The sequence below is a fragment of the Ambystoma mexicanum genome, chromosome 3p (genome assembly GCF_040938575.1).
Source record: "Ambystoma mexicanum isolate Mex_15411 chromosome 3p, UKY_AmexF1_1, whole genome shotgun sequence".
Lineage (NCBI taxonomy): Eukaryota > Metazoa > Chordata > Amphibia > Caudata > Ambystomatidae > Ambystoma > Ambystoma mexicanum.
In genome coordinates, this window is record NC_090925.1 from 440247328 (window position 1) to 440319416 (window position 72089).

A 72089-nucleotide genomic window follows, 5' to 3' on the forward strand; every position below is an offset into this window, starting at 1 on the left:
CCACCTCATCTGGGTGAATCTCAGCATTCTTGGCTCTTGCTCCTTCTCTGTCATTTCTCATCTGCATCTCTCTGGGGAACCCTCCCCTCTCACCTCCCTGTTGTTTCCTTGCGCCTTGGCTAAAGTTCACTATATCATACCCAAAACGTTGCAAAGCCACTCCTTCCGTAAGGGCAAGATCATATGTAGCCCTGGAGTAGAATACAATCCTGACACAGTCGTATCTTGTTGGGTGCATGTAATCGATGAGCTTAATGTCCTTAGAAGTGATTAAAGAGAGCCGGGGGATCTCGTTAAACAGTGACAGAATCCGTCCTCTATTTAAGGAAGGAGGCCCTCCTGTTGTGAGCATAAAGTTTAGTATGACACTGGGGTCATCAGCAAATTTCGGCTCCCTCCAATCACTTTGGTCTTCTGGCCAGGCACCAGATAGCATTGGATCGTGTCCCTCGGCCCTCTGATGTCCACCGGTCTCCCACTCCCTATTTTCTCCTCTCTCATTATCCCTCTTCCATTCCTTGTTTCGGTTGTGGTCTCTATTTTGTTCAAGATCCTGCTTTATATTCCACATTTCGGCTATCTCCCGTATCCTCTCTTCAAAGCCCATACCCTCAGTTCGGGGTTTATTTATTAGTATCCCCCCATCCTTACGTTCCTCTCTCAAAGCGCTCCCACTTTCCTGTGTGGTTGGAGGGGCGGGCCCTTGGCTGTGTACACTCTGCCATGTATCTTGGTCAGCATTGTTAATTTGAGTATTAGATCTCTGATCAGTCTGTTTTTTTTCTATTTCTTTCACTTCTTCTTTCTCGACCACTATAAACCTATGCTGGTCTCCCTCGAGCCCTTTTTCGTCCGATAATATTGCTCTTGGGAGTAGAGGGTGGCCGTGCTTAGAGGGGAAGTGAAGTAATTTGATTAGTGCCTCTTGGACCAGTTTTTTGATATCTTCACTAGGTGTCATAGATGGAACACTACTGTTAATCACCATAATCAAAGGCCCTCCCTCAGATTCTACTTCCTCACGCAGCCTTAAATTGCTGCATTTAATGAGGCTTTCATCAACCTGGGGCACTGTTGTGTCCTCTTGTACCTTCTCTGCAATTTCCTGCACCTTATCAACAGTTGGCTTTGGCTTGTTTTTTATACCCAAAAATTGCTGGATGCCCCTTTCCTCCTTCTCTCCCTCTGATTTACTTCCATTCAGCTTCTTCGAGATCTTTTTCTTATTTGTTTCAGTTATTCTACATTTGAGATTGCCCTTCCCCATTTTTCCCAGTGGTTAATAGCTTCTGAAAGAGTGTTCTTGGCTTCTCCATATTCCTTGCCATTTGTCTCCAGTGAGGTACCTCCTATAGTGTCTGAGACATCCTTCTTAGTTGATTCCTGTCTATCTGCCACTTCCTTCACTTCCAAAGCTATTTTGCTTTCTTCGTTTAACTGGGTAAAGTCTAAGTGTCCTCCCTCTACTGATAGACTACATATGTCTTTAAAATTTATATTGGTGTTTTTCATCTTAGGTGATGGTTGATTTTTCAGATTTTTAGCTTCCATTGTGTTCGCTCCCTTCTCACTCTTGGCTCTTCTTTTGAGAGCCCTTGCCCGCATTTTCTTTTCTCTTCGTGTGATAAAATACACAAATGGAGTCTCCTCTTCCTGGGTTAAATCTTTCCCAGCTATCTGCTTCTGATCCTGCATTTTGACTTCCTCATTTTCCATCACTTCCAAAAGTACCGATGGACTATCCAGCTTGTTCCCTACTAACTGCTCTGAGGTACTTAAAGTGGTATTTTCCAGTTTTTCAAATTTATTTTCATTTTGATTTTCCACTTTTTTAATTTTTTCCTGATTAATTAGTATCAGTCTTTTTAGTTCATTCACATTTTCCAAGGTTACGTCTCCTTCTTGGGCACATAGTTCATTCCCTGTTTGGGAGCCTTGATTGAGAGTCCTTATATTTTCCTTTGGGGGAGATTGGTGAATTTCTTTCATGCTTAAGGCATGTACGAACCCTTCCAATCTACTCAGTTTATCTATGCATTCAACCATCATGCATCTTAATTCCTGAAGTTCCCCATGAGTCCTTTCATGACCTTTGTCTAAAAGGTTCAAGATCCTAGTTAATACCGGGAATGACTCAGGTTCTAGCATGTTATCCTCTACCTCGGTTTGCTTGCTATGCTGGATGTGCATGTTTTCCTCAAAATCTCCTCGCCCTGGCTGGACGGGTTAGTCGGACTCGAACATTTGTTTGCAATTACCCTGTGTTCTCCCGTTCTGCTACCACCAAACAGGTCCATCGTGGGGCCCTTAATGTGTTCACAAAGCTTCTCCCTACTTTCCAGAATGGATTTATGGAGGTGAACATTATCCAGACCACCACCCCTAGCCCTTGCTGGATTTGAAGGGCCCCTAGAGAGTCTCACCCTCCTATCCAGTTCGGCAGACACCACAGGTGCTAGAAGTGACGTATCCAACTGGGGTGTGGTGGGGATGGAATCATCCATATTTAAGACTGAGGGTCTAACAGGCAATTCTTGGACGCTTAAAAAGCTTTTCTGCGCAATCTCTTCAACGAGGTCCATCTTCTGAAAGGACACAATTTGGGCCTTTATACGATCACTTGTAACATTGGGCAGGGGTGGGAAATCAATTCCACTTAATTCCCACTTTTCTGCCTCTCCTACCCCCAATGTGTCCCTGCCATCTCCCTCATTCATTTTAGTGGAACAGGGGTTTGTCTTTTCGGTCTTACTTGTTTGTGTGAACACAAAAGACCCACTTGCGATAATTGTATTCTGCCTTTCAGATTTGATACTTTTGTTTTGCCGCTTAAGATGTTTATGGGTCTCACACAGTGTTGGTATCGTACCACTCCTTAGGGTTCCCACCATACTCCGGATGCGGAAAATCCCTCACACTTAAAACCCAGTTCACAATTGCCTTTTCCCCCCATCAGATACCAGCACAATATTCTCAACACTCCCCTTATCAAGGTGGGTAGCTATGCAATTTAGTGCAGGATTAGAGTGTCTAACTTGCACCCGCAGTGTTTTGGCTTAGACTTCTGAAGTCTTTTCAAAGAAGCGATAAGAACTAATAGGTCACCACAAATCTTTACCACACTAACTCTAGCCCCCCAACCACACACAAAAATGCAAGCATATGCACTAATATTCCAAGTATCCAAGTATGGCCTTGCTCAGTTGCAGAATAACCATCCCCTCCTAATCCTTAAGTATCACTGTATGAGGTCCACGACACCCACAACCCCATCCACAGTGTCGTGATTTACAAAAGGCAAGATCCCAAATACAGACACTCAGTAAATCATCCTAATAATGATTATTGGAAGAAACAACACCTTGTATGGTAAACAGCTTCAACATAGCACAGAGGAAAAATCGCCCCCTCAGTGGATCCTGGTCGGTGTGGCCCTCATGGAGGAGGAAATCCACTTACCACTATCATCGTTTGTTGAGTGGATTTCCAGTAGAAGTTAAATTTTAAGCTGCCCACCTAGGCCTTCACCCCCCGGAGGAAGAAAACTGCACAAAGTGGCCCCACTGAGAGATCGTGGACCGAGCCCAGCGTCCCCGCGCACCGTGAACAGTAAACAGTACTTCTATGTACTTCACGAGTGCGCGCGCGGGTGCGCTGGGTCCACGTATCTTATAAGAAGCAAGGAGGGGTTACCACACCAAGGGGCGGGGCCACGTGCCGAGTGCACACCCTAAAGCAAAACGAAGAGAGAAAAAAAAAACGTGTAAGAGCACGTTTGTTTTGGGAGGTTTCAATACAGCCGCTAGGGCGTGTGTAATTAAACAACAACGTAGAGCGTGTAACACGTAGAATCAAACACGTAGGATCACGTAGGATCAAATCAGTCTCTGAAGATAAAGCACAGCGTGCGTATATCCCGCACGATCAATCCACCCTGTGGCAAAGTTCCACTCATAAGAATAACAGACAGTCACTTTTTCCCTTTATCCGAGGTCAGGCAGAGATGTGTAACAAACAAAGACGTCCTCCTGTCTTCAGCATAAGCAGAGATATAACACAGTAGTCCCAAACCGCTGCAGAGGCACACTTGACGAAATGAAGACACGACGCCAGCAGCACCCGCCCGCAGTAAACAGTACTTCTATGTACTTCACAAGTGCACTGTGTTATTGTGGAATGGCTACATGCATCAGTTTGTTTTTTTTGTTTTTGATGAAAGCTTACGTGTGCTGATATGTTGTTGTGGGGAGGCCACATCATTGCTGTGTGTGTTTTTGAGGAATGGCTACATAAATTGCAATTTGTTGGGGAAAGTGCGGATACGTTGTACACAATGCAATTTGTTGTGAAATGCTGCATATATTTCAATTTCATTTTTGTTGTATATTATGCACTTTGCGTTGGGGAAAGGCTGCATGCATTTGTTGTTTGGGTTTAATTTAATGCTTGGCTTTGTCATAGGGCGTTATACCATATGAAATGTTCAAATGTGACTATTATTTCTGGATCTTGTTGTCTATCCGGGCTCTGTGCTCAGCATGTGATAATGATGCAGAGGGGTACAAAAGTGGATTAAACTTCTGCTCGGACTTTTTGTGTGAAGTGGTGTTTATCCTGTTCTGGAAAATATATTTCCGGCTCACTATTCGCCTCTCGTGGAATACTTAGGCCAACTATTCGGTATTCGGCTGAATAGTACATTTATATTTGGTGCACCCCTAGTCATGAGGGATGCTTGCCAACTGCCACACATTTTTCTTCCCTCTTTTCTAACATCAAGGACATGTGGGTGCCCTGTTTTGCATCCCACTTTATTTGCTAGAGAGTGGAAAAAGTTCCCCAAGGATGCACCCAGTAGCAAATATGTTTGTCGCTTTCCTTTCACCCTCAAGACAGGAGGGCCTAAACCATCTCAATGTTACAAATGTTAACAGTCTCAGAAGGATGAAATGCTTTGAGGCTCATCAAAGTTCCAAAATCGATACTTGTTGCTTGAATACAGATCTCTACACCAGTTGCATCAAGCAACCTTAACAAATGCATTACATTATTTATTCTGCAGGTTTACCATCTGAAGTATAGGTGATACAATGGACATGAGAAATGTAATTCTGCACGAAAAACCCAAGGAAAACAAATTAAGTGTAAAGAACTTTGAATTAATCATTACCACTTTCATGCTATGGACAGTCTTCCATGCCATCATTTTTTGGGACATCTGCGCCATTAGAGAAGGGGACAAGCTACAAGCAAATGAGCCTTCATCCTGCCACCAAAAGGTGGATTCCATTCTTAACTGCTCAGCAACATCCTTTCTACACAGGAACATCAGCCTCCCCAGCGATATTTAGCCCTTGTGGGACAGCGGGAAATGCAGGATTTCCCACATTAGTGTCAGAACTGTTAGGCAGAAACATGTGCAGTTCCCTCTGGGACCACTGCAAAAAGTTTAAGTCTACATGAGTTAGCAGTAAACCCAATTGGTAGCAGTCTGTACCACCCAGATTTACCTGGTAGCTGTGGCTGAGCAGTCAGACTTCTCTCAAGACGAGTTAGGCAGTATTTGGAGTATACAAGATAGGGCAATTTACACAGTAGAACAAGCAGACAATGATCAGAGCTTGGGTGTAAAGATATATAATTATTTATTTAAAAACACATCTACGAAAAACACACTGGCACTAATATGGCAAACAATTTCAATCACAGTTATTATAAGTATATATCAATCCCATACAATATTTCGACAAGTTTAGGTTCAACGGCACCACTTATTTGCAGACAAAGGTGAGTGCTTTCACCTAGATGGCACTCTAATATTCATTAGAACGGGAGAGAAAAAGGCAGGGTATGAAACCAACTCAGTACCAACTTTTTTACGAAACAAATGCAAGGCAAGTAAGGCAGGGTCTGCTGTAGGTCAAAGTTCAGAGGCCAGGCCCACTCGGAGAGAGGCAAGGCGATATGTTCCAAAAGATACCACAGTGGAAATGCACTTCAAGTCTTTGTAGCAAAATGTCACAGAAAGGTTGGACCAGTTTTAGAACAAAAGTTAAGAAGGTCTGGAGGCGACCCAGTGGATGGGTAAGGATTTAAGACACCTCACGCTAACCGTTTCAAGGGAAGCCAGGCGGACACAGTACCTTGTAAGTGAAGAGACAGCTCCGGCGGGGGCAGTTGTTCCTGGTGGTGGATGCAAGTCGGGGCTTTGCCAGAAGATGAGAGGATCTCGTCGTCGAGGAAAAGTTGAAGATCGTTGCACCACCGGGGAAGAGACCAGCCGCGGAGTGCTCCGTCACAAGGCACCACCTTTTGGTCGCGGTACAGTGGTTAGTGGCTATCCGGTTGCCAGGGTGCTCAGCATGGGCAATTTGACCACTAGACGTCCTGGAAGCAAAGAAAAAGCAAGGGACTGGTTGTTCCCACCACTCAGGGGAAGAAGACTCTCCAGCAGGGAGATCTCCTCTGTCGTTGGGAAGTGGTGAGTCGGTTCAGCAGGGCTCCACCTGAGGTGTCGTCGTTGCAGGTTGGCTCAGCTTTACCCTCGTCGGATTCTTAGGTCCTGTGGCGACTTCTCAAGTTCCAGTCCCAAAAGCCCTGCTTTTATGCAGAAAACCCCCATTCATTCAGCCTAGCTGTCAATCAAACATGCTAAGTGGTGAGCGGGGCGGCTCACCACTTGAGCCAATCACATCAGAGTGCGACTTGAGTTGGCAAGGCAACTCAGTCCAGGGTGCCTAAACACCCTCCCACACCCCCTGTGGTACCCAGACAGAATGGCACCACTCTGGAGGGCTTCTGTGCAGAAGCCCGCCAAAAGTGGAACAAAGGGCTCAACCTTTGGTTCGGAGTTACAGAGGCGAACACATACGCCATTTCAAAAACCGAGTTCTGGCAGAAAATACCAACCGGTGGATTTATTTAAGACAAATAAACCGGCGGTATGTTAGAGACTAACGTGAAAAAGTATTAGTCTCCAACAATGGGAAGAATCCCATAGGAATATATTCGTGGTCGAATATAAAAAGTAGTATCCACTGCCACCAGCCAAAACTCGACGAGGGGGGACGGGACAGTGCCCCCTCGAATAACAGACCCAGGGGTAATCGAATTACCCCTACCAGTACGTCCACAATAGGATGGTTTGTACTAGTTCTGTTAGTAAATTTAGGTCTAGTAAAGCCAATGGTGACTTTACATGCCCTGGGAGACAGTAGTCAGTCCCAGGGTATGGAGTCTAAGGTGGGGATCACCTAGGACACCCCAGTGTTACGGCACGGAGGGTGCGGTGTAACACACATAGCAAAACACATGAGGCCCTATGGAGTAAAAGACCCCATAGCCCATAGAACACATTGACATTCAAAGAAATCAACCACATTCATGTCCAAGAGTGGGAGGAAAAGAGTCTCACTCTTGGCAGGATGAAAAAAACAAACTCCAGAAATCCAGCAAAGCTGCTGGGGACTCATTAGGTTAGGAAATTCAGCCTAAACAGAGAATTCTCCCTAACAAGAACCAAGACTAATTTGAATGGAATTCTGCCCAGAGCCAAATCCGCTGGTTATGGTTGATTCAAAGACTTCCATCCACCCCACTGTATTTGGCCTTCCTAAGTCCCAGTGCTGGTGTACAGATGTGGGTACCTTGCTTGTTTCACCTAAGGAAACAAGCTCCACCACACTGATTAAATCCAACCAGGCTGTGCTTGAAAATGTCAGTGCTACGATGGTAAGTATGCACAGTTTCCAGCTCTTTCTGTAATGTAAACGTGAGGGTTTCCCAACTAACTAGAGTGTTTCTTAGTCTCCGTGGAAGCCTTTCCTGCCAAAAGTCATTGTTGAGAAGGGTAAGTACTGGCATACATAAACGCATGTTGGTTGGGTAACTGTCAATAGTGTATGTATGCAAATAAACCGTATCAGGTGTACTTCGGTAAATGCTTGGAAGCCTAGGAACTTGTACTGGTTTGGGATACATCCAAGCCTGACAGATATTGCCCACATAATTGCATCCCGGAACCACCCATATTAAGCATCCTGTGGCAGGGCTGATTGCTGCCGCTTTTTTACAACAATACCCAATTATTAACGAGGCCCGATGGATTGTGTGTGAAGGATTTACAATAACGAGCACTGGCATTTTTTGCAGATCGTGGAAACACAAGTTTGCCTGTGGGGCACTGACTTACCGACAGGCCTGATTTGCCAATAAATCAGGCCGCTAACGGCGAATGAATGCCGGAATCACAGACATCAGTACTACCGGTTCTAGTGATTCCAGCAATCCCATCCATGAGTCCTAGGAACTTACTGCCCTTTCCCCGCTTGTAGTATCCTAGTAAATATTACCAGGATATCGGGCAGTGGAGTTGCTAGCAGCAGTTTGCCGTTACCCTGCTGGAATTACCGGCGGGATTCCAGCAAACTTGTAATGAGTCCCTATATCATTGTGACCTCTGTGGGGACCATTTCAGGTTGTGGTGAGCTAACACACTGGGCTGCAAGGTCGTATAAGCTGAAAGCAAAGAGTCGAAGGCGAGAGATAGCTCTAGCCAATCAAAAGCCTAGTTTCGTTTAATCTCTCATCAGGCTCTGTCAACGGCAGACGCCAAATTAATGAAAGGCAGTCCCCAGCAGAGATCCTGTCTGCAGTTTGAAACAGTTTTGTAACATTTAATGTTCCCTGCATAGATCAAATGACGGCCCGCAAGCAATACAAAACAACACAATTTTGAATAGCACCCAATGACGTAAATGTATTTAGTAAGTGAATACAATTATTGTTTTGTGTTAGAAAAAAGCGTGAGCAGAAATATTGGGGGACTTGTGCATTGAGAAACTCCTCTTTGGAAACTGTATATTGCATGCAAAATACATTATCCTCTAAATTGTATTAGCCCAGCACCTTCTACCTAAACATCATCAGAGTCTTAATCAGAGCATTAAGGTGAAGTGTGCATCCAGGCTCTGGCTGCTAGACTTTAAAAGCAACTGTAGAGGTTCACTGGCATAGCAGGAGCCCCCGAAATCTCCCACTGTACTGGGGCCCCGTCATCCAATGGCCAAGAGGGGCCCCATCACTCTGACAGGTGTAAGGCTGCCCTGGCGCGGAATGCCACTGGCTGGCCGCGTGGAAAGGGAACACACTGGCTCCCCTACACATGTCAGATAGCAACCAGGAAGCTCTCCTGACTTCCTGGTTCCTGTCTGAATGCAACACGGGAGCCATATCCCTGGAGTAACAGCTAAATCTAGTCCAGTGGGTGAAGGATGCTGCAGAAAACAGGTAAGAGATCATTTCTTCTATATGTAGTAATGTGTGTATTATGTGTGCATGGATGTATATATGATCGTGTGCATGTGAACGATGTGTATGTTGTTCGTGAGTTTGGGTTCCCATGTCTTTTGAATGATAATGCTGTGTGTGTGTGAATGTTCTGGGGGGTGAAATTGAAATGTATCAAACACTTCTGGCTCTATGTGCCGTTCATGAATATAAAACTTAAAAATATATATGTATAAGAAGATAAGGTCAAATGCACAGTACACATTCAATATCATCATAAACAAAACACATATAATAAAACCAAATATTCTCATACACATCAATGAAAACTCTAAACATTTCATTAGTGAAAGTCTGAAAATCTAAAAATTGCATAACTAAAGCAACCAAGGGAAAAGCCTGCACAAAAGGGTTTAAGACCAAAGCTTGTTTTCCATAGTAATTCAACTACAAAATGTACATGAAAAAAACCTGAAATGCCAGACAGTCTATCTACACTCTATGGGCCTCATTACGACCCTGGCGGTAATCGCCCGTCATTACCGCCATGGCGTAATGAGCGTTTACGCCGTGGGACGATGGCGTAAAGAGCGCCACATCACGACCCATCGCGCACGAGCATTACGCCATGGCGGTAATGCAATTAACGCCATGGCGGAAAAGGCCCCTACCGTCATCGCTAAGCGAGCAAGGTGCCCTTCCGCCAGCGTAAGTAGCGGCCACCGTAATTTACAGCCACCGTAATTTACGGCCACCGTAATTAGCGGCGGCCGTAAAAGGCCAAACCGGAAATAGCGTCATCGCGCCGGAACGGGAAGCAGCCCGTCGGCCATCATTAAAAACACAATCCATCGCCATCCTACCAAACAACACCAGACCCAACCCTGACACCTGTCCCAACCAAACACCCACCCATCCAAGTTCCCGAAAATGCCAAAATCCGTGAAAAAGGCATGTGACCGCCAGCGCCAGGAGCGATTCAGCCGGGAGGAACTCTGCATGCTAGCGGAGACCCTGCAGGACAACGCAGGTGTTGTATTCTCCCCTGAAATGACCAGGACAGCAATCGGGAAGAAGAAGGCCATCTGGGCCCTGGTGGCTGAGCGCGTCAGCGCGGTGGGGACCGTACCCCGCGCCCCACAGCAGTGCCGGAAGCGCTGGGATGACCTGCGCATACGGGTCAGAGCCGTCATCTCGGCAAACCGCAACCTTGCCCAGGGAACCGGTGGAGGGTCGGAATCCCCCCTGAAACTCCAACCGTGGGAGGAGATCTGTGCTACCACCATCGGCATGGAATCCATCGAAGGCGTTGGAGGGATGGAAAGGGGAGCCCCGACATCAGGCGATGAAGGTAGGTGCCTCATACAAGACATGCCATAGTCACAGCAGTCCAATCATGTGTAGCACAAGGTTGCCCTAGAGTGTAAATGCAACACAAATCAATACTGCCCATAGCCACATGCGAGCACCACCCTGCATACACTGCTGGCACCCGCATACCTGCATCCACATACCACACCAAAAGGAGACAACCTGCATGGCACTGCCTGAAATCTGCCTCATCCACTGGCCAAAATAATGTCAACCATTGTCATTCAGAAGTCCGTAGACCCATCAATAACGCCCTCCCACCTTTGCTCCACCACAGGCACAGAATCACACCCAGAGGACCAGGACACCCCTGCGCCGAAGAGAGCGAAGTCCAACGACAACCTCCCTGCACCCTCAACCTCAGCTGCAGTGAGGCAGACCCCACGACAAGCAGGTCCCACTGCAGGCATACCGGAGGTCCCACCGGCAAGCACCCCTGTTGGCAGCAGGCCAGCAGCAGCTGCTCCACCTCCACCGACATTGCCTGCCACAGAAGGCAGGGGGTCAGCGGCCAGCAGCAACATCGGGGAGACAGCTGCAACAGCTGCATGTTCTGACTCGGACATGGAGCAGGAGGTCAGAAGCCCCACTGACCAACTACATTCCCCCTGTTTCTCAGACGCCAGCCCCCATGAGGGCGACACACAGGGGCACACTGAGGCAGAGGAGTGGCCTTCCACCCCATGCCCTGTCCACACTCCACAGGAGGGGACCAGCCCCTCCATCACTCCACCTGCACTGGCCATGGGCCAGCACGGCCAGCCGTCCCTCGAGGACATCACTCAGCGGCAGCATCAACTGTCCGCAATGCTGGATGAGCATGCCGCGGAATGTGTGGGGGCTAGGTTCAGCATTGAACAGGCCACGGAGACACTAAGGGCGGAAGTGGCGCAGAGCACTGCCACCCTGAGGGATGCCATGCAGGCCATGTCCAGGGACATCTGTGCCGAACTTGCGGGCTTGCGTCGTGCGGTCACTGACCTCACCCACACACGACAGGAGCTGCATGCACAGGGGCAGCCAGGGACATCCTCCACTGCCAGTTCTGCGCAGAGCAGCCCCGTGCGCCGTTCTGGACGCAACCTGCGCTCCACAGCCAGGGGTGCCCCGGGTGCCGGGAGAGGGGGCTTGTGACGGCCTGTGGACACGGTCACAGGCATCTGTTGACAGCTACATGGGGTGTGTTGGGGTGTGCAGGGGGGAGGTGGGAGGTGGGAGGGGGTGTGTTGGGGTGTGCAGGGGGGAGGTGGGAGGTGGGAGGGGGTGTGTTGGGGTGTGCAGGGGGGAGGTGGGAGGTGGGAGGGGGTGTGTTGGGGTGTGCAGGGGGGAGGTGGGAGGTGGGAGGGGGTGTGTTGGGGTGTGCAGGGGGGAGGTGGGAGGTGGGAGGGGGTGTGTTGGGGTGTGCAGGGGGGAGGTGGGAGGTGGGAGGGGGTGTGTTGGGGTGTGCAGGGGGGAGGTGGGAGGTGGGAGGGGGTGTGTTGGGGTGTGCAGGGGGGAGGTGGGAGGGGGTGTGACACGACAGTTCATAGTTCCAATACACTTTTTTCTTTCAAAAAAAGAAATGTGTGGACATTTTCATTGCGTATGTGTGCTTTATTGGTGTACAGTCCACAGTGTGCATGTCCCAGAGACACACAGTGCCCCAAGTGCAGTCTCCATGCGATAAACACCAGCCGTGTGTGCTAGAAGCAGTGGTCGATGATACTTTGGCGCATGGCACGCCCCTCCTGTGCATCGCCTCCTCCATGTGGTGGCGCCCCATCTGCACCCTCCTCATCCTCATCGTCAGGTGGTTGCAGTTCTGCGTCAGGGGGCAGGGGCACATTCCGTCTGACGCACATATTGTGCAGCATGACACATGCCATGACGATCTTTGCCACCTTCTCATGGCCATACAGGAGTGCCCCACCAGACCTGCTGAGGCTTCGGAACCGTGCCTTCAGGAGGCCGAATGTCTGCTCTATGACCACACGAGTACGTGTATGTGCACGGTTGAAGTCCTCCTCGTGCTGGTTCTGCGGGTTCCGGACTGGCGTGAGGAGCCACCTCTTCAGGGGATAGGCTGCATCACCTGTATGTAGGCGAGAATGTATGTGTCAGTCATGTTGTCTGATCAGGAACATGATGTTCCACCATGGCTGGCATGGAACTGTTACCTTGGCTCACTTCTACATGCACTAATTGATTCACACTATGCAACCAGTATATGCTCATTGCTGCCATGGCCTGTTTTGCATGCCATCACCCTATGTATGCAGAGGGGTTTTGTGCATTGTGAGTGCCCTTCCTCTGTATCCGTTCTCTGTGTTACTCACAGCCAGGTGGAGTATGCATCTTCCCCCCCCCCTTTCTGCCAGGTGGAGTATGCATCTTCCCCCCCCCCTTTCTGCCAGGTGGAGTATGCATCTTCCCCCCCCCTTTCTGCCAGGTGGAGTATGCATCTTCCCCCCCCCCTTTCTGCCAGGTGGAGTATGCACTGGTACGTCATTCCCATGCCCACTTCCATGACATTGCACTCACCGAGTAGCCAGGATCTTAGGCCTGCATGTCGCTCCATGTAGCGTGGTATTGTGGAGTTCCTCAGGACCATTGAATCATGGGTTGATCCGGGGAATCGGGCACAACAATGTGTGATGATCTTGTTGGAGTCACAGACCATTTGCACGTTGATAGAGTGGAACTGTTTCCGGTTGCGGTACGGTACCTCCATGGCACGTGGAACCACCAATTCCACATGGGTGCAGTCGATGGCACCAATGCAACCGGGTATGCTGGCTAGTGCATGGAAACCCACTTTGGTGTTTGCAATCTCCTGGGCAGTCCGTGGTAATGAGATGTGGTCGTCTGTGTGCTTGAGGAGGGCATCGAGCACTTGGATGAGTGTTCGTGAGAATAATGGTTGTGAAATGCCATGCAGGTGCCCCACTGTGTGCTGGTAGGTGCCTGTGGCAAGGAAGTGGAGTACAGCCACTACCTTCAGTAGGGGGGGGATGGCGGTTGGACTTTCTATCATGCTGACGATGTCGTCGTGTGTCATGTCTACGATGGCGGTGATGGTGTCCCGGTCCAAACGGTACAGGGTGTGGATCTGCTCAGCAGTGAGGTTGTTTGGATTGGCTCTGATGCGTGGGATTGGGGGCTGCCTGCGTGGTGGCACTGGCTGTGCTGGTGGGGCTTGCTGGGCCTGCCTTGCCCTCCTTCTCCTCCTGCGTCTCCTCTGTGCTGCCTGTTGTTGTTGTTGTTGCTGTTGTAGTAGCACATGCATTGCTATCAGGTCCTCCAGCCCCAACATTGCTAGTCGTATTGCCATCATTGTGGAGTGTGACTGGGTGTGGGTAGGGGTGGGGTGTGCTCTTTTTGTACTCCCCTGAGTCTGTATTGCCTTCACCTGTGCTGTTTCTGTGCACCTGTGGCAGCTGCATTCACTTGAATTGGCCCTTTACGGTTGGTTCGCGATGGCGTTATTTGCACCATGGCGGTAAGGTACTTAGCGGCCTCGGTGATGGCGTTAGGTGCATGTCCGCTTGGGTCGGCATTTGCGTACCTTTCCGCCATGGCGCTAAGTACGGTGTGGGCGGTCGCGTGCGCGCACCCTTAGCGCAGTTAGCGGCAGCGTTAACTACGATGCCGCTATTGGCATCGTAGTTTACGGTCAGGAGTCATGATCGGACCTGGCGGAAAACGATGGCGGTAACCATTTACCGCCATCGTTTTTCACTTACCGCCAGGGTCGTAATGAGGCCCTATGTCATTTATTCTGTTCTTCCAAGAAGAGAGCAGAACGTTGTGCACAGACCTTGTCACGTTCGCTCCCCAGTCGCCAAGCAGAAAGGAGAGGGCTACTGGTGGGTCTGCGTCTAGCAGCTGTCCTTCAATGGAGGGATGCCTTGCCAGTCGTAATGCCTTCTGTTTCTTATGTTGTGGGGAAAACAAAAAGAAATGGGAAAGATCTTCCAGTTCTTCCTGGCAGATGGCAGTTTGCGTATGATTGATTGATTGATTGATCAATTTGTTATTAATTATGCGCCTACACACAAGTGTTTCAAGGCGCAATCAGGCAAGGGGGGATAAGAGAGAGAAGACAAACAATATTACTGGGCATAGTATCATTTAGATCGTGCAAGTGCACAGGCAGGAAGTGCAGGGGAAGGGCACGCAACAGGGCCCTGAGTTAATTGCAAGGAAGGACTAGGCCTCTCAAGGGAATTACACCCATGTAGTGCAAGGTAGGCCAGGCAGCAGTGCAGGAAAGCCAACAGGCGAGTGCAGTGGGACTGGACAGGGGGGTGGGGGGAGCTGGTTTTCCTCTATGACTCAGAGGAACACCAAGCAGCCAGTCAGCATAACAGTGCAGGAGGAAGTGACAAGTTAGCAGAGGAGAGGCAAAGAGAAGGAAGAGGAGAAGAGGAAGGTATTGAGGAGCTTCTGGAACTTAAGGAGATCCTGCCCAAGGCGGAGAGAGGCAGGGAGGCTTTTCCAGAGGGTGGCACCTGCAGAGGAAAGAGATCTACCACCGAGTCTCTGCTTGGAGAAGTGACTCACCTGCAGAGAATTGGAAGAATATGAGCGGAGGGCTCTAGTGGGAAGGTAGTTAGGAAGAGAGCATTGGAGATAGTGAGAACACCAGAAAACCTTGTGGACGATGAAGAGGGTCTTGAACTTGATCCATGCAGCCACCCGGGAGCGAGTGGAGAGATTTCAAAGCTGGAGAGATGCAGTCTCGGGGCTTGAGACCAACAATAAGTCTTGTGGTCCAGTTCTGGATGAGTTGTGGCGGGTGAAGGGTAGAGTTAGGTAGAATGAGAAAGAGGATGCTGCAGTAGTCCAGCCTAGAGAGAACCAGGGCTCTGGAGACCCTGAGCTCTGGGGAAGGTGAGAAAAGGAAGAATACCTCTGAGAAAGTGCAGCTGGAAGTGGGACTTTCTGGCAAGGTCCATGATGTGTGGCAAGAAAGAGGGAGTGGAGTCGAGTATGACCCCAAGGGTTTTTGCCTCACAGGCAGAGGGACCGGGGAGGCTGGGCAGAGTGAGAGGTGAAAAGCGGGAGCAGGTGACCCAATGAGAAGGATCTCTGTCTTACTGGCATTCAGGCAGAGATCATTAGAGGTGGACCGTGCCTGAATAGCGGATATACAGTCAGGGATGAGCAAGGAGGAGGAGGAGGCAGAGGGTTGCCTGAAAGAGAGCTGTGTGTCTGCTGAAAATATCAATTTCTTTTTAGATTACTAGCTAGTGGCAGTTTGCCACTTCTAGCCAGCGCAAACAGACATCTTTGTTGAGGCTTAGTTAAAATTCTTAGATGTGCTTATTGGAAGGAGTCCACAACATAAACATCAGCCCATGCAAGGTGTGACATCTTTCCAAACCTGTCACCATATCATTTCAGTGTTGCTGTTTCTGTACCTACTTGAGGTAAGACAGACTTATTGACTCTGATGCTTCAGAAAAACTACATGGTGTTAACAGGTGCATAGCAAGATGTTTCTTCAAGCAAGATCTATCAAGTTATTATTTTTCGAAGTTGCTCTTTTCCATGCATAAACAACCAGTCTGTCGTCTACCCTTTGTGAAGCTGTGAATGCATCTAAGTCAGCCTCAATTGCAATGTTTGGAAAGCTTTGTGGCAATAATAATATTTTTTCCAAAAAGTTACTTTCACTCAAAGCAACCATTTTGCAAGCTGCGTCCAGTCCCCCAATCTGTGCACCTTACACCAGAATTCCGCTTGACCTGAGGTGAGATTAGGGGTGAGGGTGACTGAAAGACCTCAATGAGCTCACAAAGCAAGGACACTTACAAATTACTCCAGACAGGTGTTATATTAAAATATAGACACATTTATTACAAGGCCTTTGTAACATCAACCATAGCAAAGAATCACAATAATACTAAAGTAAACCAACACATCACAATCAATACAATATATATACAAGACCGAGGGGTCTAAGGAATTAGGCACACGTAATATGTAGACCACCTAGATGGGGGGGGAAACAGGAAGTGCAAGTAATCATTAGTCCCAGTTCGACATCGGAAATACACCTAACTAGGAGGAACTCCGAGCCCTATGAAGAGAGGAGCCTTATGTTCAAAAGTACCTGCACGCGCTTGTGCCAATGGACAAAGTAGGGTCTCCTCAAGGGTCTCAGGCTGTTCAGGAAGGTGACTGGAGCGATGAAGAACAAGTCCCCACTATGCAAGCAAGGCCTCCACTTGTGGGCAGAGGCAGGGTGAGAGTGCGGGATAGAGTTGCTATTTCGCAACAGTGGTAGAAAAGAAACGGGCTCCTGCGCGAGGGGCCACCGGTTGGGGTATGGACTACTCACCGGTCCCCGACGCAGGTAGACCCAGACTTCTCCAGTTCAGTTCACGTTGCTGGCAGGTTCAGATGCGATAATCAGGACGTCCCGACACCGTGTTGCACGATGCAGGGTCGAGGGTGTCCCAAATGCAGCGAACATGCACAGGTTGTTACCACAGTAGGGCAACACGGCAACCGTGTTTACTCTGGTCCGGGCGCACTCGTCTCCCTTCAGACCTGGGAATGCCAAGTGTACGAAATTCGGTGTGAGGGTGCCGTGGACGCAGAGCAAGCAGTAGATCAAGTTTCGAGGGCTTCCCCAAAACGGCGGGGGTGACAGAGGAAAACGTCCTGCGTAAGCTGGTCAGCCCACTGGTTGGCCCAGGGACACTTCTGAAGAGGCTTACTTGCAGGGTTTGATGAAGGTGCCGGGAATAGTTGATCCCACTATTCCAATGGGTCGAAGCGCCTTTGCAGACCTTCTAGGATGATCAGATGCAGAGGGGTCTCGCAGGACGACAGCGGCTCAGGGTGCCAACCCTTCAGCGGGTCACCAGCTGTTCCTCGACTCAGGTTCTTGTTGCAGGATACTTGGCTCCTTATCCCTTGTTCAGTGTGAACTCAGGAGATCGACATGGTAGTGGTGTTTTCAGCCTCCTCTTACAAAAATTCTCTTTGCGCCAAAACGGAGAGGACCCAATGGGAGATCTTGTCATGATGTCTACCCCCGGGCATCCGGATCGAGTCCATCAGCCCCGGGAGCAGGCATCCAGATACTCATTAAAACCCCAACAGCCCCTGGCTGGGGGCTGTTTGGATTCAGTCCTGGTGCCTTAGGCGCCAGGCTCATCATAGAAATCAGTCCTGGCGCCATAGGCGCCAATCTCATAGACTTTACTTACCTTATGCAGACCATGATGAAAATGAGTCCAAGCCAACGGGAGACCTGGATGGGACTATTTTATTACAGGGACTATTTTTCACTCGGGTGTGGTTCTGGGGAACTTCTTACCTGGGACTACTTTGCAGGCTATTTGAACCATGCCGGAACAGCAGCCCATGCTTTGCGTTATTCTGCATCCAGCAGCGTGACGCTCACCGTGTCTGCAAGTCAGCATCCAGTCTTCTGCCACGCCCACCTCGAATCCGGAGCTCCTAGACAAAAGGCAAAGAAAGGAGAAGAGGTTAGATCACAGACATTATTTGATTCCTTACCTGATTCCGGACCCAGCACATCTCCGAGTCTGGAAAGGACATTATTTCAGCACGCGTTGCTTCGCCAGCAGCAGCGCCGCGTTATACACACCAGTCCACCGCATCTTTCGACTCGGCGTTGCCTCCATCATTTTCTTCGTCGAAACCCAGCACCTGGGGGGAAAACAAAAGGAATAACAAGGTGAGCCGAGAAAACCAACAAGGACAATCTCTTTGCCACCATAGGCTTACCTGCTTTACCACCGGAGGTATTATTCTTTAATTCGCTGCATCTTCCTATGAAGCACCTATAAAGGGAGAGAAAACAGCAAGTTAAACTCATGCAACTTTTACCAGACAGTGTTTAGTAATACAGACTCTTACCTGAACGCCATCAGCTGCCTCCAGGCAAAATTCTTTTGGACCCAGCTGCAACCTAACGAGGGAATGGAACAAGAGTGAACATCGGGCATATTGAACTCTTTGAACTTTATAGACACTGGAGTAAATATTCCTCCGGAACTCCTCCAGTACCTTCAACCCAGTGAAGTAACTGGTATCTACACGCCCCTGCATGCCATGCAGGATGGAGAGCTCATCATTTAAAAACATAAGGTGATGTTACCAAAAGGGAATATCGGAGGTGATTAGTGGGGAGAACGAGAACTGTTGGAGGGCCATCACTAAAGTCCACGGGTGGCTAAATCCCTTTCTCCACTTGCAGGAGAATACTTCTACGAGTCCAGCAGACAAGATTAGGCGGGCCAGTCCAGACTGTCATCTCTTCACTACGCATCACGTTGGTGGAGACCGCAGCTGTCCGGGTCCGATCGACGCCCCTGTGGGAGCCAGGTGAGCGTAACAGAATGCAAAGCCTATCTACAAATCCCCACCCGGGCGTAATGGAGACCTCAGAAACCGACCAACTAGCCCAATTGTTAGGAGAACTTAGGGCAGAAGTGCACTCCGCACGCCAAGAAACTAATGCCCTCAGGAGAGAACTGATTGTGTCAAAGGAGCGCACTGAAGATCTTGCCAGACAACTGCTGCAAAACCAAGCCGGGCAAACACCACTACCTGGACTTGGTGGGAATTCAACCCCTGTTTCATCGAGCAGCCCTGTGCAAGTGGTTCTACCAGGGAGCATTCCTTTAGCTCCACCCAAACGCTTTGCTGGGGACCCAAAAAGGTTTGCCGTGTTCATGAACCAATGCCGCTTGCACTTTTTATGCAGACCAGTAGCTTTTCCAAATGACCAAGCCAAAGTAGCCTTTGTACTGTCATACCTTAGCGGCAGCGCAGCGGATTGGTCAATTCCATTAGTCAACCAGGATGACCCTCTTCTTCGGGATTTTCAGGGTTTTCAATTGAGCATGGAAAGATTATTTGCCAGACATTCACAGGGACAGGCCCTGGATAACGAACTTCTATCCCTACGACAAGGAAACCAGGACCTGCTAACTTATATCGCAACCTTCAATAGGTTGGTGGTGGAAACCGGATGGCCAGAGGTAAAGCGAATTATATTATTTCATCGTGGACTTCGGGGTGAACTCAAAGATGTTTTGGCCCAAGTTGTGAACCCACCTCAGGGTTGCGCAGAATATATAGGGCCTCATTACGACCCAGGCGGTAAGTTACCGCCTGGGTCGTACCCTTACCACCATGGTGTAAACTACGTTTACACCATGGTGGATGGCGGATTTACCGCCCCATTCCAAGGTGAGTGGGGCGGTAAATCCCCATTTCCCATTTTACCCTTCCCCATTCCCATTTTTGCCTCATAGGGCATAATGGGAATGGGGAAAGGCGCTAATTACGGCACCGTAAATTACGGTGGCGTAATTAGCACCAAGGTCCCTTTGCGGCATGGGTTTTAACGCCTGCAAAAAGCAGGCGTTAAAATCACCATCCCGCAAAGGGACCTTGGAATCAGGCGTTAAGGGTCGGCGCCGTTTACGGCGCCGTAAACCCCTTAACGCCTGGGTCCTAATGAGGGCCATAGACTTAGTGGTCCAGCTAGACCACCGACTTCAGAATAGAATTGCTGATCGAGCTAAATTCGAGAATCGGGCATTGGTTAAACCCAATGTTACTCCCAAAGGAACAGATGCATCAGAACCAATGCAGATCGGGGGGGTTAAGGGACCCTTAATTCAAAAAGAAAGAGAAAGGAGACTACAGAAGCAGTTGTGTCTGTACTGTGGGGCCTCAGGACATTTTCTACGGGATTGCCCTATAAAACCATCCAAGAAAGTAGTCGGAGTTGCTGATAGAAATCAAACAGAGCCTGATTCGGGAAACGACCACGCCCGACAAGCGTAGAGGTTCGCTTGCCAAGCTTAAAGAAGGACACTCAGATCTTGCACCTAATCATACCAATGGTCGTTATTGATCCAAGGCAGCCATCACGTATACACGCAGTTAGGGCATACATTGATAGCGGGGCCTTAGGAAACTATATGGACCACGAATTGGCTTCTAGGATGAATCTACCTCTCTGCAAAAAGACCACTTTGGATGTTATCACCACAGTCGATGGAACTGAAATTGCCTCTGGGCCTGTAACTCATTCCACCACAGAGATGACACTGTTGGGTCAAGATGGACATCGAGAGACTATTGTGTTTGACTTAATCAAAGCCCTGCAGTTCCAAATAATACTGGGGATACCTTGGTTGGAAACACATAATCCTTGTATTGATTGGCGAGAGAAGAGAGTAACCTTCCCGGAGTGTGCACACACCTGTTACCCAGAAAAAACCTTGAACAAAAGCCTGGCCACAGTCGCTAATCCAGTCCTGGCCACAGAACCGATATCCATTGCCTCTCATTACCTCAGGAATATCAAGAATTCCAGGATGTTTTCCAAAAAGAACAGGCAAACACCTTACCACCTCATAGATCATATGATTGTCAATTCGACCTCATACCCGGTGCACAATCTCCATGCAGTAGAATCTACGCCCTTACGGAACCCGAAAACCGTCACCTACAACAATACTTGGACCAATACCTTGCTAATGGCTTCATTCTACCATCTAAGTCCCCTGTATCTTCAGCTTTATTCTTTGTGCCCAAAAAGGAAGGTGACCTCAGAACGTGCATAGACTACCGCGCATTAAACCAGATCACGGTGAAGAACCGATATCCATTGCCTCTCATCCTGAACTACTAGACCAAGTAAAGGATGCTTGCATCTACACTGAATTAGATCTCCGAGGGGCATATCATCTGGTACGTGTAAAGAAGGGCGACGAATGGAAGACCGCTTTTCGCACCAAGTACGGATTATTCGAATATCAGGTGATACCCTTCGGGTTGTGCAATGCACCAGCAGCCTTCGAGTATTTTATGAACGATGTCCTTCGTGAACTCATTGACGTCTGTGTTGTCATATACATAGACGATATTCTAGTGTACTCCTCCTCAGAATCAGACCATGTTAAGCATGTTTGTTCAGTCCTTGAGAAACTACGCCAGTACAAGTTATATGCAAAATTGGAAAAAATTGTTTTCATGCTACAGAAGTTGAATTCCTTGGATTTATCCTGACTCCAAAAGGAGTCCGAATGGACTCTCGAAAGATGAACGCAATTCTCAAGTGGCCATCACCCAGTTCAGTTAAAGGGGTGCAAAGCATGCTTGGATTTGCTAATTTCTACCGCAGATTTATTCCTGACTTCTCATATGTTGTACACCCCATCACAGCACTTTTGCGAAAAAACAAACGCTTCTTGTGGACCGAAGAGGCTGAAAAAGCCTTCCAAGAACTGAAATTGAAATTCACGTCGGCACCTGTCTTAAAGCATCCACGCCCCGATCTCCCATACATAGTTGAAACCGATGCATCCAGTTTAGCCATGGGGGCTGTCCTGTCCCAGAAGGATCCAGAAACCGGTCAACTTCATCCAGTAGCATTTTGGTCCAGAAAATTCTCGGCCCCCGAATTAAACTATGCAGTTACTGATAAAGAGTTGTTAGCCATCAAATCCGCCTTCAAGGCTTGGCGGCATTATCTTCTCGGTGCCAGGCATACCATTACTGTAATCACCGATCACAGGAAATTGCAGTATTTAAAAACAGCCAGGGCCCAATTATCGCATCAACATCGATGGGCCTTATTCCTTGCCGAATTCAATTTCGTGATCACTTACCTACCAGGTTGTAAGAATGGTAAGGCAGACGCTTTATCCCGAATCAGGATGGGAGAAGCATATTCGAACCCGGAACCGGTGCCTATATTCCTGAACAAAGAATTCTTGGGATAACTACTCTACAGACCTTAGAAGATATTGATTTAAAGATCCAACAACTTTTCGATTCAGCAGCCCTGCAGGACTGGGTTAAAAAGGGCCTAGATTATTCAGTTGTCAATGACCTACCTTACTATCAAGTGCGTCTATTTCTACCACACAAGGAACTACAAGAACAAGTCATCTCCAATTACCATGAAGCTCTGATGAAAGGGCACCCACGTATTGCAAAAACTGAAGCTAAAATTAAAAGACAATTCTGGTGTCCCACCTGGCGAAAAGATGCAGAGTCATTTGTACTGTCTTGTGGCATCTGCGCCCAGAACAAAAGCCAAAAGAAGAAACCAGCTGGTCTTTTACAATCTTTAGATATTCCACCCACACCATTTATCTTTAGACTTTATTACAGATCTACCGCCATGTAATGGATTCAACACCATTCTAGTTATTGTGGATCTTTTTTCCTAGATGGCCCACTTTATTCCTTTAAAAGGATTACCTTCTGCTTCAATCTTGGCCAAGGAATTTCTAGAAAATATTGTTCGAATACATAGATTTCCTTCTGTATTGATCTCTGACCGAGGTAGTCAGTTCATTTCACAATTTTGGCAGAAGTGTTGTCAATTGGCACAAATCGACGTAAGGTTATCAACCAGTCACCATCCCCGAACCGATGGTCAGACGGAGAGAACCAACCAGACTCTTGAACAATACCTACGTTGTATGCTCCATCAAACCGAAGGTAATTGGAAGGACATTTTATGGATTTCTGAATATGCATACAATAACTCTGTACATTCAGGAACCGGACAAAGCCCCTTTTATACCATATATGGACATCATCCTTGAACCTCAGAACTGGATTTGCCCCAGCATTTAGAAATGCCGGCAGTAACTCATCTGCATTCTACTATTACACAAGCCTTTAAAGATGCAACAAAACATTTGAAACAAGCAAAAGTGAAATACAAGAAAAATGCTGATCAACATAGAAGTGAGACCCCACCATATCGAATCGGAGACCAAGTTTGGCTGGCTACAAGACATATTCCTCTGAAAGGAACTCAGACTTTTAATCCTAGATATTTGGGACCTTACACCATTAAGGCCATTATCAACCCAGTGGCCGTCAAATTAGAATTACCCTCCAATATGCAGATTCCTCCTGTCTTTCATTTTTCACATCTAAAACCAGTTCAACCCGGGACAAGATTAACCAAACAACCTGACCCCATCCTAATAGATGGAGTACCTGAATTTGAGGTAAAAAACATCCTGGACTCTAAAATGGTTAAATCAAGACTTTTTTATTTAATCGACTGGAAGGGTTACGGACCACAAGAAAGGTCATGGGAACCTAGTGACCACGTTCATGCTCCTCGATTGGTGAAAAAATTCCATCGGGACTTCCCAGACAAGCCAGGGCCAAGGGGAAGAACAACTTTAGGAGGGGCCTTGGGGGGGAGTGCTGTCATGATGCCTACCCCCGGGCATCCAGATCGAGTCCATCAGCACCGGGAGCAGGCATCCAGATACTCATTAAAACCCCAACAGCCCCGGCTGGGGGCTGTTTGGATTCAGTCCTGGTGCCTTAGGCACCAGGCTCATCATAGAAATCAGTCCTGGTGCCCTAGGCGCCAGGCTCATGGACTTTACTTACCTTATGCAGGCCATGCTGCAAATGAGTCCAAGCCAATGTGATGCCTGGATGGGACTATTTTATTACAGGGACTATTTTTCACTCGGTGTGGTTCTGGGGAACTTCTTACCTGGGACTACTTTGCAGGCTATTTAAGCCACGCCCGAACAGCAGCCCATGCTTTGCGTTATTCTGCATACAGCAGCGTGACGCTCACTGTGTCTGCAAGTCAGCATCCAGTCTTCTGCCACGCCCGCCTCAAATCCGGAGCTCCTAGACAAAAGGCAAAGAAAGGAGAAGAGGTTAGATCACAGACATTATTTGATTCCTTACCTGATTCCGGACCCAGCACATTTCCGAGCCTGGAAAGGACATTATTTCAGCACGCGTCGCTTCGCCAGCAGCAGCGCCGCGTTATACTCACCAGTCCACCACATCTTTCGACTCGGCGCTGCCTCCATCATTTTCTTCGTCGAAACCCAGCACCTGGGGGGAAAACAAAAGGAATAACAAGGTGAGCTGAGAAAACCAACAAGGCAATCTCTTTGCCACCATAGGCTTACCTGCTTTACCACCGGAGGTATTATTCTTTAATTCGCCGCATCTTCCTATGCCGCACCTATAAAGGGAGAGAAAACAGCAAGTTAAACTCATGCAACTTTTACCAGACAGTGTTTGGTAATACAGACTCTTACCTGAACGCCATCAGCTGCCTCCAGGCAAAATTCTTTTGGACCCAGCTGCAACCTAACGAGGGAATGGAACAAGAGTGAACATCGGACATATTGAACTCTTTGAACTTTATAGACACTGAAGTCAATATTCCTCCAGAACTCCTCCAGTACCTTCAACCCAGTGAAGTAACTGGTATCTACGCGCCCCTGCATGCCATGCAGGATGGAGAGCTCATCATTTAAAAACATAAGGTAGGTTACCAAAAGGGTATATCGGAGGTGATTAGTGGGGAGAACGAGAACTGTTGGGGGGCCATCACTAAAGTCCACAGGTGGCTAAATCCCTTTCTCCACTTGCTGGAGAATACTTCTACGAGTCCAGCAGACAAGATTAGATGGGCCAGTCCAAACTGTCATCTCTTCACTACGCATCATGTTGGTGGAGACCGCAGCTGTCCGGGTCCGATCGACGCTCCTGTGGGAACCAGGTGAGCGTAACAGATCTGCTCAAAAACACTCACTCCATACGTGGACCAATCATGGACCACGGTGGTCCCAGGCATTCAGGACACACCAGACTCTCTGGCACCCAGGATGTGTATTGGGAACAGACATCCCAGCCCACATCCTGGAGGCATACACACAAAGCATGCAGAAGCCCGCGAAAGCTTTGGGTTTCGCGGGAAAGTGCATGACCAAATAAGGACTGATCCGGGTCGGCACAACCTGGGGAAGGTGAAGGGGCAAGATGGCCAAAGGACAGGACAAAGAACCTCGTGGCATGGCCATTTTGGAGTCAGGCCACTTATTCATGCCAAACGAGGTAAGCGACGTTAACATGGCAATAAAGGGTTCAAAACACAAGAGAAACGATAGCTGCCACCAGTCCTGTCCGTGACACACTTGCACAGTTCATAATAAGTCCAGCGAGAGTTTCTAGGGCCTTTGGAATGACTAGAGACCCAAGAGCGCGGTAAAGTAAGTTACAGTGCACTCTTGTTTCATGTTGCACAAAAGCTGCAACATGAAGAAAGGACTAAGGGAAACGAAGTCTCCCAGTACTGACTGTTTTGAGGGCATGTCAGTTTTCCCATAAGAATTGAGCGAAAGCCCAGTGGAGTGCGGCGGAAGGCTGTGCTTCTCTGGCAAAGCCTAGACCAGGGTGTAAAGCAGTAGCAAACAGTTTGGGGGTTGACACATGGAGGAAAAATTACATACACTCATGAAATCTTTCCTAACAGTCACATGTAGCAATGTGCAACACGAGAGGACAATGTATGGGAAGAGATGCTTCACTGATATGGGCCACCGAAAAGCACTACCCAGATGAAGATGGCTACGTCCAGGACATTAAAACAAGAAACAGTGCGCACACCAAGAATCACGTGATCAGATACGAGAATCCTGACGTCAAAGGATCAGGAACACGATGGGTAACAAACCCGTGACTGAACATTCAAGGAAAAACTGCAGAAGAGGCACAAATCTGGAAGAACAGAGGCCAAATGCAGATCTGGGGAACAGTGGTTTCCCCAAATGGATGGGAAGAAGAAGAAGTGATCTGCCGAGCTTGGGTGGTCCTTGGAGCCTGCAAGGAAGCAATAGAAAACTCTCAAAAACTGTACAAACCCCTATGGCCAAAGCTAGTAAAGTTACTAACATGGGTTGAAGATAGACGGGGACCACTGCAGATAGTGTCACTGGAGACCCCGAAACTATGATTCAGAAACAATAGCACAAGGAAGAATGGAGAGAATCTAAACTGCGGATGAATCTTTGAAGCCACAGGAATGACGCAAGGGACTGCAGTAATTATGGACCATTACTGGGTGTGTGTATCCAAAGCTTACATAAGGTTGCCGAAAAATTGGGGAGGCATATGCACACTAGTGGACGTCCACGTTCCTGCACTAGTGAACCCGAAAAATGACCTGAGTATTGACAGTTTCCTGAGGGCAGATGCTCATCTAAGAAGAAGGAGATCTGCAGAACTGGTATCCAGGATGAAAAGAGAGAATTACTTTTCAACCAAATCAGAAGAGGCATTCCATGCAATCCCTTATGAGCACAGACTGTTTAGCCTCACCTCAACAGTATTCACAACACTACTCCTGCCCCACGTCCAAGTTGGTGTAAATACAAAATGGTTGCAGATAACCAGATGGGAGTTATTGCAGACCATCAACTCTACTATAAAGGGATTTAACGCGATCAAAGAAGAACTAAGAGCAATCCGACTGATGACCCTCCAAAACAGATATGTATTAGACATTATCACAGCAATGGATGGAGGTGTTTGTGCAAAAATCGGAGAATCATGTTGCACATTTATACCACCGTACGATGAAGAAAACGGAACCCTAACAGAGGCCATAAGTATGTTGACAAACTTGAAAAACCAAATGATCAAAGAAAGTGATGAAGTGGACGATGACAGCTGGTTTGGAGCCCTGTTCTCATGGGTCCCACAATGGATAGCAGATATATTTAAGTTTCTGGGAGCTTTACTAGCAATGGTATTGCTAGGATTCTGTGTTATCAGATAATCATTACACAGTGCCTTAAAACTGCGAAGAAAGCCATAGGGACGAAAATAATGGTTGATGTCGAACCAGGATGGAACCGCAGAGACCTGACTGATGAAGAAATAAGAGACTTTGTGAAGGCCAGCAAATTTGCGCCAAAAGGAACAAGGTTCACATATCCTAATAAACAAAGAAGGTATGAAGGAAAATGGATCTACTGCAGTCCAAATGGACAATGTCAGCTAATGACATGGAACAAAGACGAACACGTGAAAACAGCAGGGAGTTTGAAAGGGGTGGCAAAAATATGGACTCCAAAGACTCACACATTCACACCATCATGTACAAACCCTGAAGACGATGAACATAACACCGAAGAATCAAAGGAAATAAATGCAAAAGAGATTGCAGAAGTGGTCGGTGAACCGACCAGCGGGGGTAGTGTATAGGAGGTGCCAGACATGGCCTGCACCCCTGCCCCTCATTTCGAGGTACCAGGAATGGACTCTCCCAGGTATGTGACGTATGAGGAGCAGATGAACCAACAAAGAACTGCACAGGGACTCTGCCCAGTGTACATCAGAAGATCCATACCGGTAGAAGCACCCATAACCAGACAGCCCTGGGCAGCACAGTACCCTATCAGACAGCCGTACCAGCTGCTGAGACGAAATGAAGAGTACCTAGAGACGGTCCATGAAGAGACCCAAAGAGCTGTAATGGAAGGCCAGTGGAAATGGCACAAGGGCCTGGACAGACTTGCGAATGAACGAAAGCAGCTATTGAAGATAGCACGCCAGTGCGAGTAGCTATGAAAATAGATATAATGGACACAGGAAAGAGACGATGTTAAAACGTGAGGAAACGTTACTATGAGACAAGATGGAAGTAACCAACCAGTTAAACACATGTAAATAGGATTGGAACGCAAGAAGCTAAGAAAACGATACTGCTTGCAATGCTTAGTAGAAGAATAGAGCGGCAAGCGCCAACTATATCTACCTCAATAAGGCACGCTATACAAATGTGACTCCATTTTGTAAAAGCAGAAGTGTGCCCAGGCGGCCAGAGGCCTAACAGGCCTGGTTTCCTATTGTAGCCAAAGCCAGGAGAAGGAGCGGAATCGAAACTCAACAAAGAGCAGCTCATGCCTGGGAAATCGAGGTCAACCAGAGAAAGGGAGGAGAGCGTCAGCTAACAGGAATCGAAACTTCAGAGCATACCAGCCTGCCCCGTGAAGGTCAAGATAACGGAGGCCCATGCAGGTGGTGAGGCCTAAAACAGAATTAAATACACTAAAAGCTGGAAACTGAAGCAGATTCACGGTGAACAGACATGTGACCAAGACAGGCGCAAAGAATTACCAACGTCTGATGTCACCCAGATTCAAGGGTGCCATAAATTCCCCAGATAAGAGGCTACAGTTTCGAGGCCATGCCCAGCCAACTAATTGACACATATCCCCAAGATACTGATTGATGGAAGGGAGGCAGGGTGAAACTTGGGACGCCAGGCACACAGATGTCCATTCTACATGCTGCTAATTAAAAGTGGAAATTCATGTCTTGGGGTCTAACCTGTCCAATCACAATGCACCAAGTTATCTAGGGTCCTATATATCGTAGAACCAATGAGACGTTGTACTTGTAGTGACGTCTATCATGTGTAATGTAGAGGGAGGGGTGTAGACGCCCACCCGATAAGAGCTATCCAATCCGCATGCTCCATTATCATATACAGATATAACACCTATATTTAAGTTACCTTTCCTAACCAATTATATTGCATGACAAGTTTTTTAGAATTAGACATCAATGATGACGAGTTTTGTATATAGAAATTGCTGTTCAACTGTAGTTCAAGGAAGTCGGAGCAAGACAGGTGATCGCAACGATGCTGATTCCCAACTGCTTCCCTGTTTGATGTACTTGTCATTAAACAGACTTCTCTTTGCCAAATTACTGAGTCCTCATTATTGAGTCGTGTTGGAGTAAGTGAATCCTGCACCCCCATCCCTCACGTGGTGCAGCTATCTTGTTTTAAAGGTACTAGTGGGTGAGCACTGACCTATGGGCCCATCGGTGGATATCTCGTCCTCTTTTACAAGAGAGAACAGTACATTGAAAGATCCTAGCAGGCTCTGGGACCCTCTACCTCATCCCAGTGGGGACACCCTGAGAAGTGGAAAATAATTGGAGAATAATCGTTTGTATGAACTATATGACCTAATGAGTAGGCTGAGGTTGTGCTAGCCTAAGAACATTTTGGTTTACCTGAAGAACAGATCTGTGAACCATTTTCTCCTGAGTTTAGCCTTCGACACCCCTGGAGTGAAGAGACATTTATTTTGCACAACCGTTTGTTTTCCCTTTTTGGAGCACATTTTTTAACTTTGATTTGAGCCACTTGCAGCCAGGAGACGGGAGCTATTCTCCTGGGTTGTGCAGAGACTCTTGCATTAGCTCTTGTATTCTAGTCGTAGGGATAGGTGAGGCATTTGACCATGATGAAAAATGTGTTTTGAACTTGACTGACATCCTGATAGACCCAAGTTTTGTTGTTTTAGGTAGGGAAACCACTGTAGATAGGGATAGATAGGTTTATTTTTTTATTTAAATAAAAGTTTGTAGAACAAACATGGCACCTCTTGGTCAGACTTTCATCCCTAGACCGCCACCATAAGCGAACATGGAATGCCCAGAGCTATTTTGAACTTAAGATATATTTAAAATTGATCATGGAAATGAATGCATGTGTGTGAGAAATAGAGATTGATGAGGGGAGGTTAATTTCAATTTCTGAAAACAAGCTGCCTGTAATTGTGTAAAATTGCAGTGACTTCCTCTGCATAAAGTCTTGGGACCACCTTTAAATGCTCTATTCAAATAAATTTGAGGTTTTAGTAAACTGCCTGTTTCTTGCCCAGAATTAAACAGTATTTATGGGGGCATGAAATTGGAGTGACTACTTAATGAGCAAAGCAGATATTAATATATTAACCAGAATATTTCTTATAGCCTTTATTGGCAGATTCTACAAGGACACAGCCTGCAAGGGCAGGTTTGTAAGACATTGGCCTGGAATATTACTGGCATTATGAGCAAATATAATGTTATTGGCTCAGCCTTTATTAACATTATTTTATAAAGTGGCATATGAATATTACTGGCAATATGGTTAAAGGAAACCTGAGTATTTTCAGGTGAAGACAATGGGCCTCATTATGGGTCCGGCGGTAACCCTACCGGTGCTACCGGCGGGTTGCCCCAGGACCTGTAAATATTTACGGGCGCCTGACTTCCTGATGCCACTGGGAGATTACAACTCCAGCGGCCCGGAAAGTCAGGCACCAGTAAAATGTAAGTCCCCATTGGTAACGGTGCTGGTGTTTTCGTGACCGGTCTGTCTACCATGGCTGCTTTGCCCGGCAGGATCAGACCTGTCGGGCACGGCGGCTGCAGCAGGCAGACCTGTAATATGTCAGTCCGGAAACACCAGTGCCTGTAAGCTTACCACCACCCTTGTTTCTGGACAGGCAGGGTCATAATGAGGCCTAATCACCTATAGGGGCACATGCAAAATAGACATGTTTTTATCCAGAGTGATGGCAGTATTACTGGCATCATGGACAAAGAGAATGTGAGTGTTCTTAAAGGGGGGTATCGGCATATAATGGCACAGACTGCATGGGTATGTTTGTATAGCGTGGCATGGCTTTATTTCTGGCATTGTGGGCAAAGACAATGAAGTGTTTTTGTATAAGAATACTGCCATCAACTGTAACTTCCACCAAGGGCATTTTTTGTACAGTGGCATGGCAATAATACTGGCATTGAGGTCAAAGTCAATTTAAGTATTCTTAAATGGTATAAAAGCTTTTCTTGGAAAAGCTATCATCAATATATTTTCATATAGTGGCATTATGAGTAAATCGACTGTCAGTGTTCTTGCATGGGATGAAGGTATATATTGGCACAGCCAGCATGGGTATATTTTTATACAGTGGCATAGCAATACAACTTAAGTATTTTTATGTGGGATCCTGGAGTTTGTTCGTACAGCCTGATTAGACATGTTTATAAAGTGACATGGCATAATTACTGGCATGTTGAGCAAAGCCATTGATGGCCTCTACTAGCAAAAACTGCATAGGCATGTTTGTACAGTGACCGGGCAATATATGTCTGGCATTATGGGCAAAGACAAAGGGAGATGTTACGTTTGGATACTGCCATATAGTGTCACTGCCCGCATGGTCATATTTTATACAGTGGCATAGTGGCATTTCTGTATTTGTAGGCATTGTGAGTGTTCTTACATGGGATAACATCCTATATTGGTACAGTCAGCAGCAATACATTTTCATTCAGTTGCATGACAAGATTATTGGCATTATGGGCAAAGAGAATGTGGGTTTTCTTAGGTGAGGATTTTGGTCTATAATGGCACACACCATGGACATGATTTCATACCGGGGCTAGTCAATTATACTGTCTTTATGGGAAAAGCCAATGTATGTGTTCTTATGAAGAGATACTGGCCCTCATTACGACCCTGGCGGAAATCGAAAAACGATGGCGGAAATGCAATACCGCCATCGAATAGCGCTCGGTGCGATTATGACCCGTCACCGTAAAGTACGATGCCATTAGCGACACCGTAGTGAACGCCAACGCTAACTGCACCAAGTACGCGCACGCGCGCCAAGCGAAACCGTAATTACCACCATGGCGCAACGGTACGGGAATTCTGACCCTAGCGGACATGTACCTAACGCCATCAAGCATGGCGGAAAGTACCATTCCGCCATGGTGAGAAGTACGGCATCGCGAACCAACCGTAAAAGGCCCTACAGAGTGCCTGTACACCACTCCCTGGCCACATTGCACAACTCCTCGTAGGTTTAATGAAGTCACACAATGCAACCAGTGAAATGTACAAGTCACCCATGCATGCCAACGAACAAATGAATGTAGGGGCTCCAAGTGCCATGTGAGTGGCCATCCATATTAGCCATGGCACCATTGCCGTACTGATGCAGCACAGGCATGTGAAGCTTCAAGTACAGCAACATGAACTGAAAACTGAGACAAACAAAAACAGGCCCCCCATCGCTTGACACCAGTGTAAGGCAACATTCAAAGCAGTATCCTGAGTGAGACTGCACCAGCCCTGTACTCCTGCCAGTAAACAAACCAACCATCAGCATAAGGATGTACCACACAAGTTGGCAGAGTGACTGAGCAGCCAGGCTCATCTCAAGAGGGGCCGATGGGAGCTGCAGGGCACAGATGGCACGAATACAGAAGCTATTCCAATGGACATGACCTCAGTCTCCCTCCTAGAAACGCACGCAAACACAGGCACCTGTGACCAGCCATTTTCTGATAATCACATCATTCCACCAATCCACCTGGCTGACCGGCATCTGTTACACAAAATCTAATCCCCCTCCCATGAGCATGACATCATTAAAATAGTCATAATGGCAGGCCCTATCCCTGACCTCACTGGGCTTCGTAGGCAAACGCGCCCAGTACAGTACCACGCAACTATACTCAGAAGCCGGAACCCAAAGCAGATCTTCTCACAATACATCGCTCCACAAATAGGAATATGCTACATTACTTGCAAAGAATAACGCTACACGGTCAATATCACAATCAAAATTTAATGCACAACAAAATCACCAGGCCCATACAGCCATTAGGTCATGAACTCCAAAATATATTTCATTATTGTGTGCTGCATCCGCAATAAATGACCAGCTTCTTCTTGTGTGACGCCCTGTTCCTTCATGGTACACAGGGGCTACATTCACGTTCAAAAAGGCAACATGGAAGCGCCTAGAACCGCAGGGCCTTCCCATTAGGTAGGCACTAGTCCAGCTGAAAGGTCGAAATGTTGCTCCTAGCCACTAGTACTGCGTGAGGGCATGTGGGCCATTGGCGATCGTCCCACAAGATCGTAATGGTGCTCCACTGATTAACACGAAGCAGCAGGTGTCGGGAGTAAAAGCCATCTGCAGGAGTGGCATACAGATGGCAGCGGCAAAAGGGGAGGAGATACCTGTCACCCAAATGAAATGAAAAAGAATAGTATGGGCATCAGAACTCCATTTGAATTACTCACTTCAATGATCACACTAAATCCACAGCCATATGCATGCTAGCCCACTCAAAAGGATCAATCGCACACAAAAATCACTTGCGAATCATAACTATATAAATCAAGGTGAAAACACTATTACAAACGAGTGTTTGTGTGCATGCGTCTGTTAAAACAGAATCCATCAGATGGGATTAGTAACGTGCATAGACACAAGTGTCCGAAGGCGCGTCGAGACAGGGAGGGTTCAACAAGGGCAGATAGACGATGGTCCCACTATGGCAGCCCTGCATCACATAGCGCAGGGGAAGTGGATAGATTCCAAAAAGCCATGTACATGGCAGACTCTCCATTAAATCATCTGTCCATGCATCCATACATCATTCCCTCATCCCTGTATGAAAACGCCTCATTAATTACTCACATAACATGTGAAACTTCCATTGAGTCTGTGCGTAATGCAGTCTGCAAAATCCTCTGTGCTCCAGGCCGGAATTCTAGTGTTGTGAAGTAACATGTATTTGGGAACGTCCTGCCTTATCCTCCACTACGCTATTGCGCATCCCATACTATTCATATCAATCATTGCATTCTCGCCATGGCCCCTGTCCCAAGGACATTAAACAATAGAACTTTATATCTGCAGTCAGACCTGTGGGCGTCTCCTCGCCGCTAGCTGGAAACCGAAAGCGCTGTCCTTCGAATTCCTCATTTGCAACATCACGTCGAAAATGCATCTGTGACCGCATGAAATCACAAATTCATCCATGTAGTGCGGCAGTGTGTGAAAATGGCAACTGGCTTCACTCACAAATGGGACGCCCCGCCCGTCGGTGAACCGCGGTACAGTGCTGCATGAGGGTCCACCGTTAATCGAGTACTACATTCCACTGACCCTTCACAAGTTTGTTCGCGACTGCAAAAATAGTATGTGAAACAATGGGACCATAGCATAATGAACATATGAACCAATATCTCACTTCCATCGGGATGAAATACATGATTGTAATAGCAAGATGCCATGCGTCGAATTGCAGCGTTGTGTGCGGGACGTGCTCGCCCAAAGGGGATTGCAGCTTGCACAGGTGGAATGAATTACCACAGGTGGAGGCTATACAGCTTGAAAACACATAAATTGCACACCCAACCCCCTCCCACAACCACACCCACTCCAAAATGCTACCGGCAGGACTAGCGATGTTGGCCCTGGGGGACCTGATAGCACTGCAAGTACTCCAACTTCAAGAAGAAGACGAACACCAACTACTACAACAACCGGCCGCACAGAGGAGACGCAGGAGGAGGAGGAGGGCAAGGCAGGGCCAGCAAGGCCCACCAGCACAGCCACTACCACCACGCAGGCAGCCCGCAATCCCACGCCTCCGAGCACATCCGTTCAACCTCACTGATGAGCAGATCCACACCCTCTACCGTTTGGACCGGGACACCATAACCGCCATTGTGGACATGACACACGCTGACCTTGTCAGCATGATAGATAGCCCAACCGCCATCCCACCCCTACTGAAGGTGGTGTCTGTACTCCACTTCCTGGCCACAGGCTCCTACCAGCACACAGTCGGACAGTTGCATGGCATTTCACAGCCACTGTTGTCACGGACACTATTGCAAGTGCTCGATGCCCTCCTGAAGCACGCAGACGACTACATCTCTTTACCACGCTCGGAGCAGGAGATTACAAACACAAAAGTGGGATTCCATGCACTTGGCGGCATACCGGGTTGCATTGGTGCCATCGACTGCACCCATGTGGAATTGGTTGTCCCACATGCCATGGAGGCCCAGTACCGCAACCGAAAACAATATCATTCTCTTAATGTACAAATGGTGTGTGACTCCAACAGGATCATTACACATTGTTGTGCCCGATTTCCTGGATCAACCCATGATTCCATGGTCTTACGGAACTCTACAATACCACGCTACATGGAGCGACACGCAGGGAACAGATCCTGGCTACTCAGTGAGTCTCATTTCATGCATGATAATGTGGGGTATGTGATGCGGCAATGACCTGGCAGGAAGGGGGGGGGGTGCTTACGTAGCAATGGCATTCCTCAAACATCCTTTATTGTCCACATACAGGTGATGCCGGGTATCCACTGAAGAGATGGCTCCTTACACCACTCCGGAACCCACAGAACCAGCATGAGGAGGACTACAACCATGCCCACTCACGTACCCGTGTAGTCATAGAACAGGCATTCGGCCTACTGAAGGGTCGTTTCCGCTGCCTCAGCAGGTCTGGCGGGGCACTCCTGTACCGCCATGAGAAGGTTGCAAAGATGGTCATGGCATGTGTCATGCTACACAACATGTGCGTACGTAGAAATGTGCCCATGCCCCCTGACGCAGAACTGCAAGCACCTGAATATGGTCATGATGAGGGTGGGGATGTGGCAGCACCTCAAGGAGTCCGCGAGGCACAGGAGGGCCGTGAAATTCGTCAGATTATCATAGATTCATGCTTCTAGCACTCACGCCTGGTGGCTGATACATGGACACGGGACTTGTGGCACTGTGTGTGTCTGGAACATGCACAATATGGACTGTACGCCTATAATGGCCTCGTACACAAAGTTCAATGTCCACACATCTCATTGGATGATAGTGAAATGTTTATCGCATATGTGAAATTATGTTACACACCCCATCGACCCGCCACCCAAGTAAGCCCAACACACCCCCTCCACCCTCCTACCTCCCCCCCGAACACCAGTGTCCAAAGATGCTCATTGTCAGTGGGCAGACGCTATTGCAAGCCCCCTCTCCGGGTATCAGGGGCACCCCTGCCTGTGGAGCGCAGGTTCCTCCCAGATCTACGTTGGGGGCTGCCCTGGACGGAACTTGCAGCGGATGATGTCTCTGCCTGCTCACATCCATGCATGTCCCTAAGGGTTTGTGAGAGCTCAGTGAGCACACGGCGCACAGCGGCAAGTTCAGCACATACGTCTTTGGACGTCGCATGCAGTTCCCCCCTCAGGCTCTCGGTGCTTCTCTCCATTTGTACTCTCAGGCTCTCGGTGCTTCTCTCCATTTGTACTCTCAGGCTCTCGGTGCTTCTCTCCATTTGTGCCCTTAGTGTCTCTGTACATGTTTCTATGGCTGCCTTAGTACCCCCACATTCATCAGCATGGTCCTTGAGGAGCGTGGCCAGTTGCTGCTGTTGCACGATCACCTGGTCGAGGGACTGTTGCCTCTGCTGGGCCATGGACATTTGCGGTGGTGTCACAGAGGGGCTGATCACCTCATGTTGCCTTGACACAGGGCTTGTGGGGGATGGCCAGTCGTCGTCTTGTGGGTGCCCCTGCGTGGTATCCTCATGGTGTACGGGATGAAACAAACAGGGGGATTGAGACAGGTCATGGATGGATCCTACATCGACATCACCGTTTTCTGTGTCGGAGCATGCTGCCATTAATGCAGTGTCACCTATGGTGCTGCTGCCACCAGAAGCAGTGCCTTCTGTGGCATCCATTGGGGGGGCCTGTGGTGGTGCTGTTGTGGCCATGCTGGGTGCTGGGGTGCCTGTTGAAGTCCCCTCCTGTGTGCTGCCACTTGATTTGTGCTGCTGCCGTGTCTTGATCCGTGCAGCTGAGGTGGAGGGTCTTTGGCCGTTGGTCTTGGCCCTCTTTGCAGGTGTGCTGGTAGGGGTGTCCTGGAGCTCGTCGTTTGAATCGGACCCTGTGGTGGAGTAAAGGAGGGCGAGCGTTATTAATGGGTCTGTGGAAATTGGAATGGCAATGTATCACATGCATTGGGGTGGTACCTGAGGGTGATTTGGGTCAGGGCCTTGGAGGTGTTTTCATTTTTGTGTGGATTGAGGATGCAGTTGTTTTGCAGCCTGCAGTTAGGGGGTGCCTGCTGCACGTGTAGAGGGTGTTTTTAGGAATTTTAATTATTTATTTATTTAATGTGACTTTTAATGTGCGCTATCAGGCCAATGTATGTGGACGTTCTCCTGGACATGTGTTTCTGTTGCACTATGTGGACACATGGTACTTCACATGATTGGACATTGTGGTTTTAGCATTGTTTTATTTGGGACACCTACCTGATTCTTCGGATGTCTGCACTCCTTTCTCCATCCCTCCGACTCCCTCTATGGTCTCCATTCCAATGGTGGAGGCACAGATTTCTTCCCAGGGGGTCAACTTGATGGGTGATTCCGATCCTCCCCCGGTAGCTGTGGCAATGTTACGGTTGGCGGATAGTATGCTCCGTACGCGTATCCGCAAGTCGTCCCATCGCTTTCGGCATTGCTGTGGGTTGCGGGGTGCGGTCCCCACCGCACTTACCCGCTGTGCCACCAGGGCCCATATGGCCTTCTTGTTCGCAAGTGCCGTCCTGGTCATTTGCGTCGAGAAGACGACGGCAGCATTCTCCTGGAGGGTCTCTGTGAGCACCGTGAGTTCCTCACGGGAGAAGTGGACCTGCCGCTTGCGGTCGCACGCTTTTTTCGCTACTTTTCCCATTGTTTTTGGTTTCACTAGGGTGGATGACGGGTTGGGATGTGTCTCAGGGTAGTATTTTTAATGGTTGTGTGGAAATTCTGATTTTATAGGTGTACGGCGTGCTGTTTCCCGTTCCGGGACCATGTTTTTGCTTCCGTTTCCGTATATTTACGGTCACCGTATTTTCCGATTGCCGCTCATTACGGTGACCGCTATGATCGGTGGCGGAATTGCACCTAGGTCGCCGTACGACGGCGGTGAGGGGCGTTTTGGGGACATTTCCGCCATCGCAGACTTTGCACTTCCGCCATGGCGTAGTGCTCGTGCCCGATGGGTCAGAATTAGCCGCACTTTACTCCGTCGTGCAATGGCGGAAACGCTATTTACGCTATGGCGGTCAGGTCAGTTGCTTTCCGCCAGGGTCGTAATGAGGGCCACTGTCTTATAGTGGAACAGCAGCATGAGCATGTTTTCATACAGTAACATGGCGATATTACTGGCATCATATGCAAATATTATTTGGGTGTATTTCCATTAGTTAGTGGAATATACTGGCACATCCTGCATGAACCCTTATGCAGCAGTATGGTAATATTTCTGGGTTTATGAACAGCGATAATGTGAGTGTTTTCATGAGGGGCTAATAGTCTATAGTGGCAAATGCATCAAGGGCATGTCTTCATACAGTGGCATCGCAGTATTACTGGCGTCATGGGCAAAGAGGCGAAGAGATAGCACATGTTCTTACATGGGGGTATTGGCCTATGATGTCACTGCCTTCATTGACATGTGTTTATAAAGTGGGATGGAAATATTGCTGTCATTATGAACAAAAACATCATGAGTGTTTTAAATGGGAATACTGGCATACAGTGCCACTGCCTGTATGGACACGGTTTTTATCCAGTTGAATTTCAATATTACTGGCATCATAAGCAAAGCTACTGAGAGCGTTCTTACATTAGAGTAAATCCTGCAGTGGCATAGCCATAATTAATATGCTTTCATACAGTGGCATGGCAATATTACTTTCATTATGGGCAAAGAAAATTAGAGTGTTATTCCATGGTAATACTGACTTACAATGGCACAGCCTACATAGGTACATTTTTTTCGATAGTGCCATGGCAATATTACTCGCATTGCGGTTAGAGTCAGCATGAATGTTCATAAATGGGGTTACTGGCCTTATTGGCAGAGCTATCAGGAACAGGTTTTCATACAGTGACATGGTACTATTACTGCCATTATGGGCAAAGCTAACATGAATGCTCTTTTTTTGGGTAACTGGCCTTCCGTTTCACAGCTTGCATGGGCATGATTTTATAAAGTGACATGGCATTATGGTTAAGGCCTCAAAGTCAGGCAGAAAACCATAAACATTTTCCACATAACAAAACCTTGTAGCAGGTCTCTGCATTTCCTTACTTAGGTGTAGGGCTGCCAAAACATTTAGCATGCACTCCACATATTTCCAAGCAGAATCAGCTGCTATAACTATTTATCGTTGCATCTGCAGCCAAAACCATTTATAGGCCAATTCATGGAATTAATGTGTGCCGAATATCTCTTTGCAAGCGTGCGAAAGCATGCGAATCGCAGCGCAAGTGCGAAAATCGCAGTGCAAGCATGCGAAAGCCGCGCACATCGATTCATGGAAGTCCGTGCGCGTGTAAATACTGGGATGTGCGCTAAAATCCTGCGTGGCGCACGCGGGCGCACACATCATCAAACGGCATGCGCTACGCGCAACAACGAAAGCGCACATAGCGTGGCGCACACAACAAAAGTAGGCGGAACACGGGGCGTAAAACATGCAGAATGGGGAACAATGCGTGAAAATGTGGGCATTACGGGGGAAGTACAGGAGGCAAATGCGCAGAACGCCCACACGCGCGCCTACAACATGTATTCATGGAATCGAACAGGGGAAACGCGTGCGCCAAAAAAAGACGCGCTAATCCAGAAACACGTACGCCAGCAGGAAGCAGTCGTATGCGGACCCGCGCAGCATAAAAGTGCACGCAAACAACAAACAAGCTCAGACTCTACAATCAATATACCTTTCCTCACAGCAGTGGTCGTGGGACACCGCAGGAGGAGGAGGATAGTCAGGGCCAGAATTTTTACATCCAGGACCAGCCTTTTTGGGATGCCTGATGACCAGGTGTATGGGAGGTACAGGTTTCCACCTCACATAATACTTGACCTGGTGAGTGAGTGGGAGGATGACCTCACATCACCCACCCTGTGCTCCCAAGCACTGAGCCCCTTGGAAAAGGTGCTCAATGTACTGCACTTCTTGGCCACTGGTTCATTTCGAGCCAACCTCACCATCAAAGAAATAGACAGCCACACTATGCCGTCAGCTGAACTACTATCCCTAAAACTAGAAATCGCTGCCTCACGTACTATCACGGTACACCTTATCTACAGACCCCCTGGTCAGCTAGGCACCTTCGAAGAAGACTTAACCACCCTCTTAAACACTAATGCCAAACCAGGTTCACAAATCATCCTATTAGGCAATTTTAACTTAGGCTACAAGGACCTAAAAGACTCCAATGCCTCCACCATAGCTAACACTATTGGGGAAGCAGGCCTCACTATTCGGAATAAAGGCCATACACACTCTAAAGGCTGCACACTGGATTGGGTTGCAGACATCAATTGCGTTTCCCTAATAACAGCAATTGAACCTTGTACATGGACAAATCTACTAAACCTCATGCTCCTCCTGCCCTCACCCGCTGTAAAAAAAATATAACACTTGCGAATCTTCTCCCCCTGATCCAACCTATCGCCAATCACTCTAGCCAGATCTCTAACCCTAATGATCTAGTCGACCTGTACAATAACACCATCAACTCGGCGATTGATGCCATTGTGCCGCTGAAACTCACTAAATCTAAACCCACTGCCCATCTTAACACCTAGTTCACTCCTACGCTAAAAGCCCTATGCAAAGAGAAACGGCACGCAGAAGCCTGCTGGAGAAAAAAACCCTTCTCCTCACAACAAAAACCTTCTCACTACCCTTACTAACAGCTACAAAAAACAAATCATTCAGGCGAAAAAAGAGACCTTTAATGACAGAATCAATAAAGCGAACTCGAATACCAGGGAAATCTTCTACATTCTGAGATAATTAGAATCCCCAATTGCACCCATAGACTCCTGTACCAAAGACAAAGCCTGGTGCACTAACATTCAAAAAGCCCTATGCAACAAAATCACAATGTTACAAGACAAAATATTAGCCAAAAAATCCGCCCTCCACAACATTTCCCTCTCCACGCAAAAAACCATCCTCCAGGAACTTGCCGCCAACCAAACTAAACCCCCTAACCAATTTAGCTTTAGAGCCATTTCTATTGTGGAAACCAAGAATATCATCATGTCCTTGAAACCATCCCGATGCCTTGGTGACACCTGCCCAGCCCCAATTATTAAAATGGCTGCACATGAACTAGCCCCCTTCGTCACATCATTTATTAACTCTTCATTTAAATCATGCTCTGTGCCAACCAACCTTAAAGATGCTTGGATATTACATCTCTTAAAAAAGTAAACCTGGACCCCAATGTCCCAACAAACTACAGGCCCATAACAACTGTCCTGTTCCTCCTTAAAATCTTAGATAAAGCCGCATATCTTCAGATCCAAGCTTATCTGGAGATCAACAATCTACTAGGGACAAGACAATCAGGATTTAGACCGAGACATGGAACCGAAACGGCTCTCCTTGATCTTAAAAACCAACTATACGAGCGCAAAGACAGAGGAGACATCTCTATTCTACTAATCCTAGACCTATCAGCTGCCTTCGATCTGGTAGATCACAAGGAACTCTGTAATTACCTCAAATCGGCAGCCAACTTCTCTATAAAAGCCACGGCATGGATAAACTCATTCCTAGACCAAAGAACCATAAGAGTCTTCTCACTTCATCAGCAGCGGATCCAGTCCCCATCACCTGTGGAGTCCCTCAAGGGTCATGTGTTTCACCCACATTTTACAATATTTTTACAAAGCCTCTCTTTGATATATTGGACAAACTAGGGGTCTCATATACCAACTACGCCAATGATACCCAGATTCTTATCCCAATCCAGGGTGATTATGAAAAGGATACCAGACTCATAAACAAAATTTACCAAATCATCCAAACTTGGATGGCCACACATGTCCTATGTCTTAACGACGATAAGACTGAGCTCTTAATCATCGGGTCCACCAACAAACTGAATAAATTACCCCAGCTGTACAATTCCATCATGATCGATGGCATCAAAATCAAGATAGCCAAGGAAGTCAAAACCTTAGGATTCTACCTAGACTCAGCTCTCACCCTCGACAAGCAAGTAAATGCTACAGCCTCAGCAACCAGTTACACCTGCAAACTTATCCACGCCTGCAAATCATACCTATCCACAGATAGCTGTACCACCATAGCGCGAGCCCTAATCTCCAAATTAGACTACTGTAATGCACTGTACCTAGGCACCAGTAAACATAACATCAACAAACTCCAAACCGTGCAGAACAATGCCCTTAGAGCAGCCCTAGGAATTCCCAAAGGGCAACACATATCTGCCCATAGACTAGCCGTCAACTGGCTGGCCATCAATGACCTTATCAAATTTAAAACTCTGAACATTGCACACATTTGCCTGAACAACAAAGCACCTGCATACCTTACAGAAATATTCACAAAACACACCTCTGAACGACCTATCAGAAAGGCCCTCTCAAACAGCATCAAAATCCCCAACTGTAAACTGAAAAGAACTGGTGGGTCCAGCTTCCCAGTTCTAGCAGCTCATCTCTGGAACTCCATCCCAGATGCACTCAGAGCCACCCCCTCCTTCCATGTGTTCAAAGCTAACATCAAACTCTGGCTTAACACCAACGATTGCTAAATGCCCCAACTGCACCAAATACGCTGTACATTTATTGTAAATACGTGTAACTGTAACATATGTAACTGTAACATATCTCACATGTAAGTCAGCCGACATTATAACATGAGAAATGTTTGATATATGTAACATATCCCACATGTAAGTCCTCTGACATTGTAACATAAGAAATGCTTGATATATGATCCTGTAACATTAGAAATGTAACTTATTTACGTACCTGTAACCTAAGACTTATTTTCTGCAAGCGCCCAGATGCTTAACGGCCAGGTGCGCTCTATAAATAAATAAACAATACAATACAATAAACAATACAATTTCAGCGGACAAGTGCCATAGTGGGGGGGTGTCACAGGCCACGCAGTCACGCTGCCTACAACAGGTGTTGGCCACCATGACTGCACGCCCATCAGTCCGCAGGCACATATACCTGCCCAGAACACCTGCAGAAAGGCAGGCTGCCATCCAGGAGTTTTACTGGGTGGCACATTTCCCCAAAGTGCTAGGTGCCATTGATTGCACCCATGTGGCTCTACGTCCTCCCAGGGCAACTGAGCACATCTATAGAAACTGCAAGCACTGTCATTCCATCAACGTGCAGGTAGTATGTGAATCCAAGGGAATCATCACCTGAGTATATGCCAACTATCCAGGGTCCACCCATGACAGTTTCATTTACAGAATGTCAACCCTAAACCGGGACCTAGAAGCTGGGCGGCATTGCGACACATGGCTGCTTGGTGAGTATAAATGCCTCTGCACATGCATGCATGTCAGATACTGAGTAATGTCACAACCCCACTGATGCTACCCATCATCACCTCCCCAGGGGATAGTGCCTACCCTCTGAGCACCCACATGATGCCGCCAATTCGGAACCCCACCACACCACCCGAGGTAAGATGCAACACAGCCCATATTGCAAGCCGGGGCATGGTGCAGCACACATTCGGAGTGCTCAAGTCACGCTTTTGCTCCCTTGACCATTCTGGTGGGCAGCTGCTATACGTGCCCCCAGTAGTGTGCAGGATCATAGTGGCAGCATGTGTCCTGCACAGCGTTGCAACCTGCCGGGGCCTGCCAGTGGACCTGGTGGTGCCCCCACATCCCCAATCAAATGCACGGCCACTGCGCATGGGAGGGGAAAGTGCACGTGGTGAGGCAGCCCGCACGCAGCTGCTGGCTAATTACTTCACCGAAAATCACACCCCTGTGGAGTGCACACAGCCCTGGCACATACCAGCTGACAATCAATGATGATGACATAAGGGGCAGTCAACTGTCACAACCATACCAGCCTGAGATTGGTCACCTGGAAGTGTTACATTGTGTGCATCCCTACCTACCCAAAGACAACCAATGCTGTGTCACAAAAAGACACACATTTATGCTGCATGAATGACTACCCCCTTGCAAACTAGAACATGAAAACAGTGCCATGTCACCCAACCCCTCCCCATCTCAGCTACCCAACACACCATGGCATGTCATGCAATGTGAAAGCAAACAACAGAATGCACAACACATGACACAAGTGTCACAAAGTGCACTGTCCCAAATGGAAACAGGCCACAGACAAAATGCTCCCAGTAATTAATAACAAACAGCACACATGACCAAATACTTACCAGCAACACAATACAGCAACACAGGATGAAACATTTCCAAAATATGACAGTACCAAATCAAAGTAGTGCAGGTTTTACAACCTGAATAAGCCAAGCACATCCACCCCTTCCAACTGCAAAGTGTTGACGTCAGGCAAATGTATCAGTGTACTGCATACAACATGAACTGCATCCGCAAAGGAGACGGCCTTGTGAAGACATGAAGAAGGTACCTGTGAATAAGGAGGAAGACATGGATGCACAAGCACATATCAATACACAATGCAGTGTTCAATACAGCAACAATCCCCACTAGGGATGTACACACAGTTTTGACTACAGACTGCCCACACAGCTCATGGGAGCCCAATGTCACTGTGTAAGTCACTGTCACTTGGTCACACCCTTTGCAAGCCCATAGAAAGGGAAGCAGGAGGGATGTGTGTGTCAGGAACCCAAGCATCTAACCCAAACACAGGACAAGCCTGCATGTGCCCAGCTGGAATACACAGTGGATGCCCACGGGAGCCACAGAAGGCAACACACTGTAAAAAATATATATATATATAAATAAAAATAAAAATGGCCATGTGGGGGACGGGGGGGCACCCAGGAGGTTCGAGGAAAGGGTGCACCCCAACACCCACCTGCGTGGATGTTGCGGAAAAAAAAAACTCCATAGGCTCATGGCCTGCACGGCTACGCTATTGTGGGAGAACTGCTGCTGTCGCTCTCTTCACCCTCTGCTTCTGCATCAGGAGGTGGTGGTGCTATGGGAGGCTGCCCACGCAAAGCCCTAGTATGGTCCTCCATGGCAGCAAGCATGCGGGTGTTGAAGGTCTGATTCTGGAGGATGATAGTGCGGAGATCCCCATGCAGCACCTCATGGGTTGCCTGCATTTATGCACGCATGGCCTCGCGTGATGCCCGGATCTCCTCCTGAGTTGCCTGCAGCACAGCTGAGAGCGAACGTGTGAGCTGCTCCAGCTGCTGTTCTGACCTTAAATTTCGGGAAGCCTCAAGTTCACTTAGAGTCTGCCTGAGGAACTGGAGTTCTAACCTCAGGGCTTCCCTGTGGCCCTGTGACTCTACAGAAATGGCTTCCTGCAGAGTCTCCAGTGCCGCCCGTCAGTCCCTGTTGGACGCCAACATGTCTTCCCTGTGTGATTGGCAAACGGAGTCTGTTGCCTGCTGTTGTTGCTCCATCTGCCTTTCAGGGGGGAGAATGGAAGTGGCCATCCTCTCCATTGCCTGAGCCATCATTTCATCTGATGCTCCCTGTTGTGCTGCTATACCGTACATGGAGTTTTCCCATACAGTATTGCCTGGTGGCGCATGGCCACTGCGTCGTCGGGCACCACACCTGTTTGCGGCCAGGCGATCTGCACCTTGCTGTGCCGGCACTGCCTGAGGCTGCAGGACTGCATTCCCCCTCTGATCTGCTGACCCAGGAACAGGATCAGATGCTCTGGAGTGTGAACCTGCATCCGTAACCCACCAAAGGCGGAGTTACCAACACTGACATCCCCATAGAGGGTTCTACCCCTGGTGCAGGTGGGTTGGACAGAACAGAATCCCTGCCAGAAACACTCACCTGCGACAGCACATAAGTCTCATCATCCGATTCAGCACTTGAATCATAGAAGTCTGGGGAGGTGCAACCAGAGACACCCCTGGACAGTATGGTCTGCATTAAGATTGGGTTTTCACCCACCACCACACAACGTCCTCCACTGGTGCCCGGTTGTGTCTGAGATTCCTCCTGGGTCTCCACCATCTCCTCAACCTCAACAGCATCAAGTGTGTCATCACCTGCAAAAACATGAAAGACAACAAATGGAAACAGGCATGAGCACCATAGCATACACATAGGCCTGACAAGCCAGAGATCCAGTACATGATTTACACATGTCCCACATGACAATAACCCTGGCATGCATGCACTGTCAATGAGTTGGAAGGGGAGGCAAAAAGCAGACACTGAGGACACCAAGATGGAAAAGCAACACAGTTGCTGCATGCTGGGTAGCACTGGCATCACACATTAGCCTGTGAGTGGCATGTCCAATACACATACATGACACATGCCAGCACACAGATGGCATGTAGCCTAGCCATGGTACATATGACAAGTACAGCCATATGTCAGTGAATGAGTACTGTCACCCATCCATGTGAGATGGACTTGATGAGATGAAAAATGCTAAATAGTGTGACAAAATACGCATGTGCCACACACTGCAACACATCCAGTGTACAATAATACAGTGTTCGCAGGCAGATGTACACATCAATGGTTGGTCACTTCAACATGACAGGAAACAACTATCATGTTCCACCTTCAAACAGGCCCCAAAAATTAATGTGAGCAGGCCAATACTCAATCAGCCTGAATGGTCTAATCATTCACATAACAAGGCAACAAATGTGGGCCAATGTGGGGTGTAATCAATGACAAAAGCATGTCACATATGTGGCATTGGGGCTGAAAAATGCGTTGCAAAAATGGGAGAATTGAAACAATCAGCCTGAATGAACACTATAAAATTCAGAACAATGTTGTAGCAAGATGACAGTTCAAGGGCAACTGAAGTAATGTGGCGCAAATTGGCTACTGTGGGCAGAAGGGATACTGTCATACCCAAATCCAAGGCCGGTGAATGTTTTGGAGGAAGCACATGGGTGACCCATACCACTCAGGAGTGCACACCCTCACCTGGCACTCAATCAGAACCCGTCACCCAAACAACATACACATGGATTACACACACATGCATGGGCACTCACCGGACAATGCATTGTAATCTGGTAGGTCTCCCACGCCTTGGATTTGTTCCTCTGTGACGATGGTTCCAGCAACAGACTCATGTTCAGTGAGTTGGTTGTCCTCTTGTGGAGACCCACCGCCAGTCACCAGAGTAGAGGCATGATTTGAGGCCAGCATGTACTTTTCTCTGTGTTTCAGGTCATTCCATCGCTTGTAGCAATCATCAGATGTGCGCCTCACAAATCCAAGGGCACTAATGTGGTCCGCGATGGTCTGCCAGTGTGCCCTATGTTGACCAGGTGTGGTCTTGCACCCTGCAGTCACCACCATTTCGCGGCTAAGTGCCGACACATAGGCCACAAGTGCATCAAGTTCGGCGTCATTAAAGCTAGGCTTCCTTGACGTGCCGGAGTGTGTAGCCGTGTCTGGGGTCTCAGCCTGTGGTGCCAGAGCACCCTTCTTCTTCTTTTTCAAAGGTGGTGCGGATCCTGAGTGGCTTACGCGGCTCTGGTCAGTAGGGGCAGAAGCGCAGTAGGGGCAGAAGCGCAGGTGGACTGGGTACTAGAAGTGTGCAAATGCACAATGACCATGGGCCTCATTACGACCCAGGCGGTAAGTTACCGCCTGGGCCGTGACTTTACCACCATGGCGTAAACTACGTTTACGCCATGGTGGTTGGCGGACTTACCGCCCCATTCCGACCTTGGCGGGGCGGTAAGTCCCCAATCCCCATTTACCCTTCCCCATTCCCATTTTTGCCCCATAGGGCATAATGGGAGTGGGGAAGGCGTTAATTACGCCACCGTAAATTACGGTGGCGTAATTAACTCCATGGTCCCTTAGCGCCATGGATTTTAACACCTGCTAAAAGCAGGTGTTAAAAGCACCATGGCGCTAGGGGACCTCGTAATTGGCGGTAAGGGGTCGGCGCAGCTAACGCTGGCGTTAACCCCTTACCGCCAGGGTCGTAATGAGGCCCCATATGTCTTGGTGCAGGCATTGGCTGCAGGGTGACGTTGGCAGGGCCAATGTCGGTTTGATGGACCTGGACCGACACTGTCCCGGCTGGGAGACTCAGAGCTGGGGTGGATAGAGATGCAGCTGCCGCTGCAGCCTCCCCACCCTGCCTACTTGGGGCAGCAGATGACAATGCTGCCCCAGATCCACGTGGCCTGGTGACAGCAACTTGCACCGCCACACGTGGCTTAGACTTGCTGACCTGGAAGTCAGCCTGGGAGTCATCCTGTGCCGGTTCAGGTGCCAAAATGGGCCGTCCAACAAGGGCTGAGCTGGGATGGTGTCAGCTACGTTTCCCACAACCATGGGGGGGGGCTTGGGTGTCCCTGATTGGTTCTCCACACACAGGGGTCTAGGGGCACTCTGCAAATACTGGCCACGTCCCCTACCGCGCCCACCACGCCCACCTTTTGGAGGTCGGCCACCTTTGCCCCCCTTACTGCTTGGTCACCTCCCAACATGGCACTGATGTTGTTCTGCGTATGGGAGTTGCAGTAAACAATTGTCCTGGGCAATTGGGGTGAAAGGGGTAGGGTACTAGATGGAATTCGTACCCTAGTGCTATAGCAAGGCTATATGTGACCCCTGGGGGAAGATGACGGGTCACACAATGCACAGGCACTCCAAAAACAAAATCACACGTGCACGCAACCCCTGGTAGACCACGTGCATGGAAAAATAAACCCGCACTATGCTGTGGCACCCACAAACACAAAAATAAGCGTACGCGTGTTACACACAGCCTACAATGACCTCTGAAGGGGTACGCAACTCACAGGGGCAACGACAGTTGGAAAATACGTGCGCGACTCACCGTCTGCCTTGGAAAAGAACGTGAAAAAGACGCGCGTGTGCGTGATGGCAACACCCCCGCCAAAAGAAGAAAAGAACGCAGTTGGAGGAAACAGGGAGTACGAACAGGAAACGTTGTGAAGTAATCGCGTGTGAACCGACAAGAAGTACAAGATACACCCGCTTGCTCTCCACAAAAAGCACATACAAGGAAATAGCGTGATACTCGTAACTTTAAAGCCAGCCCACACGTGAAACGTCACTTATGCGCTTACGCGCTAAGGCCCTTTCCTCCAATAGCACGGTGACATGCAGTTTTCTCACGTGCTGATTCACTTTGCACCCGTGTTGTGGGCAACGCCAGCGCACCTAATGTCACTGACGTGCTTACGCGCTAAGGGCCTTTCCTCAAATTACACGCTGAAGTGCAATTTTGTCACGTGCCAAATCACTCCGTATCAAGCTGGCCACGCGAATACACACGGAAGACCACGCTCCGGCCCAAAAGGCCATTTTCCTGCCTCCCAGAGCCCCGAGGACGCTCCGACCTGCCATCTGCTGCTGCCTGACTGCCTGCTGCTCACGTGCCCTGCTATTTGCTGCCTGCACGTCAGCCAGGGGTTCAGTTGCTGTGACCATCCCTGCTGGAACTGAAGACTCCCGACCGGGATACCATCACTCCACAGCCCAGCCCCAGGACTCAGTTGCCCACCCACACCTGCCTCTGGGGTTGCCATGTCGGGCACAACACCATCTGACACCACTGACAACCCCCAGCCAGAGAGGCAGAGGGCCACCAGCTTCAGTGCCAGGGAAGTTGGTGTCCTGGTGGAGCAAGTCCTGGGGCAGTATGATGTCCTCTTTGGAAGTTTGCGCAGAGACAATGAAGGACGAACCAGGATCTGGATGGACATTGTGAATGCCATCAACAAGGAGGGGGTGGCAGTCCACGACATCAAACATGTCCGGAAGCGCTGGGAGGACTTCAGGTCCAGGACCCTTGACAAGGCCCAGTGCCTCTTGAAGGTAACGGATGCCAAGGGGCGCCGGGGCCACCTGCTGGACCACCAAATGAGGGTCCTAGAACGTACACGCCCAGCGCTCCACGTCCAGGTCCTTGAGAGGCAGACCCATCTGGAGTCGAGCGGTAAGTGTACATGCATACTGATTGGACGCTGTGCGTGTTGTGGTGTGCCAATAGTGTGCAGGTTGCACATGTGTTTTTGTACGGCCATGTATGGATTTGTATGTAGAGGGGCGTGAGGCTGACACATGTGAGTCCTCTCATGTGTGAGACACATGGATGGTGTTTGTGTTGGTAAGCATGCAGGCCAAATGCAGGTGTGGGAGCACACATGTTTGAATTACTGTGTATGTACGTTGGCATGGTTGGGGTGTCACACATGGATGGTGGTTCCAGCTGCATGTATCTGCACTGTGTACATGTGCATGTGTGTGTATTTGACAAGTGTGCAACTGTGATGCAACATGGATGCATGTGACACTGACATGTAGAAGGCTGAATGGCAGATGTGACATGGATGGCGATCTCATCACTGCGACAGTTGGTGGAGATGTACACATGCATGTAAGTGTGGTGGCCTGTGTGCATGTGTTGTGCACTCCCCGTGTTTCATGTGACACCAGGCTCACCTTCAGCTGCTCGTGCTGTTGTTTGTGTATGGATGGTGCTGCCTGGTGGAATAATGATGTTGAATTGCTTATGTGTGTGAGTTGAAATGACATGTGTGTTGGGGAGTGTGATGCCATGTCTGAAGTTTGACACTGACACTCAAGTACAACTGTCATGTGTGTATCAGTCCATTGTCCAGTGACCTTATGCCTGTGTTCTATCTCTCCCTGTCTGCAGCGTCAACTGATGAAGAGGGCGGAGAGGGTGCTGTGGAGCAGAGCGGCAGGGATCGCACCACCAGCCGGAGACGCAAGGCTCGGCTCCACTCCCAGGTTGCCATCTGGTCGGGGAGTGAGGAGTCTGGTGCCGTGTCCCAGGCTGCAGCTGCCGAGGGTAGGTCCAAGAGGCAGAGGTTGGAGGTGGACTCCTCAGCAGCACAAGGGGCAGCTGAGACCCCACAGGGTCCGACGGAGGAAGATGGCACGGAGTCATCCAGGTTGGTGGGGGGTTTGGTGGAGGAGGAGGCCGTGGAAGGGACACACATGGGTTCTGGAGGTGGGGATTCCACTGGTGCTAGTGGTGCAGTGCAGGGGAAGGGACAGGAGGCAGCACAGGCCACCGCGGAGGTGTCTGTGTGTAATCCTGTCCCCGATCCTGTGACTGCATCATCCCGCACCAAGAGGGATGCCTACGTCCAGACCCGTTTTCAGGGAGGGGATCCGCTTACAACAACTGTCCTTCCTCTCCCTGTGGACGTGGCTATCCGGGAACGGGTTGAGCCTGTCCTGAGTGGGATGGCATTGCGTCAACGGGGCATGCGAGGTGACCTGCAGTGTTTTCGTGAAGACACTGCACGTCATCTCGAATGCCTCATTGACCGCGTTGAACTACTGGGACTGGTCACCAGGGCTGGATTCCTCCGTTTGCTGGACCTTGTTCCGACCCCCTCCTCACCTGAACACCCTACGCGCCAGTCATCCTCCATGCCATCTTCCCACCCATGTATCACCTGGGTACCCTGTGAAGCTGCCTCTGACCCAGAGGCCAGGCTGGTGGGGGACACATCCCTGCCACAGTCGGAAGTCAAACGTCCAGCAGGGGTGGCCACCACGACAACTGCACCCCAGCCAGAGGAGGACGTGCAGGCAGCAAGAGCATGGGCACAGGCACAGGCACAGCAGCAGCAGCAACAAGGTGGGAGCCATGATGGCTCAGGGCCATCGATATCGGAGGGGCAGGCATCAGCCAGAGGGCAGGAGGACCCAGGATTACAAGTGTCTTCCGTGTGGCAGCGGTTGGGCCACGCCATAGATGCAGAGTGGCAGCGTGGCGCAAGAGGCACGGCTCACAATGGTCAGGGCGGAGAACTCCATGCGGAGGGCACTGAGGCTGGCCGAGTGCCTTGAGGCAATTCGCAGGGAGTTGGAGGTCAACATGTCATCGTCCCTGCGAACCCTCGGGGCCATGGAAGAGGACCGCCTCCAGGACATTGAGCGGGAGTTCGATGATGCCCTGGCCCGGGATATCGAAAAGCGAGCCGTCGGACTAGTCCGCTGCCATTGTAAATAGTTTTTAGTGTTAGGTTTCATTTTCATTTCCCTTTGATTTGGGGTGATTGGACTATGCCCCACACATTTGTATATAGTTTTTTTCTTAGGTAGTTTCTTAGGTTGGTTTCATTTCTTTCATTGCGCTCATGGACCCTTGACAATGGATTGTACATAGTTGGACAATGGATTAATTTGAACTTTTTCTTTGGATTTCACCATGGATTAATGGATTTTTCTTTTTACGTTTCCTTTGGATTTGCTTTGGTGGAGGGAGAGTTTGGACTATTTGTCTTTTGGATGTCTTTGGATTGGTTATACTTTTCATTTACTCATCTTTTGGACATGCTTTTCATTTCATGTTTGCTATTTTTTATGCTTTCATTTCATTGCTTTACTTTTTGTCCATAATACATTTTGATATTTTACTTCATGTGTGTGATTTGCTCATTGGGTTCATGCATGTGAAGATGTGGGTTTACGCAATCAATGCCAACCAGTGTGTGTGTGTGACAGACATTTGTTGGTGTACATAGTTGACTTTTGGTTTGTGTCTTGAGATAGGCATGTCAGTGTGGGGTGGATTGGGAAATCATTGCGTCTCAAGACTGGGGTGGCATGCTGTGGTATTTTGGTGTAGAAGTGGTCCATGATTGTGCATCTTTATGTCATGTGGGGGGGACATGAGTGGGGGCCTGCTGGCAGGTGCCCCTCACTGCTGGGGGGTGGGGGTGTAGGGTGACGTGAGTGGGACATGAGTGGGGGCCTGCTGGCAGGTGCCCCTCACTGCTGGGTGGTGGGGGTGCAGGGGGGACATGAGTGGGGGCCTGCTGGCAGGTGCCCCTCACTGCTAGGGGGTGGGGGTGCATGGGGACATGAGTCGGGGCCTGCTGGCAGGTGCCCCTCACTGCTGGGGGGTGGGGGTGCAGGGGGGCATGAGTGGGGGCCTGCTGGCAGGTGCCCCTCACTGCTGGGGGTTGGGGGTGCAGGGGGACATGAGTGGGACATGAGTGGGGGCCTTCTGGCAGGTGCCCCTCACTGCTGGGGGGTGGGGGTGCAGGGGGACATGAGTGGGGGCCTGCTGGCAGGTGCCCCTCACTGCTGGGGAGTGGGGGTGCAGGGGGACATGCATGGGGGCCTGCTGGCAGGTGTTCCTCACTGCTGGGGGGTGGGGGTGCAGGGAGACATGAGTGGGACATGAATGGGGGCCTGCTGGCAGGTGCCCCTCACTGCTGGGGGGTGGGGGTGCAGGGGGACATGAGTGGGGGTCTGCTGGCAGGTGCCCCTCACTGCTGGGGGGTGGGGGTGCGGGGGACATGAATGGGGGCCTCCTGGCAGGTGTCCCTCACTGCTGGGGGGTGGGGTGCAGGGGGACATGAGTGGGACATGAGTGGGGGCCTGCGGGCAGGTACCCCTTACTGCCGGGGGATGGGGGTGCAGGGGGACATGGGTGGGACATGAATGGGGGCCTGCTGGCAGGTGCCCCTCACTGCTGGGGGGTGGGGGTGCAGGGGGACATGAGTGGGGGCCTGCTGGCAGGTGCCCCTCACTGCTGGGGGGTGGGGGTGCAGGGGGACATGTGTGGGGGCCTGCTGGCAGGTGTGCCCCACTGCTGGGGGGTAGGGGTTCAGGGGGACATGAGTGGGACATGAGTGGGGGCCTGCTAGCAGGTGCCCCTCACTGCTGGGGGGTGGGGGTGCAGGGGGACATGAGTGGGGGCCTTCTGGCAGATGCCCCTCACTGCTGGGGGGTGGGGGTACAGGGGGACATGAATGGGGGCCTGCTGGCAGGTGTCCCTCACTACTGGGGGGTGGGGGTGCAGAGGGACATGAGTGGGGCCTGCTGGCAGGTGCCCCTCACTGCTGGGGGGTGGGGGTGCAGGGGGACATGAATGGGGGCCTGCTGGCATGTGTTCCTCACTGCTGGGGGGTGGGGGTGCAGGGAGACATGAGTGGGACATGAATGGGGTTCTGCTGGCAGGTGCCCATCACTGCTGGGGGGTGGGGGTGCAGGGGGACATGAGTGGGGGTCTGCTGGCAGGTGCCCCTCACTGCTGGGGGGTGGGGGTGCAGGGGGACATGAATGGGGGCCTGCTGGCAGGTGTCCCTCACTGCTGGGGGGTGGGGTGCAGGGGGGCATGGGTGGGACATGAGTGGGGGCCTGCTGGCAGGTGCCCCTCACTGCTGGGGGGTGGGGGTGCAGGGGGACATGAGTGGGACATGAATGGGGGCCTGCTGGCAGGTGCCCCTCACTGCTGGGGAGTGGGGGTGCAGGGGGACATGATTGGGGGCCTGCTGGCAGGTGCCCCTCACTGCTGGGGGGTGGGGTGCAGGAGGACATGGTTGGGGGCCTGCTGGCAGGTGTGCCTCACTGCTGGGGGGTGGGGGTGCAGGGGGACATGAGTGGGACATGAGTGGGGGCCTGCTGGCAGGTGCCCCGCACTGCTGGGGGGTGGGGGTGCAGGGGGACATGAATGGGGGCCTGCTGGCAGGTGTCCCTCACTGCTGGGGGGTGGGGGTGCAGGGAGACATGAGTGGGACATGAGTGGGGGCCTCCTGGCAGGTGGCCCACACTGCTGGGGGGTGGGGGTGCAGAGGGACATGAGTGGGACATGAGTGGGGGCCTGCTGGCAGGTGCCCCGTACTGCTGGGGGGTGGGGGTGCTGGGGGACATGAATGGGGGCCTGCTGGCAGGTGCCACTCACTGCTGGGGGGTGGGGGGCAGGGGGACATGAGTGGGACATGAATGGGGGCCTGCTGGCAGGTGCCACTCACTGCTGGAGGGGTGGGGGTGCAGGGGGACATGAGTGGGGGCCTGCTGGCAGGTGCCCCTCACTGCTGGGGGGTGGGGGTGCAGAGGGACATGAGTTGGTGATCACTAGTGCAAGGTGACATGTGGCCTGGCTGGGGGGCATGCCCATGGTGGATGGGCTGCCTGCGGGACATGACCAGGGGTGCGGGGTAGTCCCCTGTGGTGTGGGCTGCCTGCAGGGCCCATGGAGGGGGTAGAGGGCACACCTGGGAGGACCCACACTGCCAATTCACGTGTGGGACTCCCCGCGCACCCCACTGGATACACGTACTCCGCTCTGACAGCAAAATGTTGTGTGAAACATCCCGCGCACCCCCGGAATACACGTACCCCGCCCGCACAGGGCCAATCGCGTGTGAAACTCCCCACGTACCCACCAAATACATGTAGCCTGCTCGCACAGGCCCAATCACGTGTGAAACTCCCTGCAAACCCCAGTAATACACGTACCCCGCTCGCACAGGGCCAATCACGTGTGAAACTTCCCGCGCACCCCGAAATCCACATACCACGCTCGCACAGGGCCTACCGCATGTGAAACTCCCGCGTACCCCCAAATACACATAGCCTGCTCGCACAGGCCCAATTGCGTGTGAAACTCCCCGCGAACCCCAGTAATACACGTACCCCGCTTGCACAGGCCCTACCGCGTGTGAAAATCCCTGCGAACCCCAGTAATACACGTACCCCGCTCGCACAGCCCCTACCGCGTGTGAAAATTCCAGTGCACCCCAGGAATACACGTTCCCCGCTCGGCGTTTGCTGTGTAGCGGCCCTGTAAGCTGTTCCAGGGTTAGCGCAGCCCTTTGCGCTGGATTGGGGATTTTGATGGCTTTTCCTTGCACGAGGGGAGTTCTTGGGGGCGTAACTGGCGCTGCGGTATGTTATCTGCGCCAGGGCTCTTTTTGCCTTGGGAATTCCATGAATACGTGGTGCGCCAGAATGCTGTTTAGCGCACACGGCTGGCGCACACTGGTGCACGATCCCTCTCTGCGCTGCTCGTGTGCGCTGCCTCTGCACTGAAATCTATGAATTACCCCCTTAGTCTTGACCGCCGCCATCGCTACCCTGATTGGTCTGGCTTGTCCAGAGGTTACCCTGTTCCAAGAGACTAGGCTGGCCTTCTGAACCTCTGCCCCTCCAGGTCCGAGTTCAGAAATCCATCTAAACAAATTGGTGTACAGCAGAGGGATAGGACTGAAGGTATCCAGTGTTGCATACAAGTGAAGGTATTTCGAGTTATTCCTACTAGGACACATAGTGAATTGTCGTAGTATAACTTTTTAAAGGCCATAGTCCTTTCTAACAGTATGGAAACAAGTACCTTGTTAACTTTAAATGCTTCTAAATACGAAACATTGAAAAAGATGTGTGCTGAGAGAGGTGTCTCCTCTCAAGGCACCAAAATGGAAATGATCCAAAGAATCATGGCCTGGCAAGAAGCTCAGCTTGGTGCTATAGCTTCAGAGAACAGAGCAGAAGGAGGTGGGGCTGCTCTCACTGGTAGAACTGACAGTTATGCCGCTGCACTGGTCCACAGCAACCATGTGGACAGGGAGGATTAAATGTCCAATGTTTCCTCTGCCAGTGCTGATGGGGAGGCCATACTTGAATTCAAGAAGCAAGAACTGCTGTTTAGGCAGAAGGAGCTTGAGTTCAATATGGCCAAACTAAAAATCGAACAGGCAGAAAAACAGAAAGACAGGGATCACCAGTTGGAACTGGACAAGCTTCAAGTTGCCAATGGATCCAAGGGTCCTGGAGATGGGTCTGGGGCCGCCTCTCATCCAAGGTTTCCAAAAGATCTGCTCAGTGTGCATGAGGAAAAGAATGACATTATGGACTGGCTGAATACATGTGAAGTTCAACAAGTTGACAATGCTGATAAAATTGCCTGGTTACTTAGCAGACTGCCCCATCCTAGCTGCATTGCCATTATGGAAATGTCGAAAGCTGAGAGAGCAGATTTTGCAATTTTGAAGCAAACTCTCATTTTAAAGTTTGGAAAGACTCCTGCCCAATACTTAAAAAGATTCAGAGAGTATAAGAAAAAAGAAGGTGGTACTTGGGTATCTTATGTAACTGAATCCTTAAAAAACTTGACTGGCTGGGTCGAAGTTTATAAGGTTTCTACCTGTGAAGGTATGATAAGTCTTGTCATGCTGGAACATATTTTTGCATCTTCTTCCCCTGAGCTTAAGCAGCATTTGGCAGATTCAAAGGAGATAGATCCTAAGAAGCTTGCCATTGCAGATTCATGGGTGTCACATTGAGTGTCCCATAAGGACAAGACTCATCCTGGTAAGCAGGAGGAAGGGAAAACGTCCAAAAATAAGGAGGGTGGGGAAACTGATAAATCTTCTTCCAAAAAGGGCCACATAAAGAAAAATAAGGGTAAGACACAAGAGAACTCACAGGGTAGTGGAGGTCAGCCTCTGAAACAGAACTCTGGTTATAATAAGCCTCCCTATGTAAACAGACCCAATGGATCTTGTTTTGCTTGTGGAGCAACTCACCACGTGAAGGGGGATCCCAGATGTAAGGTCAAACCCTTGGGGGTCCACTCTGCTAATCTGGACTTCTCCTCCTACGAGGAAGAAGAGATTACCGGAGCATCCTTCTCCTCCGACTCCTTCCCCAGTGGGATAGACACTGAGGTAGTTTTAGTTTCCCTAGGTTCCCGGGAACCTAAAGTCGCAGAGGCTTATGCTAGGATTCGAGATAACACCAACCACTACTTTAAAGACAGTGTGCTGATCAATGGAGTAGATACCCTGGCTCTTGGGGATAGTGGGTGCAGTTGAACTGTAGTGGATTCTACCTTGGTAGACCCAGAGGAAGTTGCCAGAGCTACTCTGATGCCCACTAAGTTGGCTGACGGCTCACCTTTCATGTTTCCAGTAATACCTGTAAATCTTAGTATCAATGGTACAGCAGTCAGGATTCCAGTGAGCATTCAGAGGAGTGTCCCAGGAAAGGTTTTGTTGGGCAATGATCTTAGAGCTTTAGGGCTTGTGGTAGATACTGCTGACAGACCCTGCACAAGGTCTCAAACGAGGGCAGAACTGGCCAAGACCAATGCCCTGCCCCAGCCAAAGGGGAAACCCAAGGCTAAAGGAGTCAAAAAACCAAGAAGAGGGAAAGAGAATATTCCCCCGAACTCACCTACCACTGAGGTGGAGGTAGTTGGTCAATCACCCGGACCTGACGAGGAGGTGGTGATGCCTGAAGTATTTGACCCCAATGACCATCCTGAACTAAACGATTTGTTAGTAGAAGGTGGTCCTGACAGGGAAGAATTCAGTAAAGGCCAACGTGAGTGCCCATCTCTGGAAGGCCTAAGGAGACAGGCCTGCTCCCAGCTTGAGGGTGAACCTCCTGGGAAGCATCAGACTATACTCCTGTATAGTGAGCCCACAGAGTCTACAGAAGGAGACCATAGGAGGTTGGTGGTTCCCCTTGCTGTAAAACCCTTCCTCCTGCAGCTGGCGCTTGAAGTGCCCCTTGCTGGTCACTTTGGTATTAAGAGGACCAAGCAAAGGTTATCCATGCACTTCTACTGGCCCAAGATGGGGGTGCAAGTAGAAAGTCATTGCAGGAGTTGTGCCTCCTGCCAGTTATCTGGTAAGAGTGGTCCAACAATCCAAGCTCCATTGGTACCACTCCCAGTTGTGGGAGTGCCATTCGAGAGGGTAGGGATCGACATAGTTGGTCCCCTTGACCCCCAAACATCCTCAGGCAATAGGTTTATCCTGGTGGTAGTCGACCATGCCACCAGATATCCTGAGGCCATCCCATTAAAAACTGTGACTGCCAGGTCAGTTGCAAAAGCTTTACTTGGCATCTTTACTAGGGTTGGCTTCCCTAAAGAAGTTGTGTCTGACAGAGGCAGCAACTGTATGTCGAAGTATATGCAGGCTATGCGGAAAGAATGTGGGGTCACCTATATGTTTTCTTCCGCATACCACCCCCAGACCAATGGTCTGGTGGAACGGTTTAATAGGAACTTAAAAAGTATGATTGGGGCTCTGGAAGAGCCTCAGAGAAGAAAATAGGATCTTCTTTTACCATGCTTACTGTTTGCCTACCGAGAGGTACCACAGGAGGGTGTTGGCTTCAGCCCCTTCGAACTTCTGTTTGGTCACCCTGTGCGGGGAGCCCTAGCCATAGTCAAGGAGGGATGGGAGATGCCCACTCCCCCTATTACTATCAACGTAGTAGACTATGTGTTAGGGCTCAGAAAAAGGATGGTTCTCCTGATGGGTCTGGCTAGTGACAAGTTGAAGGCAGGACAGGCTCTGGTGAAACATTGGTATGACCTGAAAGCTTCCCTCATCAACTTCACACCTGGTCAGCAAGTCCTGATCATGAATCCCATAAGGCCTAGAGCTTTACAGGATAAGTGGACAGGCCCTTACACAGTGGTGGAGCCCCTGGGTGAGGTCAACTATTTAGTGGACCTGGGAAGGCCTGGACATGCTCCAAAAGTGTTCCATGTAAATAGGCTGAAGGCATTCATCCCAAGAGTTGAAATCACAGCACTGCTATTGGCTTCAGATGTCGAGGAAGAGGAGTCTGAACCTCTCCCTGACCTGTTTCAAATCAGTCCTACAGATAGCTCCTTTGAGGGTGTCCGAGTGACCCCTCAGCTGACTTCTGATCAACAGGCGGAGGTGAAAAGTTTGCTTAGGCAGTTTTCCGCCCTGTTTTCACAGTGCCCTGGTTTGACACCCTGGTGCAAACATAACATAGACACAGGAGACAGTGTACCTACCAGAAGTAGGGGATACAGGATGTCAGACAAAGTACAGTCTTCCATTAAGCCGGAGGTCAACACAATGTTAGATCTTGGGGTGATTGAACCCTCCAGTAGTCCTTGGTCCAGCCCTGTGGTTTTGGTTCCAAAAGCAGGCACTTCTGAATTGAGGTTCTGTGTGGATTACAGGGCTCTGAATGCTGTCACCAAGACAGATGCACACCCCTTGCCTCGAACAGATGAGCTGGTGAATACCTTGGGTGCCTCCAAGTACCTCAGCACATTTGACCTCACTGCAGGCTATTGGCAAATAGCCCTTGCAGAACATGTCAAGGAGAAGACAGCATTCTCAACTCCAGAAGGTCTTTACCAGTTCAGGGTAATGCCTTTTGGGTTGAAGAATGCACCTGCCACTTTCCAGAGGCTTGTGAATCATGTGTTGAATGGGTTGGATGAATTCTGTCTTGCATATCTAGACGATATAGCAGTTTTCAGTGCCACCTGGGAAGACCATGTGAAACACCTTGGGATTGTGTTACAGGCTCTTCAGAAAGCCCACTTGACCATAAAGGCCAGTAAATGCCAGATTGGACAATGCTCAGTGGTTTACCCTGGACATGAAGTAGGTGGAGGGAGGATACAGCCTGTACCCAGTAAAGTACAACCAGTACAAGACTGGCCTACCCCCACTACACAGACCCAAGTGAGAGCCTTCTTAGGACTCACTGGGTATTACAGAAATTTCATGGCAGACTATGGCACCATAGCTGCCCCTCTGACTGCTCTCACCAATCCTAAGAAACCCAAGAAGGTAACTTGGACTGAAGAGTGTGAGAAGGCCTTCAATGGCTTAAAATACTCCTTTTGCCAGGCCCCTGTTCTCAGGGCCCCTGATTACCAAAGACCTTTTATTGTGCAGACAGATGCCTCTGACACTGGGATAGGAGCTGTACTATCACAAGTAGATGAGAAGGGTAAGGAACACCCTATTGGCTTAATTAGTCACCAGTTTAAGGACAGAGAGCTCAGATGGTCCACAGTAGAGAAAGAATGTTTCTCTGTTGTGTGGGCCCTACGGAAGCTGAGGCCCTACCTCTATGGGACCCACTTCACTGTGCAAACTGACCATAAGCCCTTAAAGTGGCTAATGAACATGAAGGGAGAGAACCCAAATTTGCTTAGGTGGTCCATAAGTCTACAAGGCTTTGACTTCACTATTGAGCATAGGCCAGGTGTCCAACATAGCAATGCTGATGGGTTGTCCAGAATGTTTAACCAACCTGGACAAGAAACTCATCCAGGGGTGGATTAGTTCTCCCTGTCCTTAGTCTGGGAGGGGTGAGTGTTAGGAAAGATTTCATGACTGTATGTAATTTTCCCTCCATGTGTCAACCCCCAAACTATTTGCTACTGTTTTACACCCTGATCTAGACTTTGCCAGAGAAGCGCAGCCTACCGCTGCACTCCTCTGGGCTTTCGCTCAATTCTTATGGGGAAACTGACATGCCCTTAAGACAGTCTGTACTGGGATACTTTTGTGCAACATGAACCAAGAGTGCACTGTAACTTACTTTACCGTGCTCTTGGGTCTCTAGTCATTCCAAAGGCCCTAGAAACTCTCGCTGGACTTATTATGAACTGTGCAAGTGTGTCACGGACAGGACTGATGGCAGCTATCGTTTCTCTTGTGTTTTGAACTCTTTTTTTGCCATGTTATCCGCGCTTCTGCGTTTGGCACAAATAAGTGGCCTGGCTCCAAAATGGCCATGCCATGACGTTCTCTGTCCTGTCCTTTGGCCATCTTGCCCCTTCACCTTCCCCAAGTCGAGCTGACCCGGGTCAGTCCTTATTTGGTCATGCACTTTCCCGCAAAGCCCAAAGCTTTCACGGGCTTCTGCATGCCTTGTTTGTATGCCTCCAGGATCTGGGCTGGGATGTCTGTTCCCAATACACATCTTGGGTGCCAGAGAGTCTGGAGTGTCCTGAATGCCTGGGACCACCATGGTCCATGATTGGTCCACATATGGAGTGAGTGTTTGTGAGCAGATCTCCCATTGGGTCCTCTCCGTTTTGGCGCAAAGGGAACTTTGGATAAGAGGAGGCTGAAAACACCACTACCATGTCGATCTCTTGAGTTCACACTGAACAAGGGATAAGGAGCCAAGTATCCTGCAACAAGAAGCTGAGTCGAGGAACCGCTGGTGACCCGCTGAAGGTTTGGCACCCTGACCCGCTGTCGTCCTGTGAGACCCCTCTGCATCTAATCGTCCTAGAAGGTCTGCAAAGGCGCTTCGACCCATTTGAATAGTGGGATCAACTATTCCCGGCACCTTCATCAAACCCTGCAAGTAAGCCTCTTCGGAAGTGTCCCTGGGCCAACCAGTGGGCTGACCAGCTTACGCAGGACATTTTGCTCTGTCACCGCAGCCGTTTTGGGGAAGCCCTTGAAACTTGGTCTACTGCTTGCTCTGCGTCCACAGAACCCTCACACTGAATTTCGTACACTTGGCATTCCCAGGTCTGAAGTGAGACGAGTGTGCCCGGACCAGAGTAAATGCGGTTGCCGTGTTGCCCTACTGTGGTAACAACCTGCGCACGTTTGCTGCATTTGGGACACCCTCGACCCTGCATCCTGCTACACGGTGTCGGGACGTCCTGATTACCGCATCTGAACCTGCCAGCAACGTGAACTGAACTGGAGAAGTCTGGGTCTGCCTGCGTCGGGGACTGGTGAGAGGTCCATACCCCAACCGGTGGCCCCTCGCACAGGAGCCCGTTTCTTTTCTATCGCTGTTGCGAAATAGCGACTCTATCCCACACTCTCACCCTGCCTCTGCGCACAAGTGGAGGCCTTGCTTGAGTAGTGGGGACTTGTTCTTAATCGCTCCAGTCACCTTCCTGAACGGCCTGAGACCCTTAAGGAGACCCTACTTTGTCCATTGGCACAAGCACGTGCAGGTACTTTTGAGCATAAGGCTCCTCTCTTTGTAGGGCTCAGACTTCCTCCTAGTTAGGTGTATTTCCGATGTCGAACTGGGACTAATGATTACTTGCACTGCCTGTTTTCCCCCCCATTTAGGTGGTCTACATATTACGTGCTCCTAATTCCTTAGACCCCTCGGTCTTGTATATATATTGTATTGATTGTGATGTGTTGGTTTACTTTAGTATTATTGTGATTCTTTTCTATGGTCGATGTTACAAAGGCCTTGTAATAAATGTGTCTATATTTTTAATATAACACCTGTCTGGAGTAATTTGTAAGTGTCCTTGCTTTGTTTGCTCATTGAGGTCTTTCAGTCACCCTCACCCCTCTTGAGACTTAGTCTTGACCGCTACCATCGCTACCCTGCTTGTCTGGCTTGTCCAGAGGTTACCCTGTTCCAAGAAACTAGGCTGGCCTTCTGAACCTCTGCCCCTCCAGGTCCGAGTTCAGAAATTCATCTTAACAGTGACATACAGTGTGCTATGGGGACATCAATTTCTACAGCCACGAAGATCTTGGATTTTCCCATGCTGTACGGTAGGAGCACGCACACAAAGTATTCTCCTTCTGATTAACTTCGTCCTACTTCCTTCATGTGTTGATACCATATGTTGTTTCCGAGATGGGCTGTGCTGTACAGGTAATCACTGAGTTCATTCTTGTCTTCATGTGGGTTTCTCTAGATCCTCAATGTCCTTTTGTAGTTAGCTATAACCAATCTCCAAATGCGTATATATGACGCTTTCTTGCTGGAGGATTCTTGGGCATGCTTGTTAGTGGAGCGGGTTTCATTACCTGTATCGCTGGGGTAGGAGAAGTTTTTGCGTTTCCTTTCCTTTCCTTTTGTAATCTTTCGTAGATGTTCGCTAACCGCCGTTGGCTCACCAACTCCCCAATGCGTGGCTGTGTCGTAGGTCTGGTGCTTGTTCCTTACGTCTGAGCTGGTGTGCGTACTGTTATAGTCTCTGTAGTTCTAGTTTTCAGTTCCTCGTGTCGTTTCTTAGCTCTGACTATGAACGGGAACAGGTGGTCCATTAGCATTTGTGTTTTCTCTGTGAGTTCCTTTGTTGCTACTTCTGTTCTTTTGAGGGATTTTGCTATGCCCTCTCCCTTTGGTTTCTCACTTGGCTCCTCTTGGTTACTTCCACTATTTTCTGGAGCTGTTCGTTCTGTAGGCAGTTTCCGTTTCTCTGTTGCCCTTGTTTGAGGCCCTGTTGCCATTGACACTTGCCCTTGTTTGTGTGTGTTCAGTATGCATTTGTGTGCAATGGTAAGTGCTACATTTTCATTCGCTCCGTGCTGACCCTGTCTCCAGCCTTTTTCTTCATTCATTACCACAAGTGTGTATGAATCACTGCTAATTACATTTAGTTTTATCTTGTTTGTTTTACCATCAGCTTTTTTGGGGACTGGGATCACAATATAGCATCTGGGTGCTTTCGTAGGCCACAGTCATTCGTTATCTGGTGGATGGACTGAAATTGGGACGCTTCGTGCACCATTAAAGAAAGCAGTTCTGATAGTCAACGACAGAAAGACAATGATAATTACTAAGCATATACATATGATAGACTTGTAGGACATCTGGCACAATTTCCTCCCAGGGAAGCGGGGGCGTCCCTCTGCTGGTGGTAAAACTAAGTTACTGTTCTGAGCCCCCATTTCAAACATGTCCATAGTCAGTTATTTATTCCTTCTCTTGCTCTTATCTCGTAGCTCAAGATTTCATTACTACTTAAAGTGATGAGTGCTTTTCAAGTGTCCCCCCTCTTGCGGGTGATGTCAGTAATCTCTGAGTATGCAGTACAGTTCCTTTTGCTAGACTATGGAAAATAGGGTCAGGCTAGCATCAACAGGTGCATCACATTCATAATGCATATTTACAGTAGGTAAAGTCCCAGTGCATTCCTCAAATTTGCCTTGGTTCTGAGGACATGCTGGAACCTGTTCAGTGCGAAGGAATGAAAAGGTGGAACTGCTAAAAATCACACAAAATAAAAATGAAAGTGAACACGAAAAATAAAAATAAAAATACAGAGAAATAGAGAAAAAGGTAACAGAAAAAATAAGATGGTGTAGTTCTTGTCTCTGCTCTCCTTGATCTGTCCTGTGGCGGAAGATTGAAGAACTGTGTCTCTGTCTTCGATTTGTCCCACGGTGGAGAGATAAGCACTGTCTCTCTGTTTCCTCGATCTGTCCCACGGTGGAAAGATAAGCACTGTTTCTCTGTTTCCTCGATCTGTCCCATGGCGGTAAGTCTCACTGGAACCACCTTCGGTATTCTCGCTGGAAATTGGATAGCTCCAGCTGGAGAATTATGTCTTGGAGGAGTGTGCCCATGTGTGAGATGTTGGCTGGATCTCTAAGGAAGGTGATGACGTCAACATCTGCAGGCCTCCCCACCATTTCTGGATAGTCTGTGACTAGTGTAAGGAGGATGCTGTGCGCCAGCCGGGTGTCTTCGGGTGATAGAGACACCTGTCCTGTTTGGCTGGGTCCTGGTCATGAGCTTTCCTTTCGATTCGCACAGTCTCTGCACCTTCCTGTTGCATGGACTACCACAAGGTGCTTTAGATTAGTCCACAGCTGCTTCAACTGAGCTAGGTTTCTTGGGTCTCTGATGAAAGTATGTGTGTCAGTTGTTCTCCCAATGAGTCCTGGGCATTTTTCGATTATTTGAACGTACAAAGTGAATGTGAGTTCATCAATGTCCACCAGTGGCGGAAGCATTTGTGTCCTCTCCGCTGTGCTCGGGTAGCTCGGCAAAGGCTTCTGTGATGACAGTCAGCAGTTGCAAGATTATTTTCTTGTTTGCAGGATCTTGAATAAAGTCTGTGACACTGGTTTCTCTCCCTATGAGTGTCAGATATGATATTACCACCAGCTGGAAGTAGGTTAGCACATCCCACTTGAGGTCTCTGCTGAGAGATACCATAAGTTCTGTAAACAAAGTCTTGACACTGGTTGCTTTCAGGACACTGTGTTACGCTCTCAAGAACTGTCCTTCTCCTTTTTTTCAGTCTATCAGAGTCTTGTTTCTTTATACTACTTGAGCGTGACGTTATTTCAAAAGTTTGTTTTATCGGCGTTGTTGTGGCTTTGTGTATCTAGTTCTCTTCTTTATCCTGCAACTGTGGTGCCCAGAGTGTCCGTATTATTGTTCTTTAACACCTTTCTCTGGTTTGGGGAAATGTTCTTATTCAAAAGTCACAAATTAAAACAGAGTTCTTTGTCATTGTGTTGCTGCTCATGCTTCCTTCTACCTCGCCATGGATCTTGTCTGCACGTGCTGAGGTTCTTCCCCATTGTCTGTGGCTTCTTTGTGGTTGGATGCAGCTCGAGGGCTCTCTCCTATATAAGGTTTGATGTCATTCAGGAAGAGCCATGCCCTTCTGCCCTGGACTTTGACGGCTGAAGGAGTGCAGTCCTCTACGATGAAAGGGCCATTGAAACGTGACTCATCCCACTTCTTCCTTGCAAAGTTCCTTATGAGAACAGCGTCACCAGGGAAGACGGGTGGCGCACATAGACTTTGCGCGGAGTCTGTTTCAGCACTTCCTGTTGTATTTTGTGCTGCGCTGCACCCTTTTCTTTGTCGCTGCAGCTGGCCTGAAATGACAGAGACGTTGGCTGTCATACAATTCAAGTAGTCCTGCATCTCTGTCCCCAAGACCTCTTTTGTTGGCTGGGCATCACATCTAGCTCTATCTCGGGGGGTAAGAGCGGTCCTCATCCTTCTGCCTGTGACTCGTGCGGCGTGAGATGATGGTTGGAGCCTGGTTGGTTCCGAAGTGCATACAATGCCAGTGGTAGACTGTGCAGCCATCCCTTTTTTAATGTGAGCTTCAACTTGGCTATCCTCTCCTTTAACAGGCCGTTGAGCCGCTCACATATACCATTGCCCTCTGGATGATACGCCAACGAGAACTTGTGCTTTATACCAAGCAACAAGCTGATATGCTCGAAAACTGCATTAACAAAGTGAGCCCCGTTGTCTGATATCATTACCTCGCACACCCGCCATCTAGGGAACACTTCCCTCACTAGAAATTTGACAGCACAGGTAGGATCTGGGTGTACACAAGGACCTGCTTCTATCCATCTAGAGAATGGACACACCACCACAATTAAATACCTGTACCCGTTGCACACTTGAATCATGTCACGTAGTCAATATGCAAGTGCTGGAATGGCCCATTTGAACGCAACATGCTCTGTTAAATTCGGTATAAACCAGTCTTCTGCGAGTGTTGCAGCAAGATTTTCTTTTGACATATGTATAGGGTAGTGTAATTGCTCCAATGCTACTTTCAGTAGGGCGACAGGCATTACTGGTTTACCAGTGCTGTCTTGCCTCCACAACCCATCAGAGGGGTTTAAGGAACACCCTTGACAATTCCACACATTTTTCTCCTCCTGAGGTGCCTCCCCTTGGAGTTCCATTAGCTGAGTCTGCCCCATGTTGCTATAGGCCTCTGGTGTGGCTCGTGATACCATCATACGCTCATGGGTACGTTCCACCTCCACGTCCATGATTGTTTCATCCTTGAATGCCATGCGCTTGGCTTCCGTATCCACTTCATGATTTCCACGTGACACAAAATCTGTCCCTTTGGTGTGGGCAGTGCATTTCACGACCGCTATGCCCACTGGGAGCTGTAGTGCTTTTATCAACCTGTCCAATAAGGCTGCATGTTGCACTGGCGTGCCATCCGCTCGGAGGTAGCGCCTCCTTTTCCAGCGTGCTAAGCCTGCGTGCACAGTAGATGTCACATAGGCAGAGTCACTGTACACTGTTACTTCCTGGTCTGCATGATTCTCAATGGCGAGTATCAGCGCCAATAGTTCAGCTTGCGCAGAATAGTGAGATGGTATTCGTGCACTGACGAGTACCTGGAACTCTCCATTTGCTAGGTATTTTATCACAACCACACCTGTGTATCTTTGTCCATCTTCTTGGTCGATTCTAGATGAGCCGTCAATAAACACAATCTCACCACCTGCCAGGGCATTTTCTTTTACCCTGGGGATTTCATCATAGAATTCCTCATAATTCACACAGTCATGTACGTGTTCTCCCTCTGTGACCAGCTCAGCTATGAACGTAGCTGGATTCACAGTTTTACATCGGACTATTTTGATCGATGGGTTTGAAATAATCACTTTATATGCAGATGCTCTCTGAGAAGTCAGCGTGCCCTTTGGCTTCTCTATTATGGCGAAAACGAGTGCTCGACATACAATGTCATGTAGCACTCCATCACAATGCATGACGCCTTTTCAATGGCGAATGCGGCAGCAGCTAGATTTTGTTCGCATGGAAAGTGGCCCTTCATGACAGGTCCAGACTCCCGCTGTAATATGCTAGGGGCTTGTACCCCAGTGAGGTTCGCTGCGCGAGCACTGCCGTCATAAAATTACCATCGGTGTGTGACAACAGGTAGAATTCCTCTGCATAATTAGGAATCCCGAGAACTGGGGCCTTACAAATCGCCTCCTTGAGTTCTGCAAACCCCTTTTCCATTGCCTCAGTCTATTTGATTGTTTTCCCTTGTCGCCTAGGCCTTCTTTAGGGCCTGAAACAAGGGCTTGGTATACAAGCTGTAGTCGAAGACCCATGCTCTGACATAATTGCACAGGCCTAAGAAGCTTTGCATTTGTTTTATTGTGAGCGGTTTAGCCGTGTTAATGATAGCTTCAGCCCTTTCTGGAGTTACCTTTTTCCCTTCATGTGAGATTAGCTGTCCTATGTACAGCACCTCTCGCTGACAGTATTGTAGGTTTTCCTTGTCAACTTTATATCCTTTTTCAGCCAGGATAGTCAGTAGCTGGACAGAGTCATGCCTGTATTTTTCCTCAGTGACGCTGTAGATCAGAATGTCATCCACATACTGCAAAACAACACTGTATACTGCAATATAGCTTAGGTCCATCTGCAGGAATCTGTTGAGTTTGGATGGAGACTCACAGTACCCCTGTGGAAGCCTTGTGCTTTTCAGGCGCATTTGCCTGAAAGTAAATGACGTCAGGTCTTGTGAGTCACGGTGCAACGGGATTGAGAAAAACACATTTTTCAAGTCAATCACCGTGAAATATTTTGCCTCAGTGGGTATGTTGCATAGAATTGTGGATGGATTAGGGACTAGAGGGAATTCAGCTTCAACTATATTGTTTAATGCTCTTAAATCTTGGATTAAACGCCAAGACCCTCCCTTTGATTTCTTGACAGGGTAAATCACTGTATTGCAAGGTGATTCTGACATCACTAGGATGCCCTGCTCCATCGTGGCGAAATTGTCTTCGCGATCCCTTCATCTGCCTCTCTGGACATAGGATATTGTCGTGCTCTTGGTAAAATTGCTCCTGGTTTCAGTTTAATTTTCACTTCACCTGCCCCCTTCAGGAGGCCTATGTCATAGGGCCCTGTAGTCCATACTGCGACAGGCTCTTGGGCCATGCCGTCATCAAAGTATTTTGGACGTATCAGTGCCAACATCATTGTCTATGGCACCTCCCGTTTGATCATTTTGACCCAAAATATGAGACTCACTTCCACCCTTGTCTCTTCTAGGTCAGGGTGTTCTTCGAACAGATCATCATCGGTGACGTCAGTCACTCGATACCCTTCTTCGATGGCGATAATCGCACACCATTGTCTGCCTTCGTCGTCATATCCTTCCATTAATACCACTTTCCCTCGCACTGCGGCAGATTGTATCATTAAGGGAAATACTTGTCCCTCTTATTCATGCATAGGTATTCTTGGTCTGAATAGAAACTCATCAGGTGTCCTCATAGTTCTATCTTCAAGGCCTGGCAATCCCGCCATGAGCACCCGTACGCCATATGCGAAGACTTCTGGCTCTAATGGTATAGCTCTCATGGCTATACGTCCGGAGTATGCTCTGATCATTTCGCACACGTTCGAATAATGCATTCCTGGAGTGGAGCACACTATACCATTCTCAGTAAACGAGATTGCCATATTCAACTTAGTCATTAAGTCCCGACCCAGGATATTTATTGGGGTCTGACGTGAATATAATAAGGGTACATTCATTTTGCACTCTCCACAGAGACTGGGAGCACGTCTGTAAAGGAAACTCTACTGTGAGATCCTGTGAAACTCTGAGTATCTATGGCCTCGCCGGACAAGGAAAACTTGCCTTCTCGTATGCACAAGCGCATCGCACCTGTGTCAACTAAGAAGGAATATTCTTTAGCCCCTATGACGACATTCACCCTAGGTTCCCTATTAGGGTCTGGTGTCACTGATAGGATAGAACACATCAGAGTCCCCCGAGAGCTGTTCTATTTCATATATAAGTTCGGCCCACTGTATACTTGCTGATTTCCCCCATTTCCAGGGTTGACTCCCCCTCCGGAGCTTGGGCCCTGCGACATTTGCGGTGGTGCCTGCTGGGATTATCCTTGCAGTACGTTCCCCATGTGCGAGGGTTGAACCACTTGCTGCGCACCTTCCTGCAATCCTGACACCTCCTGCTGCACTGTTGGATTTTGGGCACTGCCCTGGTGTGGGACAGCAGACTGATTCACCATGCCTATTCCCATTCCTTGACCGTTTTGCCACATGCCTTGGCTTCCGCACATGCGCGCCACATGTCCTGTCATTCCACACAGCCAACACACTGGCGGTGGTTAGGCCATCTGTTCATCTGGCGTAACTGGACTGCCCATCTGTGCGTTCTGAAAGCCACCTTGATTATTCTCAAAACCTCCTTGGTTACCTTGAAACCCACCCGATTAATCTGCCATCCTCGTCCTCCAAAACCCCTTCCCCTCAGTTAAAATCCTGTGCTACCCTGATTATTCAGCGATGGGTTAGTCGCTTGCTGTGTGCGTGGCTTAGCTGGGCTTGTCAGCATTGCTCCCTCGAGAGAATAATTTGAGAGTTTCTTTTGCACCAGCTTTGCCTCCTCACCCTTACGAGTTGCTTCCTTTTTCCAATTCTTTTCTTGCAACAATCTGCAGTAATGTGCGATTGTCAATTGTATTTCAGCCCATGGTTTAGCTTCTATTCCTACCAATTTCTTGAGCTGTTTTTGTACTGGCTCAGGCAACCCGTGGCATAATATATGGTAGAATACAGGGATAGATTTCGTCCAAGACTCATGCGTTTCGAGCACCCACGCGTCTTGAAAATTCTGGATATAAATCCACGGATCCTCTGACTCTTTCATTTCTGAGTCATTATAGCCCCCATATAAGAAGTGTCTGGATATAGCGTTTGCAGCGCTTTCCACACTGCTGCTCTACAATTATTAAATGGCGCTCCTTCATGGGAGGTGTTAATTAGGGTTACCCTAGGGTAGCCTGCCCGTTTCCATACATTGTCTGATCTTTCACCAAGTATGGCAATTAGGAGGCCCTTAATGTCCCCTATTGCTAAGGTGACACCCCCGTCATTTTCTCTAACTCATGTATCCACTTCCCGGCTCCTGATGTCAGCATTGGAAGCTTATTTTTTAGGTTTTCTCGGTCCATGTGTTGCCATGGAATACATTGTGGTCTTGCTCCCCCCTTTTCTAGCTGCGGAAATTGGAAGGTGCAGTCTTCCTTTTCTTTCCCCATAGCTCTCCGGTCTATCACTGGTGTGGCATTTCTGCCTTGCCGTCTCCCTGACAATGCTCTTAATCTATCTGCATAGGCAGGTGCTGACGCCCCCCTCTGACCGTGGGGTGTTCCTTCATGCCGGCCGGACTGCGGGGCAGACTTCAGTGCCCTGCTTGTGGACTCGCTAGCATCTGACCATCGTACCCTTCGGTCCCCTGGAAGCTGTTTTCCGCACCGTCTCCCTTCCTCGTGTGCATCATCCTCCGTTTCCCCACCAGAGTCAGATTCTGAATACTCCCAGTTCAAACAACTCCTTGCATCTTCTTCGTCCTGACCAATCTCCAGTCTGTCTAGGGACAGTCCCCTGTTCCCACTACTTCGGGTGACATCCTCTGTGTCATATAGCTGAGTGCTCTCCAGGCGCTCCTCTTCCCTTCCCCCATGGGATCTCTGTTCTAGCCCCATCTCATTGTATATCTTATCAATTGTTTCCCTGATGCTTCTGGTGTCAAAGTCATCCTCAATATTTGTCCCACTCGTACCTGGTAACGAGTCATGTACAGGAAAGAATTCTTCTATGTCTTCCCATTCTACAACAGGATTGGGTTTTTTAACTTCCCGCTCCAAATATTCAAGATCTTGTGCCCTCTGTCTGCGCTTACGTTCTGCTTCCTCATCTATTTCCTTGCGCTTCTTCGCTTCTTCTCTAGCCTTGTCTACTTCCCTCATCCTTTTGTTTCTACCTTCCTTTGCCCTTCTAATTTACTCATCTTCTCTTCTCTTCACTCTCCTCTCACGTACCCTTTGCTCTTCTTCCAACCTTTGCTAATTCTGTTTGTACTGGTCG